The sequence below is a fragment of the Aedes albopictus genome, chromosome 1 (genome assembly GCF_035046485.1).
Source record: "Aedes albopictus strain Foshan chromosome 1, AalbF5, whole genome shotgun sequence".
In the NCBI taxonomy this organism is placed as follows: Eukaryota; Metazoa; Arthropoda; class Insecta; order Diptera; family Culicidae; genus Aedes; species Aedes albopictus.
Window position 1 is genome coordinate 127,566,248 of NC_085136.1, and position 72,089 is coordinate 127,638,336.

Consider the following 72,089-nt stretch of genomic DNA (forward strand, 5'->3'; position numbering starts at 1 on the left):
GGGCGAGAGTCGTGGAATGCGAGAATACGCTTTTGCCAGCCAAAGAAGAACCAAAACAAAATTGTAAAACTAAGCAAGAACCCTACGCACGCTAGTGACACGATCTCTAGTAGCAACGGATGTCACACTAGCATTGCTTCCCTTCCCCGATGACCGTAAGGACGTGGCCGGCGCCGGTACTGACAATATAAAGTTTTGAACCTTTAAAATTGCACATTGAGGATGGAAAGCTTTTTTTTATCTGTATTAACGAGATTTTAGCCCTAGGCTAGTTCATCTCGGGACCCACGCTTTACTTCCCTTCCGAAGGAAGAACTCACATTTTGCGAGTTTTTCGGGAGTGGGACTCGATCCCAGGTCCTCGGCCTGATAGTCAAGTGTTCTAACCATCACACCAGGTCCGCTCCCCCAGGATGGAAAGCTTCACCCAGACCCCATTCTTTTGGTTCCCTTTGCAATGTTGACTGTTCTGGTCAGTAACGGAGTAGCAACTACGAATTGTACGGTCATCTCATGCTCATGCTCAATACGCCCAGGTTTATCATCGTCGAGCAAAAAGCTTAAATATGGTTTGATTTATTGAAGTTTGCGTAGCCAAAAAACATAAGTTTTGAATAAAACTTCAAGCAAATGGTCTTTCCCAAAATATTGAAGTGCGCTATTAACCATAAAAAAAATCCACAAGAACAAAGTAAAACAAAAATTAACTGCCTTCTGGACGCATTTGGTCCCACTTTCTCCTCACATCTTAAAATTATGTTCTTATGAGCTTGTGATAGAAGCAAGAGAAATGATGTGAGGAGAGTAATTTCTTTTGGGATAATACATAAGCTTTGGTTACTTGTCTGCACAGCCAATCCAGATGGCGTTTAATGATTCGGGGGTAGGACGCTTTATGAAGTCAAAATAATTACCTTTCCTGGTTTTAATCTGGGAGTCCACAGAGCATGTAGTTTTCTTTTCATAGTTTTCTCTCTTGAAGAAAACATTAAAAGTTTAATATGCATATGATAATCTAGCAACTTTCTGAATACGATATCTCCGCGGTGATACATGTCCTGGAGCAAGTCAACGAATCCTGTATAATCACATATTTGCTATTCGACTGTGGAATTACTTTCAAGTAGGTACTGTATACAATCAGTTCAACAATTACCTAATCGTAATCGACACGTCATCGGGATTTCGTCTGGGTGCAAACGAGCTGCCATCAGATTAGTAGTTCAATGTGCCGCTATGGTTTATGATTAGTACTCAATAATTCGCAAGATAATCAAATCATGCCTTCTATACTGTCACTTCCATAGAAACATTTGAGTAATATTATGAAAGACGATTTAAACCACTTTATGTCTGGATTAGTGCCGCCATCGCGTTACAGTCCTCACCGCCTTCCTATTGATCCGAGCGTTGTAATGCTTGGCCTGTGTTTTCCTTCCCAGCTGTGTATAATCGGGCGCCAATTTTCAGCTTATGAATTCACAAGAGGACGAGCACGAGACCGGACATTGTCCTTCCTACCGGACCGCACGGAAAAGATCCTCACAGACTGGTCCGGATGTGAAAGAATGGGTGTGGTATGCTTCTTCATCATCGCTAAGGTCCTGGATGGGATGGCAGCGTTTGTATGGAGAGACATAAACGGGAAATGGGATACGGGCAGACCGGCCGGCGGTGCGGTGCCGAATGGCGACGGATAATATGGGGAAGAAAATTAACTTTTATAATTTATAACGATCCACACTTTTCGCGAGTAGGTACGTTTGGAATCTGTTGATGGCGATCGATGATACAGGGGTGGAGCAGCGATGCTTGAATTATATTAGCGGTTTGAATTGAAGACCATTTTCCTGGTAGTTCTTCAGTAGTGATAGCTTAAGAACAATAGCACGAAGTCAAAAAACCGTACCGCGACTTCGCGTTTCAGGCGGATGTACAGCTCTGTCACCGTTCAAAATTTTCTCCTGAGGATATCCATATTGTCAGAGAAACAAAAACAAAAAACAATATGACCGTATTTGTTGAAAATAGAACGCTAGCCACTACACCCGACACCTGACAACTTCAAGCTCAAAGTTGAACAGCAGACACGAAAGCACATCACCCAATTATAGTCCGGTGGAACATCGAATGAACTGCAGTCTTAGAGTAGATTGGCCTCCTAAAAAGAGGTTGAGTTTTGTGAAATAACATTTCATATTTAAGTGATTGATTCGTTCCAGATAAACTTCTTTGTAAAAACCGGGTAGAAGTAGAAAAAATCGATTCACCAACAAATTCATCAAAAAATTGATGATAAATCTGATAGGCAACTGGCATTTCCTTTTCAAACTTTCTAATTTTGAAAATAAAAGGCCACATTTTCCCACACAAAATTTTTTTTTATTTGATTATATTTCCAATCCTTATACATGTATGGATACAAAAAAGAGCAGTAATCACTCAAAAAAAGCAATACAAATCATAGTTTTATGAAGATTTACAATATCAGGCAATTTTTAGAGTAGCTAGTATTAACATATATGTCTCTCGATATTTAAAAAATCATATATGATGATGATGATGATGATGATGATTGTGTACCCACCATCAGCGCAAGGATTACCTATGGCTGCAGAGTCATACCGGAAGGGAATGATCTACCTGATGGTTTGTTGTAGCAGGGTAAGCTAAATTCACTGGAAACCTTCGGAAGACAACACGATGGTTGTTATCTCGTGACAAAGTCTGGCCACCCCACGAACATTTGCCCAGAAACCAGTTAATTTAGCTTCCTTAGGCTACCCCTCCCAAAACCCCAAGTATCATGTAATTTGAATATAATTAATTATATAGTTGACCAATTACCTGGTTTTACCTGAAATAATAAATATTATTATGTATATAATTGATCTACATTACAATTACAACTTTATTTACCTGAACAGCGCTGAAACAAATAGTTGTTATATTAAAGTTATAGTTAAAGTCAAGCAACAACACTGAAACAAATGGAGTATTAGTAGTGAAAATACAAAAATAAAACAAAACACAAAAAATAAACCAAATTTTGATCTTGTAATTTTTCTGCATTTAAATTAACCGAGCTGAAGAATTACGAAATCAAAATTTGTTATGGTAGATCTTACGCCGTAACGCACCATTAGAAGGTGATCTACCCACGTTACGGCTTTTCAAAAAAATCATATGTATCTCAAAAACTAAAAAGCATTCATCTCTGATTTTTTGATATGCTACGCTGAATTTTCCGACAAAAATATAAAACCGGGGTACCTCTTTGGTCCCAAGACCATGAAAACGTGAAAAAAAACTAATAAATTTGTAAATTTTTCGCACAAAAACACAATTTGGCCCATTCAACGTATTTTTTCCTGAAAACTAGAATGCATTCTTAAATAAAGACAAATCAAATCTCAAGATCACTGAAGAGACCGAACCAATCATGAAACCCAAAACTTCGCGTGGTTCTGTTGCCAGGCTAAATACAATTTTGCAACATAAACGGCAAACGATTCAAAACCTTCGAATGCAGGTAAATTTTATTAAAAAGAGTCCTCTATCTTCTGCATACCAAGCAAGGAGTCACATATTAAAAAACTAAAACTAATATCCGAAAATTCAAAAAAGAGAAGGATTACCAAGACCAGGACGTTGAAACCCTTCGAAAGGCTTGCTTGAAAAAACGTTCCGTAAACCGTAATCAATACGCGAATTTGATCAGCATGCCTTAAGGTACATAGAGGGCATGGGCAGGGGGACGTATTTTGGGCACTTGCTGCTATAATTCAGTCAATTTCAATCCGATTGACTTGAACATGACAAGATACTGTGCGTGTCTGATCGTGTCCCAAAAATTAAGTCAGTAGTCGGTTCTAAATTGACGCAGCTACAGCAGGAAGTGCCCAAAATAGGTCCCCCGGCCCAAATGATCCCAGACCCTACATACACTTATCTGTTCAACATCACATTTAGACAAGACATGATAAACAATAGTACCGTAATCCGGGGTCAAATTGATCACTTTAAAACTACTTTTGAGGATAACATTCGTGGCAATTAAAATATTGGCAAAAGAATTTCTGTAAAACCAGTACCCAGTGGATCTCCATGGAACCATGTGACAGAATTGTTTGCAACAAATTTAAACTTTTAGTCAAATCACTCCAAAAATAAAAAAAAAACTGGAAATGCCACTTCGGGGCGAAATTGAACGCGTCGTGGCTCGAGTCGGTTCCGAATTTTTCGCTCTCCGTCGGCGCTACTTCCCAATACACTTTTAGTGGATAATAAATATTTTTTTTTTGCATTAACACAAAAGAGTGGAAAATGATAGTTCGGGCTCGCCGGTCGAGAAAAAAAATCCGGGCGCCGACAAGTGAGTCGCGTTCAGTGTATTTCTGTGTGGAATAGACTAAAGGTCTCTGCTCCCTAGTGGAGTGGAGACGCGCGATATAATTTTCCTTTTGGCTAGTTTTTGCGTCGAAAAGTGGTCGGTTGTTAACGGCGGTTTGTGTATATTGATCCATTGTCAAATCATATCACCAACCATAGGTGACTCCCGGACTGACAATGTACCTTACCCTACTAACAAAAAAATCCTTCCTGAGACAAACGTATAGATGCAGCGATTCGCGGTCTTTATAACAACGTTTGTCTTACTAACATTCCCTCCCATCCTCGATGACCGTAAGGACGTGGCCGGCGCCGTTATTGACCTTATTGAAGTTGAGAGCTCTCGAACTGTGTACATTGAGAATAGTAAGCTAGTCCCAAGCCCTATTCATTGGTTCCTTGTGCAATTTCGATTGCTCTGGTCAATCACGGAGTAGCAACTACGAATTGTGCGGTCATCTATGCTCATGCTCATGCTCATGCTCATGCTCATATATTTCAATGTAAATGATGATTCTCCATGTTTTGCTCTGTTAAAATAAACTAAAGCTAAATCATGTGCTTTAACCATTTTTCAATGGCACTTTGAGAAAGCGTTAAAGGTTCATGTAGATCTCAGGTTGCATAGCTAAATGTTACGAAAACAAAATCATGGACGTTTCAAATAAGTTTTCGTAGCGTGCTCTATGACCTATCGAATTGCGGAGCCGTGGTTTTAAATCTCAATCAGTAGAAATATGTTTGCGTTACAACGTGTAAACGTATGCTGTCCAACTCGCTTACGCTCGTCGGACTTAAAAAAGGGATAACACCTCTGTTCGCATTCTACCGGGCAAATGCTTGAATGTGCTGTTCGCCTAGAAGTGAATCGACGCATCGGACTTTCGGAACATCGGCGGCTTTCTGCCGCCAATGTTCCTCAGTCCTCCATACAGTTGCAACGCAAAAATTTGCCAGACGTAGTTAAATATTTTCTGGTAAACAAATGTTTTGCGGTTCGCTATCTTGATCTTCAAAATAGCGTTCGATATTGATTTTAGACTTACATTCATCAAGCTCGATCGATTGATACCCACATTACATGGTATCATAGCACAAACCATCATTCCATGGCCGCCATCTTAAATTATGGTCCGCCATCTAGGATTTCATATTGGCGTAAAAAATCTATTTTTAACATCTTCTCGTCAAACCTTTTGCATGATATCATAGTTCAAATCACCATTCCATGGCCGCCATCTTGGATAATGGCTCGCCATCTTGGATTCCAAAACGCGTCAAATATCTTTTTTTGACTTCTACTCATCAAGCCCGATCGACCCATATTGCATGGTATCAGCTCATGGCCGCCATCTTGGATTTATAATCCGCCATCATGAATTTCAGAATGGCGTCATATGTCGATTTTTGACTTTTACGCATCCAGTCCAATCGATTGATATCCATATTGCATAGAATCATAGCTCATAGCTGCCATCTTGGATTAAGGTTCGCCATCTTGAATTTATAGTTTGCCATCTTGAATTTTAAAATGGCGTCATATATCGATTTTTGATTTCTACTCATCAAGCCCGATCGATGGATACCCATATTGCATGGTACCATAGCTCAAACCACCATTCCATGGCCGCTATATTGGATTAGGGTCCGCCATATTGGATTTATAGTCCGCCATATTGGATTTCAAAATGGCGTCGGACATTGGTTTTTGATTTCTACTCATCAAGCCCGATTGATAGATACTCTTATTGCATGATATCATAGCTAAAACCACCATTCCATGGGCGCCATCTTGGATTATGGTCCGCAATATTGGATTTATAGTCCGTCATATTGGATTTCAAAATGGCGTCGGATATTGCTTTTTGACTTCTACTCATCAAGCCCGATCGATACCCATATTGCATGGTATAATAGCTCAGACCACCATTCCATGGCCGCCATCTTGGATTATAGTCCGCCATCTTGGATTCCAAAATGGCATCAAATATCTATTTTTGACTTCTACTCATCAAGCCCGATCGATAGATACCCATATTGCATGATATAGTAGCTTAAACCACCATTCCATGGCCGCCATCTTGGATGATAGTCCGCCATCTTGGATTTCAAAATTGCGTAGAATATCTATTTTTGACTTCTACTCATCAAGCCCGATCGATAGATACCCATATTGCATAGTATCATAGCTCAAACCACCATTCCATGGCCGCCATCTTGGATTATGGCCCCTCATATTGAATTATAGTCCGCCATCTTGGATTCCACAATGGCATCAAATATCTATTTTTGACTTCTACTCATCAAGCCCGATCGATAGATACCCATATTGCATGGTATCATAGCTCAAACCACCATTCCATGGCCGCCATCTTGGATTATGGTCCGCCATATTGAATTTATAGTCCGCCATATTGGATTTCAAAATGGTGTCGGATATTGATTTTTGACTTCTACTCATCAAGCCCGATCGGTAGATACCCATATTGCATGGTATAATAGCTCAAACCACCATTCCATGGCCACCATCTTCGGTTATAGTCCGCCATCTTGGATTCCAAAATGGCATCAAATATCGATTTTTGACTTCTACTCATCAAGCCCGATCGATAGATACCCATATTGCATGATATCATAGCTCAAACCATCATTAAATGACCGCCATCTTGGATTATGGTTCGCCATCTTGGATTCCAAAATGGCGACAAATATCTATTTTTTACTTCTACTCGTCAAGCCCGATTGATAGATACACTTATTGCATGATATCATAGCTCAAACCACCATTCCATGGCCGCCATCTTGGATTATCGTCCGCCATATTGGATTATAGTCCGCCATCTTGGATTCCAAAATGGCATCAAATATCTATTTTTGACTTCTACTCATCAAGCCCGATCGATAGATACCCTTATTGCATTGTATTATAACTCAAACCATCATTCCATGGCCGCCATCTTGGATCTATAGTCCGCCATCTTGGATTCCAAAATGGCATCAAATATCGATTTTTGACTTCTACTCATCAAGCCCGATCGATAGATACCCATATTGCATGGTATAGTAGCTCAAACCGCCATTCCGTGGCCGCCATCTTGGATTATAGTCCGCCATCTTGGATTCCAAAATGGCGTCGAATATCAATTTTTGGCTTCTACTCATCAATCCTGATCGATTGATACTCATATTGCATGGTATCATAGCTCAAACCACCATTCCATGGCCGCCATCTTGGATTATGGTCCGCCATATTGAATTATAGTCCGCCATCTTGTATTCCACAATGGCAGCAAATATCTATTTTTGACTTCTACTCATCAAGCCCGATCGATAGATACCCATATTGCATGGTATCATAGCTCAAACCACCATTCCATGGCCGCCCTCTTGGATTATAGTCCGCCATCTTCGATTCCAAAATGGCATCGAATATCTATTTTTGACTTCTACTCATCAAGCCCGATCGATAGGTACCCATATTGCATGGTATAATAGCTCAAACCAGCATTCCATGGCCGCCATCTTAGATTATCGTCCGCCATCTTGGATTTCAAAATGGCATCAAATATCTATTTTTAACTTCTACTCATCAAGCCCGATCGATAGATACCCATATTGTATGGTATCATAGCTCAAACCACCATTCCATGGCCGCCACCTTGGATTATCGTCTGCCATATTGGATTATAGTCCGCCATCTTGGATTCCAAAATGGCATCAAATATCTATTTTTGACTTCTACTCATCAAGCCCGATCGATAGATACCCATATTGCATGGTATAATAGCTCAAACCACCATTCCATGGCCACCATCTTGGATTATGGTCTGCCATCTTGGATTCCAAAATGGCGTCAAATGGCGTCGGATATTGATTTTTGACTTCTACTCATCAAGCCCGATCGATAGATACCCATATTGCATGGTATTGTAGCTTAAACCACCATTCCATGGCCGCCATCTTGGATTATGGTCCGCCATATTGGATTTATAGTCCGCCATCTTGGATTCCAAAATGGCATCAAATATCTTTTTTTGACTTCTACTCATCAAGCCCGATCGATAGATACCCTTATTGCATGGTATTGTAGCTTAAACCACCATTCCATGGCCGCCATCTTGGATTATAGTCCGCCATCTTGGATTCCAAAAAAGCGTCAAATATCTATTTTTGACTTCTACTCATCAAGCCCGATCGATAGATACCCATATTGCATAGTATTCGTAACAGATTTACCGTTAAATAGCATGCATTCTGGCGTTTTGGCCGCCATCTTGGAACCCAAGCCGCCATCTTGAATTCCAATACCCCTATAACCACCTCCTTAACCTAACAAATGTGTATACCAAATTTGGTTGGTATTGGTTGAGGCATTCCAGAGTTATGCTGGAACATACATACATACATACATACAAACATACAAATTAACAAACAAATTAACATACAAATTAACATACAAATTTACATACAAATTTACATACAAATTAACATACAAACATACATACATTGACTTTTATATATATAGATTTCCCCCTTAAACGCCTAAAGGTAGGCAATTTCCTTTGAAATAAGTGATTTCTATCACAATAAATGACTACACACTTAATTTTGATTACCGAGTTCGGTAATTTTTTGACGAGATTAAAACTGCTGAACACCGAGCTCGTTCAGCAAAAATGCATTGTTTACCTTTTCCATACGATTTTGACAGTTGTTTTACTGAACCTCAGTAAAATCGATTACCGAAACTACCGAGATCGTACTGCTGTTATAATCTCGTCAAAAAAGTACCGAACAGGCAATTTAGAAATAAGTGTGTATTTAATCATAAAATGAACTTATTTTAATAAGTGTAATGATCTGATTAGCTACATAACTTCCCAACCAAGGCTCCACAAAAATGTTAAAACAAAGAATTTACTGGAAATCCTATTAGCAATCAATTGTTTAGTAGCAATGATTTCAGCTAAATGAGAAATACATTGCAAATTCCTTTAAAAAACAAGACTAAACTAACTTTTTTCTAAAAAAAATATATTCTACACTCATCTCTAGACATCTACGAATGAGATGACGTAAAAAGATTAAGATCATTACGACGCTTAAGAGGTCCTAGTATAGAATTACATTGCAGTACCCGAATGATCAATTTCGCCCCGCTGATCAATTTGACCCCGGTTTACGGTACGCCACAATACTCGGTTTGTGGCTGCCGCTCTCCATCCTCGCCAGGTAACGTTCCGCCTGGTTCGCTCATCGTGCTCTTTGCGCTCCACGCCTTCTTATGTCAACTGGATCTGTCGCGAACACAAGCTTTGCAGGGTTGTTGTCCGAAATTCTTGCAACATGCCATGCCCACCGTATCCTTCCGCGTTTGACCAGCTTCTGAATGCTGGGTTCGTCGTAAAGTGCAGCGAGCTCGTGGTTAATCCTTCTGCGCCACACACTGTTCTCCTGCACACCGCCGAAGATTGTCGTTAGCACGCGTCGTTCGAAAACTCTGAGTGCTTGCAGGTCCTCCTCGAGCATGGTCCAAGTCTCGTGTCCGTAGAGAACTACCGGCCTTATTAGCGTTTTGTACATGGATCATTTGGTGCGTGAGTGAATCTTTCTAGACCGCAGCTTCTTCTGGAGCCCGCGGTAGGGCCGACTTCCGCTGATGATGCCCCTTCGAATTTCACGACTAACGTTCTTGTCAGCCATCAGCCATCATCTTCCACTACCGAAGGTATCCCCGTCTATCTTAACATTACACTCAGACGTACCCGGTCGTGTTCGTTTCCGCCTACCAGCATGTACTTTGTTTTTGAGGCATTCACCACCAGTCCGACCTTTGCTACTTCGCGTTCCAGGCGGGTGTACAGCTCTGCCACCGTTCCAAATGTTTGACGATAAAGTCCATGTCGACCGCAAATACACAAATCGACTGGATTTTGTGACAATCGTTCTTCGGCTATTGAGCCCGGCTGGTGAAGAGTAGGCATGAGAGTCCGTCACCTTGTCGCAGTCTCCGGCGAGATTCAAATGAACTGGATAGTTTACCCGAAACTCTTACGCAGTTTTGCACACCGTCCATCGTTGCTTTAATCAGTCTAGTCAGCTTCCCAGGAAAGCCGTTTTCGTCCATGATTCTCCATAGCTCTGCGCGGTCGATACTGTCGTATGCCGCATTGAAGTCGATGAGCAGGTGATGCGGTGGGACCTGATTATTCTTCAATCACTTAACCTAATTTACAGCTCTTTTGTCCACTAGGGCACTGCGTGAGCGATTCCAATTAGAAGCTGTACTTACACTTTGTACAGCGCCTAAATGTATTCTATTCTAATTCTACTATATCGAATGGGTTGCCGTTACGCTGATTTCACTTTTTATCCAATCATGGAATGATGAGCACGAGGATGTTGATGTGTGGCTGTTGGTTGTTCCTGTTTCCAGTCCGATTAGGGGTCCATTATGGGTTGCCGTTCGCCGATGTCCAAGTATCCGGGTCCATTTGAGCCATGGGCTCAGAAGAGGGTCAGTGTCAGCTGCTCTCAGGAGGAAAGAGCAACTGACGAAAGTGCCGGGGCTGGGATCGAACTCATGACCATCTGCTTATGAAGCAAACGTGTGACCAATTGCGCCACGGGCCCCGGCATTGGGACCTGATATTCACGGCATTTCTGGAGGATTTGCAGTACGGTGAAGATCTGGTCCGTTGTCGACCGGGCGTCGATGAAACCGGCTTGATAATTTCTTATGAACTCATTCGTCATAGGTGACAAACGATGGAAGATGATCTGGGATAGCACTTTGCAAGCATTAAAAATAGTGATCGCTCTAAAGTTCTCATATTCCAAATGGTCGCCTTTCTTGTGAATGGGGCAGATTACCCCTTCCTTCCACTCCTCCGGTAGCTGTTCGGTCTCCTTACTATCAACCGATGCAGACAGGTGGCCTAATTTTCTGGGCCCATCTTGATGAGTTCAGCTGCGATACCATCCTTCCCAGCTGCTTTGTAGGTTTTGTTTTGAGCTGGTAAATGGCAGCGTGGGAGTTGGCTCATTTCCGTCCTCTGCTGCATTGGCGTAGTCATTTCTTTCGTTGTCGTGGTCTCCCGTGCCTACGTCCTCCACGTCATTCAGGTGCTGGTCGAAGTGCTGCTTCCATCTTTCGATCACCTCATTTACGTCCGTAAAGAGGCCTCTGTCCTTATCCGTGCATATTTCGGTTCGCAGCATGAAGCCGTTGCGGGATGCGTTGGGTTTCTCGTAGAACTTCCGTGTTTCATGAGAACGGCACTGCAGTTCTATTTCCAAGCCGCTCTGGCACTATATATAGTTAATAACGGAGAGTTTTGGGCACACTTTGGCCATCCCCAGAGTGGTCAGATTCGATGTTGGCGCTACGATGAGTCCTGACGTCGATAATGTCGGAGAAGTGTCGTCCATCAATTAGAACGTTCTTTTACGATTCCGTCTGCTGTGGTAGGCTGTGCTGGAAGAAAGTGTTACGAATAATGATCATGTTCTTAGAGACGGCAAAACCAATAAGGCGTTGGCCTCTTTCGTTCGTCAGCTGGTGAGCGTTGAGCTTTCCAATCTTTGGTCTGCATTCCTCCTCCTGACATACCTGAGCGTTTAGATCTCCTTTGATGATCTTGAAGTCGTGGCGTGGGCAGCGGTCGTACTCGCGTTCGAGCTGCGCGTAAAATTTGTCTTTGTCATCATTAGTGCTTCCATAGTGCGGGCTGTGCATGTTTGTTATGCGGATGTTAAAGAATCGGCCCTTGATCCTCAACATGTACATTCTTTTGTCGATCGGCCACCAATCGATCACGCGCCTCGGCGTGTCGCCCATCTCGATAAATGCTGTTCCCAGCTCACGCGAGTTGCGCAACTCCGGTAGATGATATGAAACGTTCGCACCATAGATCCTCCCTAACATACCTCCTGCAGCGCTACGATTCCGAAACCGCGGTCTTTCAGTATTTCGGCAAGTATGCGGGTGCTCCCGATGAAGTTGAGACATCTGCAGTTACACGTACCGAGTTTCTTTTCGCAATTGCTTTTTGTTCGATGGGGTCGTGGCCATCGGTATCGGTTCGCATTCTTCTCTTGTTGGTTTTTAGGTGCTTGTCTTTGTACGGCTGATTCGCAGGGCCTAACACCAACCCACTAACCTACTAGGAACTAGGCTTACCTTCCCGGAAGCGGGTTCTGGTCCTCACAAGTTCCTGCCTCATGCTTCCACGGGTCATGCGATAACAAAGACCGCCAGCTAACAAGGGAAGGTTACGATGGTGTCCCCCGGGGATTTCAACCGGACTATTTTTGTTGCATTCTACATGTGAAAATATGAATAAATCCAAAGCCTTTCGGGTGTTAAGCCAGTGGTGTAGTCAGGAGGGGCCCTCATAGGGGCAAATTAGGTAAAGTATAGCATTATTGAAAATGCTCAAACGTCATCAAAATGCAAATTTCACAATGTATTGTAGTAGAAACAGGCAGAATATGCATGAATACATGATTTCGTATCAAATTTAATTTACCGTAGGCGTTTCCAGGGTAAGAACCAGTTGAAGTTATTTTAATAAAAATGTATCATCTTGTTTATTACCCATCTCACCCTGGCGCCTATGGTAAATTAAATTTATTAAGAAATCATGCATTCTCCCTGTTTCTACTGCAATACTTTGTGAAATTTGCATTTTAATAACGTTTGACCATTTTCAATCAAGTTATATTTGGCCTAATTTGCCCCTTTGAGGGCCCCTCCTGACTACACCACTGGCTTAACACCCGAAAGGCTTTGGATTTATTCATATTTCCACATGTAGAATGCAACAAAAATAGTCCGGTTGAAATCCCCGGGGGACACCATCGTAACCTTCCCTTGTAAGCTACGATGCATAGGGCATCTTAGGCCAGCAATCTATTGTTCCCGAAACCGTTACAGAATTCGAATATGAAAGATTACGAACTGATTCAACAGCAACGACTTTCAGCGCGAAACAACGGACAAGAATTGGAACTTGGAATGTATTCACCCTAGCCCAGCAGGGTAAACTGGCACAACTAGTCAATGAGGCATGCCGTATGAAGCTTTAGATTCTAGGACTGAGCGAAGTCCGTTGGCCGAACTTTGGAGAACACAGATTGGCGTCGGGTCAAATTCTGCTATACTCTGGCCTACGAGGTAAACACGCTCCTCGCCACCGTGGAGTTGGTTTTTTGCTCAGCGCTCACGCCCACGCTGCGCCCATGAAGTGGAAACCTATTAATGAGAGGATAATTGTAGCCAGGTTCAGAACACGGTTTCGAAACCTTACCATGATCCAATGTTACGAGCCAACCGATGCTACCGAAATGCAAGACAAAGAGAACTTTAACAGTCAACTGAATGCTGTCTTGGACGAGACTCCAAAAGGTGATATCAAGATCCTCAGGGGCGACTCCAACGCGAAGGTTGGTTTCGACAATTCGGACTATGAGCACGTCATAGGACGCCATGGTTGAGCTGTTTGCAGAGTTTTGTGGCAACAATGACACCGTGATTGGGGGATCGTGGGTTTCCCATGATGGCGTCACGGAAAATAAAATCGACCACCTGCATAAGCCGAAAATGGAGACGGAGCCTTCTTGATGTGCGCAACAAACGTAGCGCCGACATTGCGTCCGACCATCATCTTCTAATCGGCGAGATCCGGCGCTCATTGCGAGGATCCATCGACAGGAGGAGAAAATCGAGCGCCGGGTCAACACACGTCGACTGGAAGACGTTGATGTAAAAAAACTAGGGGTGGGTAATGTCTGAGACATAACCGCAATGTTGACGTAGGACAAAGGCTGAAATGAGGTTCCGACTTTTATGTATTAAAATGGGCCCTTTCATTTGAAGTCTTAAATCAGCTGATTTTCCGGGTCATTGTTGTCCGACCTTCGTAAATAAATGCATAATGGATTTATCACATAAAATGCCTATACAATGTATGCTGGCAAAATTCAAATCGGCGGATTGATGTGTTGATTAAAGTTGTTATGTGATCCATTTCACTGAACGAATTCATAAGATGTTAATTAGTTAAACCTTCCGTAACTCGCGCGGTTGGCCATCACTTGAGAAGTGAGCATTATTTCATTTTGAAGATAAATGTTCAACCGTTGTTTGAACGAATTTTCGTCGAAAGGATAAAATGATTATAATATTGAAAGGCGTTAAGCCATAGCTTCCCAAACATCCTATTGCGATCGCAACCATCATTAAAATAACTTAAATTGCCGCTATGAAATAAACAGATAGCGCCACCGTAGCCATATGTATTTGACACAACTCAACTGCAGTTAACGAAATTTTAGATAATTTTGATTGGAGTTTCGTAAAAAATTCTAGATTTGACAATAATTTGAATAATTTTCACTGGTCCTGAAAAGGAACTTTTAAATAACAGAATATTTTGGTAAAACAATTGAAAATTATCCACACTGAATGCTGAAAGCCATCGAAAACTGTCACCGCTTACTGCCGTGGATGAGATTCCTGGTTCTATCAGCTAAATAGCCGAGAGTCGTCGCAGCTGGATTGGTGCGCAGCTGCGGAGGTAACATCCACTCCCTTTGACTGATCCAATAAAAATGACAGAAGAAAACAGAGGTCACTGCTTTCATTCCCCTAGATTAGCAGATTAGGCTCCTCCCATTTGGCTGGCTTTCCAGGTTATTTCGTTTGCATGACCCGCCCCGAATGCTCCAGACGCATCAAGCAACTAATCAACCGAGAAATGAGCAAATTTACATTGAACGGATAGAGTAACTAAAGGATAATTTCGATCAGTTTAATTCGAAGAATGTTTAAACTTAGTTTTAATTAAACAATGTTTTACGCAAAATAGTCTGGATAGAATAATGCGTTGTTAAATTCCGGGTGGAACCATTAGGCCATTAGTGACCGGCTGTGATGGGTGTGTTCAATCTTTTACTTTTCAGTTGCACCACACTTTTCTCGTTTGATTGAATGAAATTAGCTGATTCAAAATCTTAAGGAATAATTTACGTTTTTCCTGAGCAAGACCGTTTGATTAATTGACAGTTCTAGGAACAAAATGGCATGAATTCACCATGTAAAGCAATGCGTGTTGGTTTTCTCCGTGCTGAATGATAAACGCCACCGAAAACGGGACCGCTTGCTTTAGATGGATTAGAATAATGACCAGTTTCACTATTGCTGACAACAACTCTCTGTCTTTTGCTTTTTGGTTGCACTGTTATCTCGATCGATGTTGGAAATCATCCGATTAACTCTTGAGGAATCAATTTCGATGGTCCTGAAAAGGACCGGCTTGAATAATGGACGATTTTGATGCATTGGTTTTCTCTGCTGAGTGCGGAGAATGCTGGACACCGTCGAAAATTGGCCCACCGCTCCGCTGCCATGGATGCGACTCCAGGTGCTAGCATCAGCACGATAGCCGAGAGTAGTCGCTGGGTTGTTGTGCTGCTGCCTTGCTGGAGGTGACATCCCCCTCCAACCTCCTTGACTGATCCAACGAAAATGACGAAAGAAAACAGAGAACACTGCTTTTATACCCCCAGATTAGCAGATGAAGCTCCTCCCATTTGGCTGGCTTTGCAGTTTATTCCGTTTGCATGACCCGTCTCGCATGCTCCAGACGCTTCAAACGATTAATCAACCAAGAAATGAGAAAATTTTCATTGAACGGCTGAAGTAACCAAAATATTGGATGATTGCACCACACATTTCTCGTTCGATGGAATGAAATTATCTGATTCACAACCCTTGAGGATAAATTTTTGGTGTTTCTGTAAAGGACCGTTTAATTAATTGACGATTTTAGGAAGGAAGTGGCATGAATTCACCATGCCACGCAAGGCGTGTTAGTTTTCTCAGTGCTGAATGATGGACGCCACCTGAAACTGCCCCGCCGCTTGCTGCCGTGGATGAGATTAATGACCGGCTTCACTCTTGCTGGCAACGAAGTACACCTTTCTCGATCGAGGGTGAAAATTTCTTCAATTAACTCTTGAGGAATCACTTTCGATGGTCCTGAAAAGGACCGTTTGAATAATGGACGAATTTGATGAATTCATCATGCTACGCAATGTGTGTTGAATTTCTCCGCGCTCAATACTAGGCGCCTTCGAAAACTGGCCCGCCGCCTGCTGCCGTGGATGAGATTCCTGGTGCTATCAGCCGAGAGTCATCGCAGTCGATATGCGGTTGCTTGCTGCAGATGACATCCTACCTCCTTGGCCAGCCCAACGAAAATGAAGACAGAAAACAGAGGGCACAGCTTTTATACCCCTAGATTAGCATATGAAGCTCCTCCCATTCGGCTGGCTTTTCAGTTAATTTCGTTTGCATGACCCGCCCCTTATGCTCCAGACGCATCAAACGATTAATCAACCGAGAAATGAGAAAATTTTCATTGAACGGATAATGTAACCAAAATATTAGATGATTTAGATCATTTTAATTTGAAAAATGTTAGAATTGAAACATTTTTCGTGCAAAATGGTCCGGATATGATAATGCGTTGCCAAAGTCCGGGTGGTACAATTAGGCATCATGATTGTTGCTGGCTGAGTCACCAAGCATTTAATCATTCACTTTTCGGTTGTACTACACTTTTCCCGTTCGTTGGAATGAAATTATCCGATTCACAGCTCTTGAGAAAACATTTTCGATGGTCCTTAAAAGGACCGTTTGGATAATGGATAATTTTAGGAAGAAAATTAAATTAATTCACTATGCCACTATGCGTGTTGGTTTTCTCCGCACTAAATGTTGAGCGCCGTCGAAAACTGGCCCGCCGCTTGCTGCCGTGGATGCGATTTAATGACCAGCTTCACTCTTGCTGAGCAACGATGCTCTGTCCTTGCTTTGCACTACACCTTTCTCGATCGAGGGTGGAAATTAATCCAATTAACTCTTGAGAAATCAATTTCGATGGTCCTGAGAAGGACCGTTTGAATAATGGACGATTTTGGTAAATTTACAATGCCACGCAATTCGTGTTGGTTTTCTCCGCGCTCAACCCTAGACGCCATCGAAAACTGGCCCGCCGCTTGCTGCCGTGAATGAGATTCCTGGTGCTATCAGCACGATGGCCGAGTGTCGTCGCTGAGTCGATGTGCCGCTGCCCAGCTCGAGGTGTCACCTCGACGGTGGTCGAAATGGAACTGACGAACAGCTCTCGCATGATCGCATTCCTTCCTGCATCGTAGTTGCCCCCACGATGCGCACCAATCAGAGAGCGTTGGTAGACTGAACGAGAAAATTTGTCCGCTACCCATATTTATAGATTTCAGCGATTTCAATGTCTAACTTCAAAACAACTTTTCAACTATTTATCAATGATTTTTAGGTTTACCGAATATTACAAATTGAACGTGTGAGTTTCATCTCTCGGATAACGGGATTTGTTCATCATTTCGTTCAGTGGGAAAGATACTGTGAGCGTTTAAAATCTTTCACTCAAAAGTAACGCTGTCGATTTCATAAATTTTGAAATGACACCGGGTATAGAAAACAGAGACGTAGTCCTACGTCAAAAAGTTCTTCGTCGAGGAGTTGGAGCACCGTGCCGCGGATACTTCGTGAGGTGGAAGCGTAGAAGATCAATGGAGAGCCATCAAGAACGCCTTCAACGCCCCCGACGAGAATAATTTGGGTGAGCTACGCACCCGGAGAAAGCAGTGGATCACAGATGACACCTTAAGGGAGAGATACAGGAGCGAAGAAACGCCAAAGCCGCGATAGAGCATGCGAAAAAAACACGGGGAGCCAAAGCCGTAGCCCGTTTGCGTTATTCGGCTCTCGAGAAGGAAATGAAGCGCTCATGTAGGCGGGTATAGAAGAACGTGGGTTGACTCCCTAGCCGACGAAGGCAAGAAAGCCGCAAATACCGGCGATCTTCGTCTGAAACGCTGGTTCGAGCACTTTGGAAACCTTTTTCAAGTGTCGGCCACTCCACCAATACATCTGCATCATGATCCGCCAAGGGTTCGACGCATATCAGCCGAGATGCTCAAAGTTGACCCCGTAGTATCTGCACAACTGCATTAATTATTCTGCAACATTTTCGGCCGACTGTATGCGATATTTTTTTATTATTTTTTTTTGTCTGTATTAACGAGATTTTGAACCCCAGGCTAGTTTATCTCGGGACCCACGCTTTACTTCCCTTCCGAAGGAAGAACCCACATTTTGTGAGTATGTCGGGAGTGGGATTCGATCCCAGCTCCTCGGCGTGATAGTCAAGTGTTCTAACCACTACACCAGGTCCACTCCACTGTATGCGATGACTGGCGGGGCATCATGTTACTGTGTATCGTTCTCAAAGGCTCATGGGGGCGCAGCCTCATCAAGAAAATAAAGCAAGTTGACAGTAATTTGACCTGGCCACGGGTTAAGGCGATACGATGGTGGGCAATCAGGATAGAGAATTGCAAGTAAGTTTTATGCATCCCATTTAAGTAATTTAAGCAATAATTTGGGGGTGCCTAAAAGGTATCAGTTAAAGAATTACTTAATATTCAATCATCAGTTCAAGCCAGCCCTGTCTCCGAAAATTGCCCGACATGACTTCGCGGAAAGCTTCACAAGGAACCATTTCGCTAAAAGATAATTGTAGCTGAGTTCACCATTCACGGTACACGGCCATTTCTTGCGTCTAGGTTGTTTACAGCGTGCCACTTGCCTCCTTCTGTCTTCTACCGTTACTGGTGACACCGGCGGCAGGGTCATTGGCGTTGCTTGTTTCTACCCCTCTGCACCATGAACACTGCTGGGATGAACTCGGGAAAGACAAGCAACGCCGTCTCTTCTTCCAACAGAGTAGAACCACGCGGATGACTCTGTCCGCAACGGCGACGCTTGGAGACTTCGTCCTTTACACCGAACCATCCCAAAGCGAATCTCAACTCCACTGCTTCTAGGGCACGTTTTTTATATCCGTAATAAAAATAAGATAATTTTTCGCTTACATCAACTATTTTTAATATCATAGCTTCTCGCTGTCTGTCCCGTCCCGTCGTTGTCGTTGTGGTGTGGGGTAGGCCAAGTAGCTTTCAAGCTGATTTTCGCTGGGAGGGGATGGTCGTGTCTTCCGAACAGCGTGGAAGGGGACAGGACATCTCCATACCTTCTCCCTCTCCCCCACATACTCCTCTGACAATCATGTTCAGTAAAAGTCTTTTCCGCTGCGTTGGCCACGCCTGGATGCTTCCGCTGGCGGTTGTCATTATGCATGCTTCGCTATTCTGCTGTTATAACATTGTAATAAAACGTGTGACCTCTTGAAAGAGTTGCAAAATTTACGACTTCTACACGCGTTCATGCAATGGTTCCATTCGGGCTTCTTAAGCGCGCATTCCTCAAAATGGACCAAAATTGGCGAGGCATTTGCAGTCTGGGAAGGCCCTAAATCGTTGTCATAAATCGCAATTTGCCTGCCAATCTGGAATTCACTCAGTCAGTCAATGGGTGGAGCGAGGTGTGTTATTCACTGAAATCGAATCGTAAAATTTCGTCAATTGGTAGGGATTTTCTACCACCACCGCCTCGGGAACCGGAAGCGAACAGCTTTCAGGCGTAGATTTCTGAGCCGTTCGGTCCAACCGGCGATGATGGGGGCGGCTTTATTTCGACAGTAAAAATAATGAAAACTAAGCTGCTTCCATGAATGCACCATAACAGTAAACATTAACGGGGATTATCCACTTCGCGGGAGGAAAACGGCGGAGAAAGTTACTCAAGCAAGAATGTTGGCTCGTAACTTCTGCTTAAGAGAGGTTGCACGACGGCTGTGACGACGACTTGGTTCATCAGGTTGATTTGAGCTGTGTTACTTGAGGAACATTCGAGCGTGCATCTGTTGGTGTTTTGGAACTATGCAAAACGTAATTTCTACGGTAATCAATTTATGGATCATATTATCCTTGAGAGGCCCGTTTAGCTGAACTGCTGAACGCGGAGCTATTGAATGAATATATATATGAAGGTAGTTCTGGACTCGTCATAGATGGAACTATAGATGTTGGATGAACTGGTAGCTGGAAAACGGTAAACCAAAGATCGCTAGCTTTTTTTCGCTGGCAATAAAAAAAAACAATTAGGGGCTTGGTGGCCTAGTGGCTACCGCTTCTGATTCGTATGCAGAAGGTCATGGGTTCAATCCCTGGCCCGTCCCTTTTCATCCTACTTTGTATCTTTCTATCCACTTTATCTCTCTCTCTCTTTCTTCTCTACATATACAACTCATGTATATTCATATGTTCATAGCCATCGCTAGAACCAGAAACGAATTGAAAAAGTCGTTTCCCTCCCTTCCAACTTCGACTCACAGCACAGTGTATATAACGCCTATAAGTTATGCAACCAAAGCCTGCTGTGCCGCTTGACCTTATTCACCTTATTTCACCACACAATCTATCACGAATACTATAAATAAACCCTATCCATGGAACGCATCACCGACCCAACGGTGACTCCCAGATCTCCCATCCTTTCCGTCTAACAAATACCCCAGTCCGTGCTGCGTTGTGGGGACGCAGAGTGCTCTCGGTCTCTAGTAGCAACAACCAGTACACTCTAACATTCCTTCCCCTTCCCAGCTGACTATAAGGACTTGGCCGGCGCCGTTATTGATCAAATATGCATGAGCTGCTAAAATTGCACTTTGAGAATAAGTGGAATGTCCCAGCCCCTTATTCAGTTGGATCTCAGTGCAACTGGTACCAGTTCAGATCAATCACGGAGGAGCAACCATTGACATGTATAGTCAGAATTAATCGTTGATCGATCGTTGATCGGCAATAAAAAAAAACAATTAGTTTTAACATGCACTTCATCATGCAGCTCACCACCATGCGACGTGCCTACGGCGGCTACTACCGTGATCCATCGATGTTTCCGCAACCATCACGGGAGAAATGCAGTCCCTTACTTACCTTAACGGTCAGACTAAGGCCTGAGTGTCCTCTGCTGTATGTAGGAATCGTCTTCAGTTTGTCCATGGCTGTGTGTTCCAGTTCCGCACTCTTCGAAGGGTCCGCAAATAGTCATCCACTTGATCGACCTACCTAGCTTGCTGCTCACCACGTCTTCTTGTACCGGTCGGATGACTCTCGAGAACCATTTTAGTCGGGTTGCTATCAGACATCCTAATGACGAGACCCGTCCACCGTAGCATCCCGATTTTCGGGAGACCGGTCTAATCAGCGTTTTGTAGATAGTTAAGTTCGTGTGACGGCGAACTTTGTTGCTGCGGAGTCCAAAGTAAGAAGCTCGATTTCCTGCCACAATGCGTCTCTGAATTTCTCTGCTGGTGTCGTTGTCAGCGGTCACCAGTGAGCCCAAGTACACAAATTCTGCAACCGCCTCGTTTTCATCACCGTCGATAGAAATTCGGGACGACGGGCTTCGCTACCTGGAGCGAAACCAAGCAGCTGAATGAACTTCGTGAAAATCGTTCCACTCGTGTTTATTCCCGCTCTCCTAATTACACCCTCTAAAGCAATGTTGTACAGCAAGCACGAAAGACCATCACTTTGCCGTAACCCTCTGCGAAATTCGAAGGGACTCAAGAGTGTCCCTGATACTCGAACTACGCACATCACTCGATCCATCGTCGCCTTGATCAATCGTATCAGTTTATCCGGAAATCCGTATTCGTGCATAATCTGACATAGCTGTTCTCGATCGATTGTATCATACGCCGATTTGAAATCGATGAACAAGTGATGTGTGGGCACGTTGTATTCGCGGCATTTCTGCAACACCTGGCGGATGGCGAACATCTGATCCGTTGTGCGCGTTCACCCATGAATCCAGCCTGATATTGCCCCACGAACTATTTTGCAATCGGTGTTAGACGGTGGCATAAAATTTGAGAGAGTATCTTGTGAGCAGTGCACACGATAATTTCCATCCATTCCTCCGGTAATATTCCTCCTCCCAAATATTGGTAATGACCCAGTGTAGTGCTCTCACCTGTGATTCTCCACCGTATTTCAAAAGGTCGCTTGGTAGTTGATTTGCTTCAGCGGCTTTGTTATTTTACTACCGGCTAACCTCCTCTTCAATCTCTTGGAGGTTGGGGCTGGAAATCTATCCTCCGGCACACGTACTCCTAGATCTGTTACCACGCCACGTTCGATGCTTGCAACGTTGCCATTGAGGTGCTCATCGTAATGCTGCCGCCATCTCTTGCCCACCTAACGCTCGCTCGTGAGAATATTCCCGTGATTGTCTCGGCACATGTCGGCATGTGGCACCAGGGATGGCATGCTCCTCAGTTTGAGTGCAAGTGTGCGCGGTTTTAATATGAAAATTAGCTACACTGTGCACATTTTCGGTGCGCAATGCCATCCCTGTGTGGCACAAAGCCTCTGTGCGAGCGGTACAGCTTCTCGTAGAACTTCCGTGTGCACGGTACAGCTCTTCCATCGCGTAGCGATCTCAATCTTCCTGCTGGCGCTTCTTCCTCCGGATAACTGAGTTCTGTTCCGCGTCTCGTACGGTGTTGCAATATTCTCGCCCATGCTGCATTCTTCTCGTTCTTCAACTGTTCATAGTCGCCGTCGTACCAGTCGTTTCTGTGATTCGGAATCGTTAAGCCTAGTGCTGCAGCCGAGAACTACCTATGGCGGATCGGATGTCTTTCCAGCGATCTTCAAGTCTAGCTGCGCCAAGCTGCTCTTCCGTTGGTAGGACCACACTGCTTACTGCTGCGCGTTGTCTTGAGCCACTTCTACGTTACGCAGCTGCTCGATGTTGAGCCATGGCGTTCAACTTCGTCACGCGGTAATAACCGTCGAAGGTTTTGAGCGCATGCATACAGCGACTAGGTAGTGATCCGAATCCAGAACAGACGCTGTTTGAGTCGCGCCTTGGTGAATAGACATTCGAGTCGTACCTCCACAATCTAGCTGAAGTCAGAAGGACAACAGTGCCCAAGCTGCACTACCAGATAGACACACAACTCTTAGCTGTTTGCCATCGGGTTGACATGGGTTGACCCGTGGAAACATGAGGTACGAACTTGTGAGGACTAGAGATGGGTAACTCACTCGCGAATCGTCTCAAAGAATCGATTCGCGAAACCGAGTGAGTGAGCCATGACTCTTTTCAAAAGAGTTACGATTCGCTGATGTTCAACGTTGCAATCTGTGACAATTAATTTTGACTTCATACTTATATTATGTGTCCGGCTCGCACCAGCGATTCGATTCTTCGGCATGTTCTTCGGTGGAATTAACGAAAACCTTGTGAACCCTGCATTTCACTACGAGCAAAACAAGCAGACATTTGTGCAGATCGACAATATCCATAACATGCAAGTGAATTTTCACAAAAACTGGGTAGATTTGTTCGAAAAGGAGTTGGCTCATATCGAAAATCGATATTTTCTTCAAATCTCGAAAATGAGTTACTGAATCGATCAAAAGAGTCGACTCTTTTTTGAGAGTGAATCGAGAGTGATTCACTCTCAAAATTGAATCAGTTTTCCCATCTCTAGTGAGGACCAGAGCTGTGTTGAACGCTCTCCTTATCGGCTCGCCGTTTTACAACCCATGCTGTCCCTACAACAAAGGTTTACTTGAACCCTCGTGCAGATTAACGAGAGTCGGCAGCATTGGCGAATCTAGCTTTTTCTTTTCTCTTACTCACTCTCCTAAACAAATACTAGAAAGAGAAGGATGGAAAGGGGTTCCGTGGCACCCCTTTTCATCCCGCACTTTTTCGTGTTTATCAAGGAGGATGAGTGAGAAAAAAGAAAAAGCTAGATTCGTCAATGGTCGGCAGAAAGATGGAGTATACAGAGAAGATTGTGAGTTTTGATCTGGACCATACTTTTGATCGGGTGAGGCACTCCCAGCCAACACGAAATCGTGTATGATGCAGAATAGGATGCTAAAGTGGAGTCCATATGCGCAGATGCTTCCATTTAACCGCGTGTATATGTACGGATATCGCCTCCACTTTAGCATCCTATTCATCAGCATATGCGATCATGTGTTGGCTGGGTCATTCCTCTTCGGATACGGTCGCGCTCGCTAGGCTTCTATCCTCAGCTAGAAGACCCGCTCTTTTGGATGTCGGATGTCGACATAGACATTTGACGAACGCGTTTCCGTTAAACAATCGTTTCGGCAAGACGACCCGATATCAATGCACCTGTTTGTACTGTATCTACGGAAACGTCCATAAATTACGTCACGCTTTCAGGGAGAGGGGCAGGGCCGGATCTAAGGGGGGCCCACATTTTAGGGGCCCCACAAAAACCTTTTTTGGTTGCTAACACTAGCTTTATTTTTCATATTACTCAAGTACTGTACTGAAAATAAGGAAAAACATTTTTGGTCATCTCTCCGAGGGGCCTCCACATCCCCTCGGGCCCCGGGCCCCCACAATCCTTAATCCGGGCCTGGGGAGGGGTTGAGAAAAGTGTGACAATCCATACAAAAATTTCAGAGGTCTCATAAAAAAGTGTGAGGGGGAGGGGGAGTTGAAAATGGGCCATTTTTGCGTGACGTAATCTATAGGCGCTCCCTACTCTACACCTCTTTGTGATCACCACTGGAGCATGGATGTGTACCCGATTTAGCCGTTGCGTAAGCGGATGATATAACCGTAGTGGCTACATCCACATTCAAGGTTCATGTGGTGCATGAATTATTAGTTCGTTTCGGCAGAATATCGGGGACACGCGCCTCTCGGATTGTAGTGGCCGTTTTCTCTGATGGCAAGCCCCCCAAGAGGTAGAAGACCCTGCCAGCCGCTGCAGCGGTGTCATCACCGACGCCTAGTTTCACCGGCAACTGCTTGAAAGCTATCAGTTCAGCACACTAGAGGAAGAGGTTTCGCCCCAAGAACAGACAGAAACGGATCCTGGAGACACTTCACGGAAATACTACACAAGCTCACCAACAACAGAGCCAACTTCATGATGGCCGGCGACCTGAACCCACATTCCTCTCCCTAGCCGGCAGTACATCAACACTTGACGTGGTCGGACCTCGCGCTATCAAAGCCAACTACTATCCACGACTTGTGTTCCGACCACTACTCGAGGGTGTGCGATATTGATGAGTGCAACCCCACTCGGATTCCCCTGGCAAATAGAAGGGGTTTCCCGTCGGGTCAACTGGGTAACCTTCAACCGGGTGGTGGACAACCGTCTTTCAGAACAACCGGAGCCATCGACGACCAGCTATCGACTTTCGAGAAACCATCCACAATGCCGAAGACGCTACTGGGTACCGGTACGAAACCATTTCGCGGCAATCGACCCCGACACCAGGCGGCTCAACCAATGGTCAGCAATTCCAGAGGTCCGGTTGCCTTGTGAAGAAAGAAGAACTCTCCGTGTTCCATGATTCGATCAGCGAGCGCATGTCAGCGTATGTCATTGATCGGGAACCAACGATTCTCGAACTGCGTCCAACAAATGCGAAACAACTCTAGGCCATTCTGCAAGACGGCTAAGGTGTTAAAAAAGCGATCGCAAGCAATCCTCCCATTGACTGTGGGACGCAACGGAAGCTGCCTGGTGTCTCCCCCTGAAAATGCCGCCATCGCCGTCGCCTAACTAGTTGCAGTTCACAATCTTGTCGCCACGATTGTGAGCCATCATGAAGTAGCTGTGGAAGATCCAGCTGGAAGAATTCGTCGATGAGCACTGAACTGGTTACTGAGGAGGAAATTCGCTCGATCGTCAAACGTAGCAAAAAGGCAAAAATATGAAGGCACCCGGAGCTGACGGTATTTTCAATTTAGCGTTGAAGAAACTGTCGGGAAAGGCATTCCACTTCTTGGATGCTGTGTTCACCAGGTGTCCCAACGACCGCAGCCGAACGGCTAATCCTCCAACGGTTGATGATGCACTTCAACGGCCACGGAATAATCCCTTTAGAATAATTTGGGTTTCGCGAAGGCCACTCCACTGTTAATCAGCTGGTCAAGGTGGAAAACACCATCCATCGGAACAAGATGCTGTCCCTTATCACGGCTTTTCGGGTCCGTATAAAGTTGATCATCAATATTAACTTCTTTTCTCGATCAGCCTAGATAGCTATGTAGTGTCGTAGCGATTGTCTCAATTAATTACCTGCATCGGCTGTTTTCCTACTCTCCACATCGACCAATGTGGCGCTAGCTTCTATGCGCGAAAAACCGCTAAAAATAAATCGCAAAAATATTGTATGGCGAATAGCATCTAAAGGCACATTTCTCGAAAGGGAATACATTTATCGAAAAAATATTTGGTAGTGGTTGTGCACAATGGCAACCACTATTATGCCTACCAAATATTTTTGTAGGGAGAGCTTTCTATTTCAAGTAATTCAAATTTAGATGCTTTTCGCCATACAAAATTCAATGGATTTACTCCTGCTGATCAACTGTGGCTGCGCGTCAAGCGGGTAGTCCATTGGCTAAGAATAACACTACGTACCGCCTGTTTCGGTGGTAAGAGTCCACCAACAGGTGACTCCCTAATTCATGGTGTGACGCGGCATCATGCTTTCCGTGCCTAGGAATAAATGGCTAGGGGGGGTCTAACCGCAAACGGAGCCTGTGTAGTACCAGGGCGCCCTTCACAGTATGTTGCCCTTCCCGGGTAGAAGTAAAGAGCTCAATAATAGCATTTTTTTTATATGAAGATCAAAAAGTGATGGTTTGATTGATATAAGGGATAAAAGATCTAAAAATAATATCAAAAAATTACTCCTAGAACATCATCATAAAATCATAATTAGATTTTGTAAGATCTAACCAATAGCAGCGAGCTATTGGATTGTTCTTGAAATATCAAATTTTGATATTGTCCAGATGTTCCAGGGACATATTTTAGATATTATTTTCAGATCTTTTATCTCTTATATCAATCAAAACAATATCACGTTTTGATCGTCAGTATTTAACCTCTACCCGGGTTACTACGCTAACCGGAGCAATAGTGCAGTGGACCTTGTGTTTCTCGGCTGCCCTTCTTTAGTCTCACTTGAGGCTAAATAAGGGCGGGTTTATGAAGATGTTGTTAATTAGTTTAAATTTTCACCTATATGGTTTCGCATTATGCGATTCTGTGCATCCTCGCCTTTGGCGTTTTTCAATCGATACCGATCTGGTTTTGTTGCTGCTGTTCTTTGTTGTGCTGTTGTTGCGAAGAGTTTAATCTTGCCTAGTTTGGGTAGTGGCTTGGGTAATTGTTCCCATCGTTGTGGTAGTACCTAATGTTGCGGTAAAGGCAATTGAGCACTTTATCGACTGAAATGTTACCAAAAGATATTTTTAATTGTTGTATTATGCTTAAATTATGAGATTGCACCATTTGTTTGCCTAAGATTTGCCCGAAAACCTATTAAAAAAAAAAATCCTAAATGTGTTTGCTGCTGTGTTCCTATTGTTGCGGTAGTGTTCCTAATGTTGCGGTATCCCATATGATTTCAATGGAATACCGCAACATTAGGAACAAATACCGCAACATTAGGAACACAATGTTCTTTCAGATAAAAACGAATAAAATGCTCATAACAACCTCAAAGTGGCAATATTTCGTTATTTTCTCGTAGATGAAGGATAGATTTTATTATTTTCAACTCAATCCATGTAAAAAGTTTGCTTGGGGCGATACAATTGTGGTTTAAGCATGAACCCAGTTCTTAGCTTCTCCATGATTGGATCAATTACCCTACGGTTAGGATACACAGATCGAAAAAAGAGTGTACAATTATGTGAAACATGATGCACATAATTTGGAGCGTGGGATACCACTGAAGTTTACATGACATATCATGTAAAAGTCATAAAATATCATGTAAACTTCCATTATATGTCATGTAATTCAGCATGACTCTGAGTGTTTACATGACATAACACAAATTTACATGATATATGTATCATCTAAACCATCATAACAATAAGTTTACAAGACTAAAATGAAGTTTACATGACGTGTAAATCTCATTATTTTTATCTGTGTAGCTCAGATCAATCTTCAGCATAAAGAACAGCATCAATCAATCTTTGCAGACTTATGCAAAATGGTTCACCCCAAGTGGCCTTGGTCCAAGAACCTTACTTCCGTAAGGGGAATTTCTATCTAGGAAACCTTGTGAATCCGGTATTTGCTACTTTCAGTAAACATGAATTGGCAAACTCGCGTGTCATGCATCGAGCCTACGTGCTTGTCAACAACACAATAGTTGCTACACTCATCTCTGAACTAACCACCAGAGATGTATGTGCTATCACATTGATCTGTGTATGTATCTGTTGGAAACCTCAACAGGAAATACGTCTATTGTTCGGTTTATTTACCGCATGATGAACCATCCCCTACGGATGCTTTAAAACAAGTCATCGCATATTGTACTTCAAAAAGCCTTCCGCTAATTGTTGGTAGTGATGCTAATGCTCACCATATCATCTGGGGCAGCTCAGACATTAACTTGACAGGCTCCAGTTTGATGGAGTACTTAAGTAGTACAGATCTTACATTACTTAACATAGGAAACCGCCCAACCTTCATGGTTTCTGCTAGAGAGGAAGTGTTAGACATAACGCTTTGCTCTAGTAGAATTAGTCATGAGCTGACCAATTGGCATGTGTCAGATGAAGAATCTTTATCTGACCATCGCTACATCTTTTTCGAACATTTAAATGTTACTTCGCGCAAACATTGTTTCAGGAATCCCCGGTCAACAAACTGGGATCTTTTTACTGATTTGGTTGCGGCCAAATTTCATGGATACTCACTATCCATTGACACTCCGAGTGATTTAGATGATACCGTTGATACTACAACGACCTTCATCATCGAAGCTTTAGAAGAAGCATGCCCTCTACGGTCTCACAAAAGGAACCCCTTGGTGGAACTCTGATCTGGCGAAACTCAGGAAACAATGTAGAAAGAGTTGGAACAGACGACGATCTGCTGGATCGGAGGCTTTCAGGTCGGCTCGCAAGGCCTACAGAAAAGCTCTCCGGTCTGCTACACGATCCGGCCGGGAAAACCTTTGTACAAATGTTTCCAGTTTGAGTGAAGTCAGTCGGTTAAATAAAAATCCTTGCGAAATCTAAGGATTTTATAGTGAACAAACTCCGTTTGCCAAATGACGATCTGACTTCCTCTGATGAGGAAGTTCTGGAATGCTTATTCAGCACACACACTTCCTTGGATGTGTGGATATTACATCTTCGGATGAACCTGATGTCTTTTCTTGTAGTTACGATTCCCTGGCTTCGGCTCGGAGTATTGTAACTATAGAATAGATTGAGAAGGCGCTTAATAGCTTTGCTCCTTTCAAATTTTCTGGGGCAGATGGAATTTACCCTATTTTGCTTCAGAAGGGATTTGATCATTTCAAACATGTTTTGAAAAAAATACTGTTTGCAGTTTTGCTACAGGGTATATTCCCAAATCCTGGCGGGATATTCCAAAGGTGGGTCGTGCGTCGTATGAAGAAGCAAAGAGTTTCAGACTTATAAGTTTAACCTCTTTTTTTCTGAAATGCTTAGAACGCATTGTGGATCATCACATCCGTGATGTTCATCTGGCCAACGTGCCTCTTCATGTGAATCAACATGCCTACCAATCTGGTAAGTCCACTATGACTCTTTTACACAAGGTTGTTTACGATACATATCAAGAAAGCATTCGCTCAAAAGCAATCTTGTTTGGGTGTTTTCTTAGATATCGAGCGTGCCTTTGACAATGTGATTTGATCCAACCTTCTATTAACCCTTCAGCAAGCGCGTTGTTGTAAAAAGTACAAAACTACCAAAAAACCTCGCTCGTCGTATACAGCGCGAGTGCAGTGCAGTTTATGATGGCGCGCGTCCTGAAAGGTTAATCATGTTTTACTTTCGATCACTTAATCTTCCGTAACTCGCGCGGTTGGCCACCACCGTCAGCACCACGCTAATGCTGAGTACAAATAGCAAGATTTTTTTAACGTGTTGTACAAAATACAACAGCGCGATCGTCCGAGGGTTAACACAAAATGAAGCAAAAATTTCTAGAACTTCTGATCAGCTTAAATTTAAGAAGACGACAAAATTGTTAAACGAATCAAATATACGTTCATCCTGACCACTTTAATGAGATTGCTACATTATCCCTCGCACCTATCTCCGATGTCTCTAAATCAGCAAAACGCTGCTGAATCGGGCAATCACGTAAATTGACCTGCGGGAACGAAAAATCTAACCCAATTAGCTCCGGGATGCGCCGCCTTACTTTGATGTTGATGCTCCGGTAACTTTTTCACTAGTTGCGGTATGGTGCGCTCCCGATCCGATTCGTCCGCTTCAGCATAAAAACCAGAATCAATCGTGCTGCTGCTGCTGCTAAGCTGAAAGCTCTAATCAGAGAACCACACTGATTGATTGCATACATTGACGTTTTGTGGTGGACCAACCGGGGATTCTATCCAAGCTCTGTACCTAGTCAGTCAGAATGTGTCCTGTGTCAAGCTCGGTTCCGTTCGTCCAGTATGCCATTCCCTGGACTGGACCGGCTCAAATGGCGCACCCACATCATTTGCATGTTCGGTGGCTTGTAAATAATGTGAGACGAAAATAAATTACATCTTTTTCAAATAACAATTTGCCAAATCGCATTTTCGCCGACCGCTACGGCGCGGCGTTGTGCACGAACGCGGTTTGGGTTTTACGCGTTTTCGCTAAACACGCACGCAGCAGCCGGTCCTAGTCCAACTCTAGTGCATATAGTTGACACTAGCGTCCAATTGGCCATTCGGCACGGGGTAGCCTACCGAATGGAATACTAACTGGAGAATTGGACGTTGAAATGAATCACCCGTTGAAGAACTGAAATTTATCATATTCAAGGATGAGCGATAAGACACGGACATCTTCAATGCTTCCAGTGAGCTATTCACTCTTTGAAGGAAGCACGACACTAGACAACAGACTAGCATGCAAACGCCCAGTGGCACAGCCGAAAACATTTCCTAACAGCTGCGGCGGGAATCGAACCCGCGCCTTTTTCCATTTTTCTCATAAATTGAAAAAAAAATGTCTACAACTATCTAACTAATGACGTTGAAGTATAGCCTAGGATATGCCGAAAAACTTTGCCGAAGACCGTGAAGTGATTTTCTACTAGTGACACAAGTTATTACGCGCAGATCGTCTGATGGTGCTTAACATTTAACATGTAAATCATCAATAATAAAATCTCAATTTTTGGCCTATTTACCTAGCGTATAACTTTGTTCACAAGCGTCGGATCACTTCGCGGTCTTCGGCGAAGTTTTTCAGCATATCCTAGACTTTAACGTTGTCGGTTACATAGTTTTGGACAAAGATTTTCAACTGATGAAGAAAATGCATAAAGGTATGTTTTTCCATACTGAATTCCATACAAATTCCAATCGCAATGTGGAATACGGCGACACAATCAATCGTTTCCAAATTTTACACAGTTGTTTTTGAACGCTAGTGACTGCAGCGAACGAAGTGTCATTCGAGCTTCCAACACTGGGAACTTCATCGAAAGTCGAAGATTGCTGGCTGCAACAGCGGCAGATAACACCAACGACTGAAGAACGGTGGATTGTCCACTTCGACCTCGCTCACTTCGATCCAATCTGAATCTGTTCTACTTCAAGTCATTGGCTTTGATGGAAGCAAAAATGCACTCACTCCAATGGAAAATCCCATTTGTATCTGTCACCATGTGCGACCAAAAGTATAAACAAACGTGTTTTGTCTCGTTTTTTTTTTTTCTCACGTTTGCCATACGACTCCCGCCAGGCGGTAGTACTGCAACGCCGTCAAGGCCTATGGGAAAAACTGCATCACTCAGTGACGTACATACTACAGTTTCCTGGCAACGTCAGGCGGAAGAAGAGTGGTCATTAGGGTGGCCCACATTTATAAAACAAAAAAAAACCTGAATCGGTTGTTTTGGACTCCCAGAAGGTACGTTCAAAATTTGAGCAAGATTGATTAAGCCTAAGGGGGCGCTCAAAGTTCTTGAAGTTTGTATGGCCAAAAATGCAGAAATCTTAGGTGGCGTTGTAAGCGTTTAGTTATAAAATCCTTTAGTATTATTGTAGGTGACTGTATACGAAGACCGCAAAGTGGTCCGACACCTGTGAGAAAAGTTGTTCCCTGGGCAAAGTGAGGCGAAGTATAGAGATATCATTACATATTGATATTATTCCTATACATGCACTGGAAGAACCCGTAGCTTCCGGGAAGGTAAGCCCAGCTCCCTGGGTTAGTGGGTTGGTGTCAGGCCCTGCGAGCCAGCCGTAAAAAAGACTAGCACCGGAAAATCAACAAGAGAAGAATGCGAACCGATACCAATGGCGACGACCACAGCGACGAAAAGGGACTTGCGATTGGAAGCTCGGTACGTGGAACTGCAGATCTCTCAACTTCATCGGGAGCACCCGCATACTCACCGATATACTGAAGGACCGCGGGTTCGGAATCGTAGCGCTGCAGGAGGTGTGTTGGACAGGATCTATGGTGCGAACGTTTAGAGGTAATCATACCATTTACCAGAGTTGCGGCAACACACGTGAGCTGGGAACAGCTTTTATAGTGATGGGCGACATGAAAAGGCGCGTGATCGGTTGGTGGCCGATCGACGAAAGAATGTGCAGGTTGAGGATCAAGGGCCGATTCTTCAACATTAGCATAATAAACGTGCACGGCCCTCACTCCGGAAGCACTGATGATGACAAAGACGCATTTTACGCGCTCGAACGCGAGTACGACCGCTGCCCAAACCACGACGTCAAGATCATCATAGGGGATCTAAACGCTCAGGTAAGCCAGGAGGTGGAATTCAGACCGACGATTGGAAAGTCCAGCGCCCACCAGCTGACGAACGAAAATGGCCTACGCCTCATCGATTTCGCCGCCTCCAAGAACATGGCCATTCGTAGCACCTTCTTCCAGCACAGCCTCCCGTATCGTTACACCTGGAGATCACCACAACAAACGGAATCGCAAATCGACCACGTTCTGATTGATGGACTGCACTTCTCCGACATTATCGACGTCAGGACCTATCGTGGCGCTAATATCGACTCCGATCACTACCTGGTGATGGTTAAACTGCGCCCAAAACTCTCCGTTATTAACAATGTGCATTACCGGCGGCCGCCCCGGTACGATCTAGAGCGACTGAAGCAACCGAACGTCGCCACCGCATACGCGTAGAATCTCGAGGCAGTGTTGCCGGACGAGGGTGTGCTAGATGTGGCCCCTCTAGAGGACTGCTGGAGTACAGTGAAAGCAGCCATCAACAACGCAGCCGAGAGCACTATCGGGTACGTAGAACGGAGTCGACGAAACGATTGGTTCGACGAGGAGTGCAGAGCGGTTCTGGAGGAGAAGGATGCAGCGCGGGCGGTAATGCTGCAGCATGGAACCCGACAGAATGTGGAGCGATACAGACAGAAGCGGAAGCAGCAGACCCGTCTCTTCCGGGAGAAAAAGCGCCGCCTGGAAGAAGCGGAGTGCGAGGAAATGGAACTGCTGTGCCGTTCACAGGAAACACGCAAGTTCTACCAGAAGCTCAACGCATCCCGCAAAGGCTACGTGCCGCAAGCCGAAATATGCAGGGATAAGGAAGGGAGCCTCCTGACGGACAAACGTGAGGTGATCGAAAGGTGGAAGCAGCACTTCGACGAGCACCTGAATGGCGAAGAGAATGTAGGCACGGAGGACCAAGGCAGCGGAGGAAATGACTATCTTGGTGCAGCAGAGGACGGGAACGAACCAACCCCCACGCTGAGGGAAGTTAGAGATGCCATCCACCAGCTCAAAAACAACAAAGCGGCTGGTAAGGACGGTATCGCAGCAGAACTCATCAAGATGGGCCCGGAAAAGTAGGCCACCTCTCTGAACCAGTTAGTAGTCAAGATCTGGGAAACCGAACAGCTACCGGAGGAGTGGAAGGAAGGGATAATCTGTCCCATCCACAAGAAAGGCGACAAGTTAATGTGTGAGAACTTTCGAGCGATCACCGTTTTGAATGCCGCCTACAAAGTGCTATCCCAGATCATCTTCCGTCGTCTTTCACCTAAAGTAAATGAGTTCGTGGGAAGTTACCAAGCCGGTTTCATCGACGGCCGGTCGACAACGGACCAGATCTTCACCGTACGGCAAATCCTCCAGAAATGCCGTGAATACCAGGCCCCAACCCACCACCTGTTCATCAACTTCAAAGCGGCATACGACAGTATCGACCGCACAGAGCTATGGAAAATTATGGACGAGAACAGCTTTCCCGGGAAGCTGACTAGATTGATAAGAGCAACGATAGACGGTGTGCAGAACAGCGTAAGGATTTCGGGTGAGCTCTCCAGTTCATTTGAATCTCGACGGGGACTACGACAAGGTGATGGACTTTCCTGCCTACTATTCAACATCGCCCAGGAAGGTGTTATGCGACGAGCCGGGCTCAACAGCCGGGATACGATCTTCACGAAATCCAGCCAATTTGTCTGTTTTGCGGATGACATGGATATTATTGCCAGAACATTTGGAACGGTGGCAGAACAGTACACCCGCCTGAAACGTGAAGCAGCAAAGGTCGGACTGGTGGTGAATGCGGCTAAGACAAAGTACATGCTGGTAGGTGGGACTGAGCGAGACAGGACAAGCCTTGGAAGTAATGTTACGATAGACGGGGATACTTTCGAGGTGGTAGAAGAATTCGTCTACCTCGGTTCCTTGCTAACGGCTGACAATAACGTGAGCCGTGAAATACGAAGGCGCATCATCAGTGGAAGTCGTGCCTACTATGGGCTCCAGAAGAAACTGCGGTCAAAAAAGATTCACCCCCACACCAAATGTACCATGTACAAGACGTTAATAAGACCGATGGTTCTCTACGGACACGAGACATGGACGATGCTCGAGGAGAACCTGCAAGCACTCGGAGTTTTCGAGCGACGGGTGCTAAGGACGATCTTCGGTGGTGTGCAGGAGAACGGTGTGTGGCGGAGAAGGATGAACCACGAGCTCGCTGCACTTTACGGCGAACACAGTATCCAGAAAGTGGTCAAAGCAGGAAGGATACGGTGGGCAGGGCATGATGCAAGAATGCCGGACAACAACCCTGCAAAGTTGGTGTTTGCTAACCATCCGGTTGGTACAAGAAGGCGTGGAGCGCAGAGAGCACGATGGGCGGACCAGGTGGAGCGTGATCTGGCGAGTGTTGGGCGTGACCGAGGATGGAGAGCTGCAGCTGCAAATCGAGTATTATGGCGGCAAATTGTTGATTCAGTATTATCATGAATTTGATGTGAACTAAATAAATGAAATGAACATGCACTGGAAAAACAATCATTATGACTCACTCCACTTTGCATAGGGTATAACTTTTTTAATAGGCGTCTTGCGTTTGCGGTCTTCGACAAAGTTGTTTGGCATACAGTCACCTACAATAACATCAAAGGGATTTATCATCATTACACGCTTACAGCGCACCCTAGTGGCAAAAAACCGAAAACTATAGATTTCTGCATACATTTGGCCACGTTTTCCCATATAAACTTCAAGCACATTGAACGCTCCCTTATGACTAGTTTCGACCTGGTAAGTACTTGTCCTAATGGTCACGTAAAACTTTTGCAATCAAAATTACTTATGCGTTCGCAGTTGATAAGTAATTCGCAGCTAGAAAGATTTGCCAACAGATGGCACTGTCACGCGATGCTGTCAGTCATGTTGTTAATTTTCCGTATAGTGGAAATCACGTTCAAATGAATGCTTGCCTTTTTTTTGTAGTTGTAGGTACCGTAAAACGGGGTATCTTTGATAATGCGGGTAACTTTGATAGTGCGGCAAGCATTGTGTAATTCATCTTATAACTATGATTCCTTCAACCAGTTAAGAAAAAGGTAAACGTAAATCAATTCTATACATATGAAAGTTCATCTTAGATGAATTTTCATTAAAGTCTAGTTTATATACAACTTTTTGGACAAAAAATAAATTGATATTTTTGTCATTTATCAACCCCTTCAAACAATCTGCTATACGACTTCGTTACAACTATTTTTTCAATGAAAGGACTCTCATTCTCGATAGATTCATCATAGTAGATTCCAAATCTGGCCTTGAATCTCTTAACGAAGTGTGTTTTTACGAAATGGAAGCGATTTTGTAAATTGGGATATTATTCTCCATACATTGATAAACGCCTAAAAGTATGCAATGCCATTGTAATTTCATGTAGATAAATGTGCATTGTTCAAAATTTGTAAATAACATTAAAAAACTTCCCAAAAAAAGAAAACTAACCATGAATAGCATGTAATCATATGTTTATGTACCGTTAAGCATTTATTATAACAAAGATAATGATTTTTGATAGCTAAATTTATTGTGTTTTGCACTCAATACTCCATAAACTCATTTTTATATGTAGAATTTAGTAAAAAATCAATGTTTTGCTATAAAAAATCTATCTAACATATTCCACAAGCCTTCTCTCATCATGTCAATACTCCTAAGATTTCAATCTGTGATTATTTTTTGAGATTTGATGTGTTTTTAGGGCATTATCAAAGTTACCCCAAAATGAAAATCTGATTTTCGGTTATATGAAAAACAAAAAATTATCCAAAATATTTCAGATTATCGAATCTTTTAACTGTAATTGATAACTGATACCCCAGTACTTGTTTTAAAAATGTTAAACTCGGGGAAATACTGTTACATGTAAAAATATTGAGAAAATTCGCTGAAAAGCTATCAAAGTTACCCCATTTTACGGTAGTTGTAAAACTGCGAGGAAAACATTTGCACTCTTACCCCGGACGTTAGTTTTAATTTTATTTACCTGTTTTACCCATTTTGATTGGGTAATATTTGTATATGCAATATGAATAGCCTTTGAATTGCCGTGTACTTTTGTGTGAGGAAAAATTCGCACTAGTGTTCGTGTGCTGAAATGTCACTTATCTCTATGGAATAATATGTCGATGTATTATTCCGTGAGTAAAAGTGACTTTTATCTTTCATTTTGTTTTTTCTTTCGCACCAAAGACATCAGTGTGCATTGAGCTGTAAGTACACAGGGGGCTTAGGCCTGAAGTACAGAGGGTAAAATATTTGAAAGGAAAGAACTTGAGAAACAACATCAATTTGAAGCGTAATGGGGTCGGCAATGGAAAGCGGAAGCACTGCGGTATGTACTAAAAAATCCGCAACTCTGCCGCTGCGGCAGAACGCAATGAGCGCGGATTTCTGGCGGTTAATTTCAAAACAACTTCAGTTGGGTGAATATGTTTATTTCCTCGAAGAAGGTAATTATGTGAGAATCAGCAGCTTTGCTCTTGGAAAAAGGGGTGGTAATTGTGGGACGATAATGGGGTTATAGAGAGCAATAAGTACAGTAAAAATTCAAAGATTTTAAGAACGAAATACTTAGTCAATCCATGAGATATAAATAAAAGTAATACGGAAGGAAATTCCAAAACTCATAATGAAAGTTACGATTCTATAGAATCCGGGTATTGTCCGAGATTTGCAAGAAGGGGGAAATACTATTTGAAAAAAAAAACTAGTAATTCGGCGAAGGTCCTCAAGTTCTTCAAAGAAGCTGTGGGGCCAAGAGAAACTGATGATAACAAAAGAAAACTCGGGACTCTGTGAATTTTTGAAAGATGGTGTTTTTGAGTTCCTCGTAAAAACAGCTCTTAATTCCAGAAACAAACTGGCTAGCTAGTTGTTAAAATTCCTAAGAGTTCTCTCAGAAGTTCACGGGAATTCATCCAGAAGTTCTTCCCCAAGAGATTATTGGGAATTTCAGGGCTGTTACAAAAGTGTCGATTTAAAAACCGCAAAATCCGCGCCAAGCCATTTGAAATCCGCGCCAAGCCATTTGAAATCCGCGCCGAGGTCATCAAATCCGCGCCAGTACAAAACATATGGTTTTGATGACTCAAACTTATTAAAAGCCATTTTTTTTAAGAGAAAATCAATTAATAAATTGATTTTTAATTACTAATCCATGACTTTGTATAACCACTTCCACTTAAAGTTTAAACATATTGCAAACAGGCTTGTTTTTTTTTTTTTAATTTCAATAATGTTTTGGATCAATAATTCTTCGATTGCTTATCTGATTGCTTATTAATCAGTGCCTACTATTTTACGAGAAAAAGGCAGCAGTTTGACAAAACTTTCGAAATAATAATTTATAATCAACCTTATGGTACAAATCCTGAAATCCCAAAAGATCATTTGAGAATTTTCAGAAACTTTTTGAGAAATTCAAGGATTACTTTTTACAGAGACAAATGGAGTGTGAAATTTTGATTTAATACCCACTGAATTTTATTCCTTAGGGCGATATTTATAAAGTGTTCTGAACATTAAGCAAGAAATACGTGAAAAAGTATAAATCCATTGGATCATTTATGATAGGAGTTTCTGGTCACACCACACCTTTGGAAATTAGGATTGGATGGATATTTTAGCAAAATGTTCTTATTCTAAGGATTTCGAAAGCCTCAACATTTTTGTTCAAGTATTTTGCATAAAAAATCTACCAAGAAATCCTTTAATAACTGTGCCCCTTACAACGGGTGCCCTGATCGGAAATCATAGTATTAGCAAAACAATTTTTTCACAAGTAGTAATAACTGATTCAAGAATTTCGTCGATTCCGTCATTCTGAAACTCATACATAATGAATCAAGAAATTGTTGCACGTTTAAAAAATCGCTAGAAACTTCTAAGGAACAATACAGTAGAAATACGATAAGTGCAACATGTTTACGTTTCAGTTACCGAATGAAATTCGCTAACTGCAACGGCTGACAGCTGTCAAACAGTTGTCAATTGCTGTTGAACGCAGCCAGAATGCACTCAAAAACATTGCAATGCAGCTGTAGTGCATCCGAAAAACATCGCAACTCAATTGACGTTTTGTTTTTGACAGATAGCGGTGCGATAACTGCAAAATTGTTGCACTTAGCGGACTTGCAGTTAAAAAGCATTGCAGTTAAACCGTTTGCACCGAGCGAACGTCTACTGTATTCTATCCAGAGTTTTAAAGTTTTTTCCATGGAATTATCTAAGAATGCAATCATAAAAAGCTCCAGGACGTCTTACCTATATACTTTTTATTTTGACCATCAAGAAACAACTAGGTATTTCAGAAATCTTGCCATTCTATCCAAAATTTTAGCCAAAAATTGATTTCGGGGTAAGACAGAAATAACTTCATTAGTTTGACTAAGAAATTCAGAAGAGGATCTTCTCAGTTTAACAAATGCGTATCTATAGTGCCGTGTAACTTTAGCACTCTGAGTGGCTAGGGACTATTAACATTGATTTTAATTAAACACAACATTCCATAACACTAATTTAAAAACGTTCTTTTTCTGGTTTCGTTGGGCTACTTATCTAAATGTTTGATGTAAGTGCATTTGAAAACCATTTCCGCAAATTCCGCGCCGAAATTAGCAAAAACGCGCGAAATCCGCGCGAAACGCAAAAACCGCGAAAAACGCAAAATCCGCGCCATCTGTAACAGCCCTGGAATTTCTCCGGAGTTTCCCGGAAATTTCCGTGGGAGCTCCCTGATAAAACTTCCACGAGTTCCCCGGGAATTCCTCCAGAAGTTCCCCGTTATTTCCTTCAGGAGTTCACTGGGAGTACATTCAGGAGTTTCCCGGAAATACTTCCAGGAGTGCATCGGGAATTCGTCAAGGGGATTTTTGAGAATTTCTGTAGGAGTTTCCCGTGAGTTCTTGTAGGAGTTCCCTGGGAATTCCTGCAAAAATTCTCCTGGAATTCCTCAATGAGTTTCCAGGAAATTCCTCCAAGAACTCGTCTAAAATTACCTCGGGAATTCCTCCAGAATTTCACCAATAATTCCACCAGGAATTCTCCGGGAAATTTTTCAGGAGTTCCTCAAAAATTCCCGTGCAATTCTTGCAAAAGTTTATCGGGAACTTCTCCAGGAGATTTTCGGGATTCCTGCAGGACTTCCCCGGGAATCCCCGAGAGGGATACCTGAAGGAATTTCCCGGAGGAACCCCCGAAGAAATTTATGGAGATATCCCCAGAGGATCTTCTAGAGCAAATCTCCGCAAATTCCTTCTGAGATTTCTCCAATAATTCTTCCGGAGATCCCTCCAATAGATTCCTCCGAGATTTATCCGGGAATTCTTCCGGAGATTCCTCCGGGAATTCCTCCGAGAGTTCCACCGGAGATTCTTCCAGTAATTCCTCCGGAGATTCCTCCAGGAATTCCCTCGAAGATTCCAACAGGAATTTCCCCGGAGATTCTTGTAGGAATTTCATCGGAGATTCCTCCAGTAATTCCTTCAGAGATGCAGGAATCTCTGGAAGGAATCTCCGGCGGAATTCCTGGAGGAATTCTCCTGGAGAAATCTTAGAATGCATTTCTGTAGAAATCCTAGAAGGAACTCTTGCAATGATCACGAATTCATGCGGGAATAAATGAATAAATATCTGAGTGAACCACGGAAAAAAAAAATACTAGGGAAATCCCGGTTGAGATTATTGGAGGATGGTTCGAAAAATCTCCTGATAGAATCTTAGAAAACCCTGAAGGAACTCCTGGAAAATACCATGCTATTAAATCCTGGAAAAACATTGGGAGGAACTCATGGAGGGATTTTTGGTTGAACTTCTAATGAAAATCTCAGAGACATTTTATGAGATTCTTCCTGGTGGATTTTCCGGTGGAAGAATATAAGGAAGATTCATCATAAAGAATCCTTCGTGGATCTTCATTAAATTTAAATTCTCCATGAAGCTTTGTCCCAGTATTTCTTCAAGAACTAAAAAAAGTAATCATCAGAGTCCCAGCAGAATTCCTCCTACCGTAGTCCGAACCCCAATATTGCAGAATTTATAATTAGTATCTAACCATAGTTCTCGCTGTAATACCATTAAAAGTTCCCTCAGAACCCCAGTGCAACATCTCTTATCGGTTTTTTGCTTGGAACGCTTCACAATTCCGTTGGGGTCTCTATCTGGATTTTTCCCAGAAGTCCACCCAAAAGTTATGAATTGAATCATTTTCCCCACACGCGCGCGAAAAAGTACATTTCAATTTCAATAACATTTCCTGAGAAAACGACCGAAATTTCTCTAAGTCCAAACAACCTGGTGCCACTTTTTTTCACATCCTTCTTACAGCATCGTTTCGTTAAAATGCTGTCAGCTAAACAAATGTCAAAATTACTTACGAAAAAAGAAGTGATTTTACTTGAGCACTATACTAAACTAAGCTAGGCTTAACCGATTTTGCTCAAATTACGTACCCTCTGGAAGTCCAAAACAACCGATTCAGGAGATAAGACTTGGCATTTTTCAAAAATTTTGTTTTTCATATATGTAAGTGTGGACCACCCTAGTGGTCATACTCTAAAACTCGGCGTACTAACTAGTGCCGAAATGTAGCGCGCCGAAGATTTCCTCTGAAAAAACGAAGCGTACTCATATGAAGTTGCAACTCTTCTGATATTTCAAGGTATTCCAGAACTCTGTCACAACATATAGTAGAGAAATCCAGCGGTATCTACACCAAGTGGCTATATCTTGATGACAGAAGAATCTTGCGCAGTCATGGCCGAATCGGAGCCACATACCGTTAGAAGCGAAATATCCAGTTATTCTCCGAAAGCAACACATCGTAACTTCTTGATCGCTGATTCCTACCATCGACGCCTTCATTGCGCAAACCGGGAGACAATTGTAAACGAGATTCGTCAGAGATTTAACATACCAACGTTGAGAAGACTGATGGACAAAGTTGCGAGAAGCTGTGCTGGTGCCGTACTACAAAGGCTGCTCCAAAACCACCGACAATGCCGCCCCTTCCGGAAATGCGAGTAACTGCCTTTGTACAACTATTCGTGTTCACTGGGCTGGACTACGTCGGTCCAGTTTGTCGTGACCTTGGCAGTCTGACGTTCGAAATGCCGACACATTCCTGTCGACTCCGCTGCTGCTCCACGCTCCGGCTAACAGAAAGCGGTGCCACCCACTTACTCGCTGCCGGAACGGAGACTGTCCCGCTGCTCCTCTGCTGCTGCTGCTTGTCGTCCGCTGCTGCTTGTCGTCCGCTGCTGCTGCTGCTCCTAATGTGATTTGCCTCATATTTGCCAATAAAACAATCTGATAAAATTCGGTCCGGGTAAGCATATTTATGCCCAACACAGACGTGTTCCGTTTGTGATGGATAACATGATGCCGTTCGGTTTTCTTCGGTGGCGTCTCCGTTCTAAGCGTGACACAGTGGGTTCAAATGATGATCAAAATTATTTTTTTTAAATTTTTTTTTTTGAATCACATGCGCGATTATATGCTCATCAGTTTATAACATAATTTTCTTATTTTAACTTATTACTTATTCTATCCACTACACAGTTCTTGTCAAGTTAGGCCGAAGTAATGTAAAAAGGTGGGTGGCACTTTTAACCTGCCTGTCGTGCATAATGGCGGTGCAACGTTTCGTCTCTCTTCTAAGAGAATTCAGGTCCGTCAACGTAACATGCTTTAATGGGTAGAGCTACGAACTACAGACGTTTTCTAAAGCTACGAAGCAGGCCATTGCGGAGAAGTCTACCACACCGCAAACAGCATGGAAATGCATCCCTACTGCTACACCCCGTATGGGCGGAGTATGGGAGAGACTTGTGCGCTCGGTCAAGGTGGCCATCGGAGCGATAATTGACGGGCCACGTACACAGGACCGGATGACGAACCTTTGGAGATGATTCTGTTCGAGGCCGAATCAATGATCAACGCCAGACCGCTCACTTCCCGCATAGGAAAAAACAGCTTGACATATTGTTCCAACGTTATACTTGGTTTCTGACATACTGTTACCATGTGTGTTAAAAGCTTTCTATTATTTTACATTAATAATGGCTGCCATTGAAAATGTATAGAACCCCTTTCCAACCGTTTCACAAATGATTGGTGCATAGAACATAGTTCACTTACAGTTTTTTGTGGTTCAAAGTAAGATAGTTTTCAACGGAAAACACTAAGAAATAATTACTCAACAATCTGACATTCAGTAACTTTATGGCATACAACCCAGCTATATTTGTTTGTTGTCTTCATCGAAAGCAACCCCACCATGACGTCACGCACACATTTGAAAAAAATACTGTTCAATGTTAAATGAATGGTTTCTGGTACGGTTGCGTACCTTTGTGTGAGTGTAAATTAATTCTGTTTAAATTCAATTAGCGAGTGGCTCAGCTCGGTGTTATGAAATTAAAAAAAAAAACAGAAGAATTGTGAGACAACATCAGCAGTTCATTTTTGTTATTCGATCTAGTTCGGTGAGTAGTTCGATGGTTTTCAAAGGATATCATGTAATAATAATAATACATATTTCTGTAGATTGATAATTAATGTTCACGGACGTTCCCATGGTTTCGAAGACTGCCATTCGGATTCTTATCGGCTACCGAAAAACCATTCCAACGGCGCCTACCAGAATCCATTCTGCGATGTAATCCGTACAGGAAAAAGCCGTGAAATGCTGCTGCCGTTGATCTCGCAGGCCTTCGACCACAGGAACATCTGCCGGACTGAGAGGTATTCTCTACCCTGCGTGATTCCGCAAAGAAAGTGCATAATCCTTGGGTGCCGAAGAACAAGAAAGTTATAGCCCCCAAACACAGAAATGATAAAGAGCTCTAGCGATATCAGCGGAAGGAACCTGATGCGGACAGTAACCAAGGACCAGTGACCAGAAACCATTAACCGCTGAAGATCTGTCCCTTTCGAAGCAGGTTTCGAAGGGAAGTACTCCGCCAGTACCGATTCTGGTAGGATCTGCTGTGACCGTACGTGACGCTGATCGAGGAAACTAGCGAAGGTTGCTACAAATGATTGTATTTTTTTTTTTATTTTAAGTAACGATATTTTTTTTATATATTAATAAAAATATTAATAATTAATAATTAATTAATACTATATAAAACGTATTTGTTAGTTTTATTTTTAATTACAAATCACATTTTGTGGTAGAACCATATACCATACATTTAAAATACCATGAAAGACCATAAATCAATAATATCACATACAGTTTTGTTTTTCTTTTAAATTTATCGTAAAACAGTTCTCTAACCATTTGCTGTGCAGTGAATTGTCTGAAAATCTGGATAGTATATAGACCATATCCTTTACTGTTTTGCGAAAAATTTGTTCGAGAAAACGAGCGATTTTTTATGGTAACCTATCTTAACCGCCTATTCCACATACTGTTATTTGGCGGATTACCATTTGTCATACTGGCAAATCTGTACATGGAATGGTTGTCTTACTGTTATCACGGATGGACAGAGAAATGGTTAAATGACAATTGCTAATAGTGATCTACAATATAAGAAACGTTGCGTTTACAGTTAGTAATTATGCGGGTTATGTTTTGTTTGAATCCGCAAACGGTCTAATGCCTAACCATTTTTTGGGGAACTCGTCTGGCTCAAAATGTCTTGCATGAGAGCAATATAATACAGTTGTTCGACACTCCGAAGCAGCTGAAAATTGCAAGATTCATCACCCACGACCTCTGGAATCGATGGCTACAGGAAAACTTTCCTATTATCACTCGAAGATGCAAATAGTTTCATGAGGCCAAGAACATCGAGATTGGAGACTGGTACTCGTTGTCGACGGAAAGATGGAGATCCAGTTGATTCGGGGACGGATCGAAGAAATCTACCCTGGACGAGATGGGAATGGGAGGAGAGTACGGCAGGCTCTGGTGCGAACAGGTGTCAGTCGAAGAGCAGCCACGAAGTTAGCTGTTCTGGAGGTCTTAGAGAAGCGTAAAGCTACACTTGAAGCTAACATCACACGTTAACCTGAGTTTGCTAACGAGAGTTGGCGCAGCCTAATCCCACAATTGTAGAGGATACGAATGTAGTCGATATTTGAAGCATTCTCGCCTTCGTCGGCAAGGGAATCTGCCCGCGCTCTTTTGTCCCGCCTACATGAATGCTTCACTTCCTTCTTGGGAGCCAAATAGCGCTGACGGGGTTCGACTTGGGCTCCTCGCGTTTTCGCTCACTCTAACGCGGCTTCGGAATTCCTTCGCTCCACTATCTTCCTCCAGGTGTCATCTGTGAACCACAACTTTCTCTGCGTGCGATGGTGATGGCGCTCAATTGGGTTTTTAAATTTTAAAAAATGTATTGAGTTTTTGATTTTATACGAAAGAGCACCTTTTTCTGAGCCACTATGATTTTTTGCAGACTTTTACAGCTTTATTTTGGTACCTTAAATCAATTGGCTTTCAAGGGCAAAACAAAACATACTGTTACCCATCTTTGTTTCGGTAGCGCAACTACCGAACTGATGATGTTTACCTTTTTTTACATACCTATCAACATAATCTGTTGGGGGAATTATTTTATTTTTCCTACTTACAACCCACATCCGACATTTTTTTTAAGTGGGAATGGTAGAACTTTCAATTCCCTCGGTCGCACGTACATTAGTTTTGCATTTTGTTCCACCATTTTCGTGAAAAATGCGATCCGGCTTGTGCAAGTGAGGAGTTGAGGTTAGAATTGTAGGATATTCTAGGATAGATTTGCTATCCACTTCGCCTGAACGATTTTCAGACCCAGAAATATCGTACTTCTAATTAGTTTTCACTGCCGTAAAGAATAATGTTATGCTCAGAATAAACAGTTATACCTTCGGATCACACTCATTTACTCGTAAATCTCAATCTGTAAAAATAATGAATTTCTTTCCAATGTTTTGAAACCCCGAACGAATTTGACATTGCTTTCGGGAAGCATCATCACGACGACAACACGCCCAAGCAATCGAATCGTCGTTTTGGAGACGAATTTCAAAGTGGTTTTTTGATATCACCTTCTGACAGCTGGGCAACTGTTTGACAGCTTCACCCAGTACAAACTGCGACAAGGGGTGATTCGACAAATTGCTCACATACACACTTTAAATTGATTTTTAAAAAGGTTCCCGGGCACCAAAATTAATGAAAATTTGGATTTCGGCTCAGTTTGACATGCAGATTCAGAATATCGAATTATCTCAACAACGCTAAAGAAGCCAATTGAGCTTCTACGCTTCCACCTTCCAGAATATCCGCAGCACGGCTCTCCAGCTTCTCGACGAAGGACTTTTCACCGCAGCGTCTTCCAGGCGGCGTGTGTTCCAGTCGACGCCTGATTGTCTCCTCCTGTCGATCGATCATCGCAATGCGCAGCCGGATCTCGCTGATTAGAACTTCCTTCACCTGTAGTGTTAACTTGGGTCATAGTCTCAAGTATGTAATTAAATCCTTGATGAAAACAATCGGTTTTATGTACAATTTCTCCTGTTCCCTATTGAAAATATCACTTGGTTTACAAACAAGGTCACAGTGGTTACCAGTTTACCACCATTGATGGGCAGAGTAGGGATCTAGCAAAGCAGCAGTTTTAGACCAGTAGTGCAGTGCGTAAACGGAAAATCAGCAAACGTGTAGTGCCACTCGATACGTAATGAAGCAGCCAGAGCAGAAGAGCAGTAGCAGTTATGGTACCCACCGATACCAACCAAGATCACAGGAAAACGACGGTCTTACCCACCATCCCATCACTTCTGAACTGGACCGAGAACATGACATGCAACAGAACCGTTGCCCGTCCACAACGAACGGACGTCCCTTTTGGCGTATCTGCGCTGAGAACCCTATAGCCCCAGTCAGCAAACAGTCGGGGCGAAATTGGTATCCATAAATAGATGATGTTTGTCAAACGTCGTCGCTGTCCTCATCATCATCATCGTTGCCGTAGCTCCCGACAGAAACGAACGGAGCGTAGTTGAAATGGAAACACGATTTGCTAAATGAGTCTTTTCTCTGGGGCTGGATGGCCGAACGGGTCCCAAGTCACGGACGGGGCTTAGTTGAATCGAACATTAGACGGACTCACTGTCACACTGCTTCAGCTACTTCAGCTACCTACTAACCGTGTCATTAGCGTGGACGAATGGTGTGTAGCGTGTAGTTTGCGTTACAATCCCGAATGAAAACAATGGCCAATTGCAAATGAGATTGGTTTCGATGGAATCGTTGCGGAGAAACGCTGTAGGGTGGAAGCGTGGTTGGCGTGTAGTTCTACTTTGATGTTGTTGAGATAAATGTGTGCAAGTGGAAGAAATTGCAATTTGTTTTATAATTTTATCATGTGGGCGGAAAATACATTGCAATTGAAAATGAAGTCGATAGGTTTTCTGCAACAGAAAAATGTGATTTTCTCGGTCAGTTTAACATGAACATACTGAGAAAGCACGATTCCTGACCTATTAAACATTACATTGAAAAATGTTTTGAAGAGCTTTACTGTTGACATGTCGCGTAATATCTACAACAGAGGTAGTGCATTCCTCGCCATTTCTTCCATACCAGACATTTAATGATGTCGCTTAGCTTGAAATGCATCTGCAACTGCAAACTCGCGATCTCGATACTTCGAAATGAAATTTCCATCAAACATGTAGCCGTTCGGCAAAAATCCACCAAACGTTACATCGTCCTTGCAACAGTTAACGTAGTCGTCCACTTTTAGCTTGAACTTTGATGCTTGCCATCTATCTCGCATGCATTCTACATACATTGTCGCCGATCGTTGTCCAGCGCGTCCTCCATAGCGATTTGTTTGCCATGGGGAAATTTGCTGAATAGATTCTTGGCACCGGCAAACGACTAGCCCACGTCCACGTCCGAAGAGCAGTGGTGCCAGACAATTGAATGTGCATGCTTTCGCCGTTGCGGAATCAGGACACCACCGGGATGAGCCTACCTACGAGCTTGAGCTTGATTGACCGCCCGTGGATGCTAATACAGTATTGCCAGACCAGCTAAACTAATACAATGAGATATCTGCCGGAGACTAGTAGGCAGGCATCTTTAGTGTGTTAGTTAGCGGGGATCTTTTTTAAGCGACAATGGCGCCTGCCACGTTAGGTTGCAGGTCAATGTGGGGAAGGGGAGGAAGTGATGATTGCAATCATTTGTATCCACAACAGACCGAATATACCTCTGCACAGATTCATGCGGAAGATGGAGTGTTTGTAATAGGTTAGGGATCAGAGCCAGGATGGGTCGCGAATGGAGCATCTATGGACGGCTTGAGGGACACGAGGACAGTCGCGGCCTGAATGGATCCCGGATGGTGATTCTTCGGACGCCTGAGTCCGGAATAATTCTTGAATGGAGGTGAGGTAGCCAACGGGCCCTGAGACTTTCCTCAGCAGGAATAGGTCCCGATCGGTGTTCCGCTAGGCACCTGGTCCCTAGGAGGGTAAGGGGGAGCCAACTCAACTAGCTCATTTTCTCTGTAGTTCAAGGACGATTCGAGATACCGTGGAAGAAACGGCATCCCACTTGTCCTTCCCCGTACACATCCTTTCAACAATGTTGTCAGGAGTGATATCTCTACCGCATACTTCCTGCATACTCGACCTTTGCTCCACGAAGCGTGGGCATTCAAAGAGCACATGCTCCGCGGTCTCGTCGCAGTCCGCACACTCCGGATATGTAGGAGAGCCTGCATGTCAGAATCTGTGCAGATACCACCTAAAGCAACCATGGCCTGACAGAAATTATATCAAGTGAAAATTCACCTCGCCATGGGACCTGCTCGTGCACTTGGACACGCTCGGTATGAGCCTGTGTGTCCATCTACCCTTGTTGGAGGATGACCAATGCCTCTGCCGTTTCAACATCGACGATGTTTTGGCAATCCGTCTCGCGCCTCTTGTGCCGCGTCTCGCGAAGCACTCCTCGTCCTCTGACACCACAAGTGCTATGGGCATCATACCCACCAGCACGCATACCGCGTCCTTTGACACCGTACGGTATGCGCTGATGACCCTAAGGCCCATCAACCTGTGTGTACTTTCGAGCCGCTCTACGTTTCGCTTGACCTCTAGCGCGCTCGACCATGCAGCAGCGCCATACCGTAGTATGGAGACCGCTACTGTCGCGAGAAGTCTACGCTTACTCGAGACTATTGCCGAGCTATTTGACATTATCTTCGATAGTGCCAAAATCGTCATGCTTGCCCTCTTGCAAGTATATTCCACGTGGCTGCCAAAGTTCAGCTTATCATCGATAATGACTCCGAGTTGCTTCAATGAGCGCTTGGAGTTGATCGCGCACCCGCCTGTGGTGACCACCGCATGTTGTTCGGACTTGCGGTAGTTCACCACCACCACTTCCGTCTTGTGGTGTGCGAGTGCCAGCTGACGAGACTTCATCCTGTCTTCGATTATGCCAATTGCATGTGCCGCTGTCAGTTCTACTTCCTCTATCGACTCGCCGTATACCGTGAGGGTAATGTCATCAGCAAAGCCGACCAGCTTTACGCCCGGTGGAAGTATGAGCCTCAATACGCCATCGTACGCCGCGTTCCATAGTACCGGGCCCAATATTGACCCTTCTGATACTCCCGCGGTGATGTTGTACTTCTTTTGATGGCTACCATCGGCATACCGTCCAGACCAGGAGCCTTGTTCAACTTGAGTGACTTCGCAATTACGATGAGCTCATCGTTGGTCATTTGGGCTACCTCCCCTTGGTCGGTTCGGCCAGGGGGGTGGTAGCCCATGGTCTGATATGGTGGAGCGGGAACAGCGTTTCCACGATCTTCTGCAGCATCACGGGTGAGCGTTCCGGGGGCACTGACGCACCTTTCGTTTTGGCCATGACTACTCTGTAGGCATCATCCCAGGGTTTCGTGTTGGCTGCCTGGCAGAGATTTTCGAAACACGCTCGTTTTCGTATCTTAATCTCTTTGTTCAGTGCCAGTTTAGCTGCCCCATAGGACTCACCTCTTTCCGCTTTACCCTTATCGGTACGAGCTCGTCCCATCCTCCTCCTCGCTCTTAGGCAGGACGCTCTGAGCTCTGCGATTTCAGGACACCACCAGTAAACCGGTTTCCTTCCATTTCTGGCTAGCTCACGCCTAGACATCGCGGAATCGCACGCACAGCTTAGAGATCCGACTAGGTCTTCACTGGACAAATCGTCGGTGTTAGTCTCCATAAGCAGTCTTTCGACAAATGACACCTTATTGAAGCGCGAGGTCATTTTTTTTTTTTAAACCTTAACGGAGTGATCGATGTTGCGTACCCAACAAACATATTTGCTGTACAATAGTGGAACAAACCATTCTTAAGCAAACTTTAGCTTAAGAAACAGTTATTCGGCTATTTATGTTACTTGGGTAGTGCCCCTCGGGGGGACGAAGAAGCCCTGATCGTTGCGAGTTGATGTTTTCGAGGTACACAGTGCTCCCCGGGGAGACGAAAAGCTCCAGTGACAACGTTTAAGAGCCATAGAGCCTCCCGGGAGGATGAAGAAGTGGGTGGTTGGGTGTTTTCTTGGGGGGATTTTGATACAAGTTCTCGATCCGTCCCGTTCCTGCTTGGGCGCAACGGAGTGAAACCTCGGGGCCCGCAGCTCCAACCCCTGGCACCCTGGACGCGGGTCCGCCACGCGGGGGGAGAAAGGAGAAAAGTACCACCGTCGGAAGGAGAGCCCTCGGACTAGGGTTCGTTGCTGGACAGTGTACGCAGAATATGCCACCGCAAGCGAAAAATAGGCAACAAAGAAGGCACGGCAACAACGCTTTGTTTTTTCGTTAGCAGATAATGACAAAATCGCTCCCGAGTTTGTTCACAACAAATACGGTAGGAATATTTGTCTCGTTCTATTCACATCGTGATTTTCGCATTGTTTTACAACTGAAACTCGACTCTGAGGTTTGCAAGAGTCTTAATTCGTCCAAATGCTTATGAATTCGACAATGTGAGTCGAAAATTTCAGCAGAAAAGCCGGAATATCGGCACACGCACGGCAAGCGATGTTAGTTTGTTTTATTGCTCTCATCGCCTGACATGCGTTTGTTGCGGAGCGCCTTTGTTACCAACATGCACCGCTTAGGACAAAGCGTTTGTTTTTCGGCGTGATCCGTTTTTCATACCCTGTTGCTGGAGGATCCTCGGACTGGCAACTCCCAACCCTGGCACCCTGGGCCGGGTCCGCCACGCGGGGCAAAACGTCGCCAATCCTCACAGAGGTAAGTGTACGATCTGTTGATATTGGGTTCTTCTTTAAGGGGGCGGCACGCCTATTTGCGTGCCCTTTGTGCGGTGTTATGGTTTATTGCTAGCTGTTAACCGTTTTCTTTTTCTTGGATTGGATTTTCAGGTGCAGTACGAGGAAAACAGGAAGGTTCCAATTCCTGGCACCCTGGACGGACGGGTCCTTCACCGTTAGGAGGCGGGAGGAGGCTTCAATCCCGTCGTGTTTCGCCAGCTTTTCGGCCACTGGTACCCTGGAGACGGGTCCACCAGAGGCTGCCTTCGGTTGATGTTCCTGGGGTGCTGATGATTGTGGCCCGGGGGGCCTGTATCCTCTTGCGTCACGGAGGCCGCCAGTCCCCCGCCAGCGCGGGTCAGCCACCCTCGATGGATGTCGATGACCTACTACGTCCTCCTTTCACCACGTTCCACTCTATATCGTACCGCCAGGTGGTCACTGTGCGTGTACCCATCGTCGACCCTCCAGTCTGAGCTAGGGCATACACCCGGGCTCCAGAAGGTCTCGTCAATGATGGACTCTGCACCGTTCCTACTGTAGGTCATTTTTTCACCTACGTTTACGACATCCACATCCAGTCTTGCCATGGCTTCGAGTAGTGCCCAGCCTCTCGCGTTAGTCGATCAGCTGAAATCTATCCTATTCCATTAACCGGTCGTGTGCAATAAAGTGGTTAACACAGAAGAATTGATAGAATTTCTGGTGTATCCGAATGCAGCACAAATACGTTGGGTGGCCAGAGATCAATTTAAAGATTATTGCCTAAGATTCGTGTGAAGTGCGTGGAGGAGATTTCTGTAGTAATACAGATTGAGTGGGGAAAATGTTTTAATTTCAAATTTATCATCTTAGCATACAAAGCTCTTAGTTTAAATAAATTTAAAAAAAGATCATGTGAAGAAAACAGATCTAAATAAATATTCAGTAAAGATAAAACTTTCAATCGATTTGGTTCGGTGTATCTGTACGCGCACAGCTCTTTTTAGCTTTTGAAATCAAACTTCGACTTTCGGTTCCCGAGCCTGGCGTTGAGGATGACGAGGTTAAAAGCTACCCCGCGACGAACGACGAGCGGCGACGATGACGATCAACGATGATGACGAGCGGAGTCAACACAATGCGTTGGAAAAGGAAGGCAAGCCTTCAATGAATTTGCGAATGAATGAAAAGGAGGACACAAGCGGTTGGACTGGAAGTGCAATCGTCAGTCTATGAACGATGTTTGGCGCGAACGGTCGGAATTGTGGCTTATGTGAAGTGTTAGAATTGAATTGGGGTTTGGATTATGTTGGCCTTTTATGGTGACCAAATTGTAGTTTTGTTATTAGGTTGAATCGTATGATTTAGTTAGACTAAAAGTTTCCATTTATCAATTGAAGGTGTGTATTGTGCATCCTAGCTTAATCACTCAGATCCTGCTGATCTGAGTCAGCCGCCATAAGATTGCGCCCGTTTGATTTGTACACGGCGGCTGACAGCTCCACCCGGCGGCTGCAAAACAGTTTTAGCCAAGGTGCACACCGTGTACAAATCATACGTGCGCGGTCTGGCGCGATCTGAGGCTGCGCGTTTCGAACGCAACTTGCTGAGAATCTAAGATAAGCGCGACAATATGAATTGTGGCATTAATAATAATCGAGCTTGGCTTAAGTATGAACAAGCATTGCAGACTAAGGTTTAAGTAAAGGTTCTTGCATACATATTTTAGGTATTGGATAAATAAGTAGATGATATGGACATTGTTTCTAAATTGCAAGTATCCTTAAGATAACTTACAACGTGTTATTTTGGTATCTTCCCTCTCTTTCTAACAATTTGCTTTGCGATTTTGAAGATGCAAATATCAATTTACAATGCACTGACGGCGCTGAAACTTCAGTTGAATATGTACCACAAGTGAGAAAAAGAGCGATCAAATGTCTGGACCATAATATGAAGTAGAATATGAGATTTGCTTAAAAAAAAAAAAACTACAACAAAGCAATGGTGAGCGATCCTCAAGCCTAGTGGAGTTGTTCAGAGCAATAAAACTGGCACAAGTTATGCTCGAGATATGTTTATTAATATATGGATGGTTGATAAAGTAGGCTTTTTAACGGATTTTGAACGGATCACTAAAATAACTAAAATGGCCGCTATGAAATGAACAGATAGCGCTACCGTATGTCTTGTGTGTTTGATATAATTCCACTGCTGTCGCAATGTTAATGTTCACATACAGTTGTGCCTTTGTTTACATGCGGCGAATGAAAGAAAAGTTCGCTGCATTGACCCACTATATCCAAGAGGAGATGCGGCGACTCGCCTCCAACTTAAAAATGCAGAGAACAGGTTTTCAACTTAGTTAAACAAAAAGGAGCGTTAAACAAAAAAAAATTGAAGCAATCAGGTCTCGAAATACAAAAATAAGGAAAAAAGGAGCGAGCAGGTCTCTAAATGAAACAAAAATGTGAAGCGAGTAGGTCTCTAAATGCAAAAAAAAAATAAGAGAGGAGCAATTGTTCTCAAATTTAAACTAAAGTGAAAGGAGCGAGCAGGCCTCCAAATGCAAAACATATATATGTGGAGCGAGCAGGTCTTCAATTGCAAATGCAAAAGAAACGAATGGTGCGAGCAGGTTTCCAATTAAAAAAAAGGAGCGAGTAGGCCTCCTAATGTTATGCAATAATGTGGAGCGAGCAGGTCTCCAAACGCGAAAAAAAAAATTAAAAAAAATAGAGGAGCGAGCAGGTCTCCTAATGGAAAAAAAATGGAGCGAGCAGGTCTCCAAATGCTATAAGAACGTTTTTTCTCAAATAAACAAAAAAAAATAAATCAAATGAGCGAGCAGGCCTCTAAATGCAAAACATATATATGTGGAGCAAGCAGGTCTCCAAATGCAAATGTAAAAGAAAGTGAGTTGGACAATACAAGAGAACAATATAACGAGTAGGCAAGTAAGCGGTGTCATGTATTACTGGAGTTTTGAATTACTAAAGAATGAAAGAAACAGTTCAGTTTCGTTGAACAAAAATTGGTGTAGGGTGTATGTATCAGTTATAGCACTATCCAAGGTAAACCATTTCTACAAAAATAAGGAGAAAACCGACGAATGTCATCGATATGTCAAATGGATTAGTTTTCATACTTCACAGGAAAAATATAGAAACGGAGCTACTTCAAGCATTTGGGTTTGGATTATGTTGGGAGTGGTTATGGTTTGTTCGGAAATAAAAGTGATATTGTGAATTTAAGGATTGATATTGCAGTGAATAAAAATGTAAATTACTCCAAGAACTATGATTAATTATATTATTTTATTTCCAATAGTGTAAATATCATTACGGTTTGAAGGGATGATGTTGAGTTGTGTCTTTGTGTATGTTTCGGACGATTCGTGAAGGAGCTGCAGTAGCTCTATGCTGAATAAGGTAAGATTCCTCTGGGATAGAAATGCATTTTTTAGGTTTTATGGGATAATGTAATGATAATTGTGATGCTTTGTGGAACAAGGGGAAGGCGTCCTAAGGGAGTATTCGACTGTGAACGGTTTATTCCTTGTCTGCATGATCCTACGTTTTCTTTATTGTTCGAAGATGAATGAAACACTACAATTTCTACCGTCAATTCCTCTTCTGGTGTGATCGGTGATATCGTTGAACGTCTTTGGTGCTTGTGTGATCATTCTGCCTTCGGTGAAGAAGGAGAAGAACTAGTGACCGTGACTTGGGGCCAACATTGTGTTTTGTGGTTCCTGTGCGCCGTTCGTGTCACGAACGGGAAGAAACACCTTCAATTCCGGCAACTACGAGTCCCGGCTCGTTCAATCGCCCACTCAATCGCCCACTCAATCGCCCAGGCGTTGAAGTCTCCGCCGATGAACGGGACTCAACCCTACTAGCGCGTTTGTTAACACTTCCAGCATTGCTGAGAACTAGTCCATCTGCCACCCAGGTGGGGCATACAGCTACAGTAATACACCCCATTGGTCTTCGTTATTGCGAAGCCCTCGTGCGACCCGGAAATTATTTTCTGGATCGGGACACGACCGGTTGTACAGATCGCCGCTAGCTTAGCCTTATCCGCTACCCTATTTCCGTTATCGGGTGGGATGCGGTATAGGGTCAGCTAGCAGGGCGATGTCTGTACTTGACTCCGAAATTGACTGCCACAGCAACTGATGCGCAGCTTCACAGTGGTTCACTAAAGTAACGACTTGTTTCCAGTTCAAGGGTTGTTTATTGAATGTCCGTCATTTTACAAATTATCTTACGTCTAGCCTAAGTCGTCACCTACTATGATTATCTAATCTAACCTTATTTACCACATTTCGGCCATCCTGACTAACCGATGTCCTCATCGGCATTTGGATTATTTGAATTTAGTTCTACTACATTATTAGGAGATAACCATAATTTCATATTTCCTGGTGAACACACTGAATTAAATGGGATGCTAGATACTTGAAACCCATCTACAGGGGATAGACAAAATGATCGGGACAGGCAAAATTTTCACTTCTCAAAAAATGTTCAACTAGCTGTAACTTTTCGAACAGTACATCAAATATTCTCAAATTTTTACTGTTAGTTCATCAACTAGTTGTGTGTCAGTGGTCCAAATTTGGGAAAGATCGGACCATTCTCCACGAAGTTATAAAGATTCTTGGAAAACGTAAAATTATCCGATAGCCAACTTTGAGCTGATATATCTCCGGATTCAATGAACCGAATGCAATGAAATTTTGACCATTTATGACTTGTATAATGAGCTATGAAAAACCGTTGTCGCAACTTTAAATTCTCAACACGGAAGAAAATTATAACGATTAGAATATTTTTCTAAAAAAACACCAAAGTATCCAAAATTTCAACATCATTTCAAAATTCAAGATGCAAATTATAGTTCATTTAATTTGCCTCTAATTGACTTATATATAAATCTGTTTTGAAGGAAAGTAACAACATAGCCGCCAATAAATTGAAAAAGTAATGAAATACATATTAAAATTAGACCAATTTGCTAAAAAACCGTGAAAAAAATAAAATCGCCATAACTTTTTCTCTTGTTAAAAATTTCAAGTTAAATTAAATGTTTTTCAGAGATCATTATATAAGTCATGAATGATCAAAATTTTATTGCAATCGGTTCACTGAATCCGGAGATGTAGCAGCTCAATGTTGGCTATCGGATAATTTTACCTTTTTCAAGAATCTTTATAACTCCGTGGAAAATGGGCCGATCTTTCCCAAATTTGGACCACTGATACACAACTAGTTGGTGAACTTACAGTAAAAAATTGAGAATATTCGATGCACTTTTCGAAAAGTTACAGCTAGTTGAACAATTTTTGAAAGGTGAAAATTTCGCCTGTCCCGATCATTTTGTCTATCCCCTGTATATCCGAAACTACATAACGATCATTTGGTAAAATTTTTTGGATAACATATGGACCTTTAAATTTTTCCATCAATTTTGAAGACGAAACTGACTTGAGAACAATAAAAATCACCTACCTTGTACTCAGTTACATTTTTTCGCTTTTTGTCAAATGCCGATTTATTATATATTTGATTTTTTTGTATGCTCTCCTTTGCCTGGTTCCGTACAGATTGCAAATTAATTCTGTTATTGTTATATTGTTGAAAATTATTCACAAATGCTTCTAAATTATTATCTACAATATTTATATTTTTTTTGAAATGATCCAAAAAGCAAAACACTAGGGTAATTTTTTATTGATCTGTTATAAGTGTTATTAAATATATATTCCATTCTGTTCAATAGTTGATTCCATTTAAGACCAGTATCATTAATTAGTTTTGCGAGCATAGGGGTCAATGTTCTATTCACACGCTCTGCTTGTCCATTCGCTTCTGGAGTGTATGCTGCAGTTTTGATGTGTTCAATGCAATTGTTTTTAACATACATTTCAAACTTTGCTGAAGAAAAGCAAGAACCTCTGTCTGTTATTATTCTGCTTGGTTTACTATAGTAGCTGATATAATTTGACAGATGTCTTATTACTTCATCTGTATTTGTAGTTTTTGTTGGATAAAACTTGACAAATTTAGTAAATCCATCAACAACAACTAGAATATGCTTGAACCTTCCACTCGAAGATAGTTGAATAGGACCATAATGGTCCAAATGAATTGTATTGAATGGTTCACAGCCTTTATCAATATTTTTTAGAAACCCTTCTTTTTTACCTTCCTTTGGACTATAGAAAATGCAGCTTAAACAATTTGAAATATATTTTTTGACGATTTTCTTCATGTTTGAGAACCAGTAATGCTTTTTTATTTCTATCATTGTTTTATCTATTCCAATATGACCATTTTTGTCATGGCAAATTCGGATAATATTGTCAATCATTGAATTGGGTATCACTAACAATAATCTATTATCATCCTTTCTAAAAAGAATTCCACTTTTCAATTCAAAGTTAGGAAAAGTACTGTTTTCTAGATGTTGTTTAATATTTTTCAGCTTGTCATCTTGCTCTTGAGCCAAAATCACATTTCTTTCAATATCTTCGGTGTCTAATAAATTAATGTCTACTGTTTTAACATCTTGCAGTTTTTCATTAGCCTTACACATATTTTGCCTACTCAGAGCATCTACATGTCTCATTCGTACTTCATCCCTATACTCCAAAGTGTAATCATAGTTTTCCAAAAACAATGCCCATCTACTTATTTTTGGATTAATTTCCTTTTTTATCAAAGTCTGTGCCAATGCATTACAATCTGTATATATTTTAAATTTCATGCCAGATAAATAAACATGGAAACGTTTAATTGCATTAACTACTGCCAGAGTTTCCAATTCAAAGCTGTGTAATTTTGACTCAAAACTATCTGTATTTTTACTGAAGTAACTAACCGGATGAAAGTTGTTGTCTTCTTGTTTTTGTAATAAAATTGCTCCAAATCCATATGAGCTTGCATCGCAATGCAGTTGAGTTTCAGCATGTGGATTAAAAATGCACAAAATTGGTGCTGTTATTAATCTTTGTTTAAGTGTTTCAAAAGCGTCTAACTGATCGTTACTGAAGGTAAATACTGAATCTTTTTTTAATAAGTTGTACAATGGTCTTGCAATAGTAGCGAAATTCTTAATAAATTTTCTAAAATAACTCGTCAATCCTAAAAATCTTTGGACATCTTTCACATTTTCTTCATATAAAAACTTACATTTTACCAAATTCAACTCTAAAAGATTGTTGTTCAAAATTTTGAGAACAATTTGCAATGTTTCCAAATGTTCCTCGAAAGTATCAGAAAATATAATAATATCATCTATGTATACACAAATCTTACCTTCCTCTATCAAATCTTTAAATATCATATTTATAAATCTTTGAAACACTGCAGGAGCATTACAAAGCCCAAAAGGTACACGTAAATATTCATACTGGCCAGATGGAGTGACAAACGATGTGAACTTAGTGCACTCAGGAGCAATTTTGATTTGATGAAATCCAGATTGTAAATCTAATACTGAAAACATTTTTTTATTTCTTAATTTTTCCAAAATATCCTCAATTAATGGTAATGGATAATTATCTCGATGAGTGTCTTTATTTAATTTGCGATAATCAACGCACATTCTAATTATGCCATCTTTTTTCGGAATTAATACGATGGGACTGGCAAATGGAGAATCACTTTCTTTAATAATGTTATCGCGCAAAAGTTCTTTAATTTTATCATTAACTTTGATTTTATCGGCATGTGACAATTTTCTAGGTTTAAAATGAAACTGAGTACCAGTTTTCAAATTAATTTTCATATCATAATTAGTTTCAGCCTCTGCAGGTTTTTCAGAATACAAATAACATCTTTTTAAAACATCCAAAAACTTTACAAATTGATCATTACTTACATTTCCAACAATTTCCGAAATTTTTGATTCATCGACCGCGTTAATGGGTTTTATTTGCTCGTCAAGCTGCCTAGCATCCAATTTTTCAATTACAGGAGTTCTTGAAATGCTTATACGGTTTCTCTCAATAATCGTTTGAACCCCCGGTTGCATTATTAAATCTCGTCCAATAATGGCATCATATGACGACAGGGTTGAATCAGGAACGACCAAAAAGTGTACTTTGAAAAGAGTTTTTTGAATAATAACATTAGTACTAAATTTACCTAAAATGGTCAGTCGTGTTCCTCCGATACCCTTGTATATTTTACTTTTGTCAAAATCATCAATTTTTTCATTTTTTACATATTCAAGGTGTATCAGTGAAACAGGACTTCCCGTATCGAATAAAGCTTTTAAAGTCTGGTTAATGGCATTGATTTGCAAATCTACAAGTCCGTTATTTTCTTTGTCCAAACTACGTCCAAGTCTTTTTTCAACAGCTCCAATCCGTGTTTCTCTCTGGTATGTTTGATCCTTCCTCGAATAGTTTCGTATCGTTTGACATCTAGCGGCAATATGTCCTGGCTGACGACAGTTATAACAGATGACGGGGAGTGGTGAAGTTGAGTTCTGCTGAATCTTGATGAACCTGAAGGCATTTCTCATATCAGCAACTCTTGAAAATTGTCGAATCCTTGCTTGATTTCGCAACTGCATATCCGGAATTCCTTCGATAAGATAATCAATTAACGTTGACTCGTTGAGCTGCAGTGGAGACGCCAGAATTTGTTTTTCGCTACAGTATTCTCCAAAGGATTCACCAAAATACCATTTTCTTGATTCCAACTGTCTGTACAATTCCATTGAACTTCTTTCCGCCGAAAAAACTTCTCTCAATTTCCTAAACATTTCCTGAAGATCCATTGACATCAAATTCGTCTGCAACATGAACCAGTTTTCCGCCCTTCCTTTCAAATGCTTCAATACAATGAGCTTCATAATATCATCATCGATCTTGAAAATAACTTTCATTTGTTGAGCCATGTTCACAAAAAGTTCAACATTTTCTCTGCTGGTTCCCGAATAATCCGGCAATAGAAAAAATATTTCATTCAAATTGAAAGTCCGATTCGATCCTTCTCCGGAAAATGGTTGAAATCTCTCATCACGTTCAGTTTGTGAAAAAATGCTTTAAACCATCCTTCTCTTTCGCTCGACAATCGCATCTGCTGGTTGAAGATTCATCCAGTGATATTTGAACTCCAGAATCATTTCCTTCGGTTGGATTCTGTTGATTCGCAAAAGGAAGTCGACTTCCGAAATTTTCCGAACCGTTAGCTTCCGAAGGCTCCTGGTTTCTCATGAACATCCTGGGTTTTGTTATCCCACTTCTGAACTAAAGTAACGACTTGTTTCCAGTTCAAGGGTTGTTTATTGAATGTCCGTCATTTTACAAATTATCTTACGTCTAGCCTAAGTCGTCACCTACTATGATTATCTAATCTAACCTCATTTACCACATTCACATTTAGTTGTGTAACCTGCATTATCGTTTTGCACTTCGATCTCCTCGCGTGCCTGTGCATTTAGGCCCACCCGTCGTGTGGCCCTTGTTCGCCGTGCAAATCAAGCATTTTGGTGCCGAGTTGCACTCCCTGGCGAAATGGCCTTCTACTCCATACTTCCTGTAGAGTTTACTCCGATCAGGGCCTTTGTATGCCCAGGACTTATATCCTTGCTCAAAGCACTTGAAGCACTCCACTGCACAGTGTTCGAAATCAGTGATTTTACAATCAAAATTGAATAACTTTTAATTGATTGGTTTTAGAAGTTTGGCGTGTTCTACAATGTTTTTCAGCATGTCAAAAGGCGTCTTTTGATAATTTTTTTTTGACAATTAATCCCCCTAGAAGTGAGATAAAAAAAATATTTAAAAAAAAAAATTAGGGGTTTGCTGTCTTCAGCAAAGTAGTAGGCCATGATAAGAGGAAATACTTCTTAGAACATGTCAAAGCTCTATCTTTTACAGTTCTTGAGATATGGGGCGTTTTGTGTGAAATACCCCTAAAAACTAGTTTTTTCAGCGTAGTTTCAGCAGATTGCATCTTACAGTTTCGTGACCTTCTACAAAGTTGTTCATGACACTAAAATACACATTTCTTCCGAAGATGTGATGTGGTTATCTCTTAAAACAAAAAAGTTATTGGCAAATTTATCATTTTTTTTTTGGTCAACTTTCACCAAGAGTAACTTTTTCCGGCGCAAAAATGCGCAGATGGCTCAACCTGTAGCTGAAAGATTGAGCCTTTTACTAACACTAGAGGGTGGAAACTCTCGTGGGCAATAGTGGGAAAGGTAGTTTAAATACAAAATAAAAACTTGTTATTTTGCATAAATTATAAAAAAAAACCAGATAAATCCACCTAGTGGTGATAGTGCCTTTCTCGTCGAATATGTACTAATAATCTTTCCGTGGACGCAATCAATCTTGCCTTAGAGTCAGTGATCAGCCCCAAAATTTGGGGCCCAAATCTCTGTGCTTTGATAATGGACGAGAAGGAGGAAATGCTCATAACAGCCATCTGGGACTGTACCACCTACGAATTTCTGAATCATGAGAATACTTTATTTAGAAATTAAAGGTCATCATCGAATTGGGGCACTTATTCCTACGTTATGTTCAACGTATGGGCAGAGCCGAAAGTATCAGACCTTTTAGTTGACTGCTTGATAAACTTCACTGGAGGCTGATTCATACCAAGATGACAATTACTAACCAGGATTTAACTTTTTCACAGATCATTTTGGCAAAGTTTAATCTGCACACTTTATGCTATATTTTGTTATCATTGATTACAAGATCCATGTAAAATTTGTTATGTAGTAATTTGAATTACCAATGTTATATCACATTCAAATATAAACCACATTACAGAGCTCGCTCTCTAGTCGCATCAAAATTTTGCGAAGTAATTTTAGACGCAAATAAAGATTTCAAAGAATGTTCGGGGCTGATGCGCTTAAATTTTAATTTTTCAATATAACGTTGACCCATCCTACTGTAAATTTACGTCTCAGGAATCTAAAATTGTGTGATTTAATGAGATCGCTTTAGTTTTTTTAGGTTTTTGGTTCTCTTACACATATCCATCGCTTGCATTGATTTAGTTCCCTTTCGTAATTCCGCTAAAGCACCCAACGCTGCTTCTGCAACACCACCGGTAGCCTCTTATGTAGTCTCAGTCTATTTTGTATTGCTTACGAGACCCCCGGAAATGATTCCGGAACACTACCTTATGTTCATTAGTTTATGAAAACTGCTAATCAGGTTACCCGGATTTAAAAACACTACCGGTGGTAACTTCTGTGGACTGTGCCTATTTTCTTATTATCCACGCATCAGGTTACTGACAAAAAAGCGATTTGATACCGAAAGCATGGGTTTGATCCACTTTTATATATGTCCATTTCCAGTGGGACACACATGGTTCATTTTTACATTTGACCAATTCCGGCGGGACACCTGAAGCCGGTTGTGGAACGTAATCTCAGCTGAATTTCTTAATAACCGTTCATCAGCATATCGAAAAAAACGCGATTTGATGAAGCGCATGCATGGAGTTCGGTTCCCTTCTACATTTGACCACATCCGGAGGGACACTGGGAACCGATTCCGGGACACTACTAGTTCTCCCAAGCATGGTCTGGGATATTTTTCTTTGTAGCCGTTCAACAGGATACCTTAAATGCCATTTGATGTGTCGCGAATATTTTTTTGGTTTGTTTTTGCATTCGGCCACTTTCAGCGAGACACCTCGAACCGATTCCGGAACACTATCCGTAGTTTCTAATGTGGGCTTAGCTTATTTTCTTGCTGATCGTACAAGTTATCGAAAAGACTACGATTTCCGGCGGGACATCAGGAACCGGTTCCGGGATGCTACCAGTTCAGATATGATCCGAAACCGGTTCCGTAACATTACCGGTCAGATATAGTGCACGACTATTTTCCTATTTACCGTTCATTAGGTTATAGAAAAAGCTGCGATTTGATGTGTCGCATGCATGGGTTTGGCTCACTTTTATATTTGGCCACTTCCGGCGGGATACCCGGAACCGGTTCCGAAACACTACCAGATCAGATATCAGAGGCTATTTTCTTGTTTACCAATCATCAGGTTACAGAAAAAGCGGTGATTTGATGTGTCGCATACATGGGTTTGTTTCACTTTTATATTTGGCCACTTCCAGCGGGACACCCGGAATCGGTTCCGGTATGCTGCCGGTTTAGATATGGTCTTAGACTATTTTCCTGTCTACCATTCATCAGGTTATACAAAAAGCTGCGTTTTGATGTGTCGCATGCATGGGTTTGGTACACTTTTATTTTTGGCCACTTCCGGCGGGACACCCGGAACCGGTTCCGGAACACTACCGGTTCAGATATAGTCTGCGACTATTTTCCTGCTTACCGTCCATCAGAAGAACGAAAATGCCGTGGTTTGATGGGTCGCATGCATGGGTTTGTTGCAATTTCATATCTGGCCCCTTCTTGGGGTACCGGTCCGGAACAGCTAAATGGCCATAACTCCGGAACGGCTGGACCGATTCAAACCATTTTCAATAGGAAACAATGGGACAATATTCCGCGTCGATTGAAACCTAAAGCGTTGAAATCGGATGATGTTTACTATCCAAAAGTGAGGTGACATTTTTGTACACATACACACATACACACGCACACACACACATACATACATACACACACACATACACACACACAGTTGTCGTTGTCGGTGGGAGCTTAAGATGGCGTTTCTTAGGCGAAGCATGTTCTAACATCAGTGAGGACTCACCACCTTTGGCATCGCAAGGTGACCGAGCATCATGTGCGCTGCACACGAACTGTTCAAGCGGGGTTTGCCTAGGCGTGGCGGGGGTTCAGCAGTGGGCTCTGCTGGGCCTCTTCAGAAATACCACACATCCGGAAGCATCAACTCTGTTCAAGCGAACCGGCACCGCTTCCAAAGTGCCACAGCCTAGTCAGGGGTGCCTCGGGCACATCAGGAGCGATGTCAGTAAGCTCCTGATTACGATATACTGGCGCGCGACGTTACTGGTCAATGAGATGGTACACTCTAAGAGGACCGCGGAGTAGAGGAGTGCTGGTGGTGACGGCATTCTATCCTCTTAGTAGGGCCGGGTGACACTGACCTGAAACGACGGATGGGCTAATGTCGGAGCCGCCTTCCGTCCCATAAAACCTTGGCAAGGCCTTAGAGTACGTTCCCGAACTGTATCCAGCTTAGGAAACTAACTGGGTGGAGGTAGGTTCAGTTGAAGTATCCTGATTTGCGCTGATCCTGGCTCTGAGCTCAGGTCCCATAAGGGCCTGTGCCAACCCGTGGGTGGCCTCCCTGCTTGCATAGATAACCACCGGGATCCTTGGGCGACTACTTCAGTGGCAGTGAGGGATAGCGGCTCTAAGGGGGACCCTTGCAGCAGTGATGGAAACGTATTTGATTAGGGAATCTGAGAACGTGGAGGGTGAGGTGATCAACCCGTTCGCGAAAAGCGGACTGGTCAGATCACCAACGCAGGCGTCGAGGGTAGAATCCCCGCAAGTGTCGGAGTACGGCACTCCGAGGGTCGGGTCGGCAATAGAGGACACGCAGATGAGTGGAGCAGAGCTCACGCGTGCGCTGACTCGCAACAGGGATGGACTTCCGAAGCTGCTGGTGGTCTCCGAACAGCTCGACGAGCTGATCGGATACACCAGTGGGCGGAACAACATCAGTAAAGACCTTAAAAAAGGTCTGCTGAGGCTCCGCGATTCGGTCGCCCAGGCCCGGAGGGAGTACGATCTCCTGTTTGATCGTAGTGCGGGTAGAGAGGAGAGGTCCACGCAAACGGACCGCTCCTCCACAGAGAGTGTGTGCAAGGTGCAGCCAGGTGGGGCTGCAGAGAGTGGAAAAATCTCGGCCCAAATCAAACGGCCGAGATCGATGGATGTGGAGCGGCCGGTGAGTGGCAAACGCCCGCGTAGTGCGAGTAACGCCAAGCCGGTCGCGAAACGGGCTCGGGGCAAAGAGCCGAAACCCCGAGGCGAGACTGCTAATAGCGGTAGCAGTGACCAACCGGTCCAAGGGAAGGTGAACCCTTGGATCACGGTTGGCAAGAGAGGGCGCGTAGAAAGAGAGAAGGTTTTGAGCAAAACCAAGGCGAAGCCGGCGCGTAAGCGTACGAAAGGCGACGCACTGGTGCTCAAAGCAGAGGGCAATAGCTACGCAGATGTGCTGCGGGCTATGCGGAGCGAGGATCGTCTCTCGGGACTAGGTGCGGATGTTAAAAGCATCCGGCGCACTAGGACTGGAGAGATGATGCTAGAGCTGAAGAAGAATGCCGTTAACAAGGGCTCTTCCTACACGGCTCTAGCACAAGAAGTGCTTGGTGAAAAAGTGCGGGTGAGGGCTCTGACGCCGGAGATGACCATCCAGTGTAAGAACTTGGATGAGATCACCACCGCGGAGGAGCTCTCTGCTGTTCTTAAACAGCAGTGTAATGTGGACGCGCCATGCGCATCGATCCGCATGAGGCGAGGCCCAGCAGGTATGCAGATCGCGACGATCAAGCTTCCAGTCGGGGAAGCGAAGAAAGCGACTGCTAAGGGCATGGTCGAAGTCGGATGGTCGGAGTGCCCGCTCAGTGTATGTGAGCCGCCGGAAGTGTGCTTCAGGTGTTTCGGACGAGGCCACAAGTCGTGGGCATGCAAAGGCCCGGATAGGAGCAAGCTCTGCAGGAGATGCGGAGTAGAAGGCCACTTCGTGAGGGAGTGTAAATCGGCGCCAAAGTGTCTGATTTGCACGAAGAACAAGGGCCATGTGACGGGTGGGCCTAAGTGCCCAAGCATAAGTGGACGTAACGGCCGAAAATGACGCAAGTCACACAGTTGAACCTGAATCACTGTGAAGCCGCGCAGCAGCTGCTGTGGCAATCCGCCTCGGAGTCGAGTATAGACATCGCGCTTCTTTCGGACCCATACCGCATCCCCCCCAATAACGGGAACTGGGTTGCGGATAAGGCCAAGAAAGCGGCGATCTGTACGACCGGTCGGTACCCGGTCCAGGAGATAATCTCCACGACGTGCGAGGGCTTCGCGATTGCGAAGATCGGCGGAGTCTACTACTGCAGCTGCTATGCCCCACCTAGGTGGCCGATAGGTCAGTTCTCGTCCATGCTAGATTCGCTGTCAAGCGCTCTAGCTGGACTGAGCCCCTTGGTCATCGGTGGGGACTTTAACGCGTGGGCGGTCGAGTGGGGCAGTCGCTCTACGAACGAGAGAGGTTGGGCTCTACTCGAAGCTATGGCGGGATTGAACGTTGAGATCGCGAATGTCGGCAGTGTAAGCACTTTTAGCAGAAACGGTGCGGAGTCCATCATTGATGTGACCTTCTGGAGCCCAGGGCTTAACCCTAGCTCAGACTGGAGAGTTGATAACGGGTACACGCATAGTGATCACCTGGCGATTCGATACAGTATCGAACAGGGCGGTAGACGGCAGCAGTCGAGGATAACCGACACTCACCGAGGATGGCTAACCTCGAGTTTCGATAAGCCGGCATTTGTGGAGCGGATGCTCATGGAGCAGAATACAGACTACCTGTCTAGCGACGTTCTAGTTGGTACCTTGAGACGAGCGTGTGATGCGGCAATGCCGAGGCGATCCATACCCAGGAATGGACGAAGACCGGTGTACTGGTGGTGTCAAGAAATCGCGGAGCTCCGTGCATCTTGCCACAGGGCAAGGAGAAGGATGCAGAGAGCCCGGACCGATGAGTCGAGAGCGGAGCGAGAGGTGGCATACAGGGCGGCAAAGTTGGCACTGAACAAAGAGATCAAGGCGCGTAAGCGGGCGTGCTTCAACGATCTCTGTCAGACGGCCAACACAACCCCCTGGGGTGATGCGTACCGCGTAGTCATGTGCAAAACGAAAGGCACATCTGCACCACCGGAACGCTCTCCCGCGATGCTGCAGAGGATCGTGGAAACGTTGTTCCCGCACCACGAGGTGAGACCATGGGCACCCACACCACAAGACCATCCTGGTCCGAGTGAGGTTCCCCCAGTGACGAATGAGGAGTTAGCCGCAATTGCGAAATCACTTAAGCTGAACAAGGCCCCGGGCCCGGATGGCATTCCGACGGTGGCTATCAAAGCGGCCATCGAGGCTAGCCCTGACATGATCAGATCGGCTATGCAGAGATGCTTGGATAGAGGCGAGTTTCCGGAGAGGTGGAAAAGGCAAAAGTTGGTTCTACTGCCCAAGCACGGGAAGCCACCAGGCGACCCGTCGGCTTATAGACCAATTTGCCTCCTGGACACGGCCGGGAAACTCCTAGAGCGGATCATTCTGTCAAGGTTATTGGTCTATACCGAGAGGTCGGACAACGCGGGGCTATCAGACAGCCAGTACGGGTTTCGCAAAGGTAGATCGACAGTGGATGCCATTAGGTCGGTGACTGGATTGGCCGAAATTGCGCTGCAGAAAAAGAGGAGAGGCATACGGTACTGCGCGATCGTAACGCTAGACGTTAGAAACGCCTTCAATAGTGTAAGCTGGGCCGCCATAGAGAGCGCCATATCTCGCTTAGGGGTCCCGGCTGGCCTAAGGCGTATTCTGGGTAGTTACTTCCAGAACAGGGTGCTGATTTACGACACCGAGGAAGGCCAAAAACAGTACAATGTCACTGCAGGTGTACCGCAAGGATCCATCTTGGGTCCGGTACTGTGGAACGCGGCATATGATGGAGTACTGAGGCTAGCACTACCACCGGGAGTAAAGTTGGTTGGCTTCGCCGACGACATTACCCTGGTGGTATACGGTGAGTCGCTCGAAGAGGTGGAATTGACGGCAGCGCATGCGATTGACATAGTGGAGGGCTGGATGAGGTCGAGGCAACTGACACTCGCACACCACAAGACAGAGGTGGTGGTGGTGAACAACCGCCAGTCTGCACAGCAGGCAGTGGTCACCACGGGCGGGTGCTCGATCGAGTCCTGTCGCTCACTGAAGCTCCTTGGAGTCATGGTCGACGACAAGTTGAGCTTCAGTAGTCATGTCGAGTATGCTTGTAAGAGGGCGAGTGTAGCGGTTATGGCATTGTCTAGGATGATGTCAAACAGTTCGGCAGTTGTCTCGAGTAAGCGGAAGCTGCTCGCGTCAGTCGCGGTGTCCATACTACGGTATGGCGCCGCCGCATGGTCGAACGCGCTCAAGCTGCAGAGGAATGTTGACCGACTAGAGAGTGTACATAGGCTGATGTGCCTCAGGGTGGCCAGTGCATACCGGACTGTCTCGAAAGACGCGGTATGCGTGTTAGCGGGCATGATGCCGATAGCACTGGTGTTGGCCGAGGATGTTGAGTGCTACGATGAAAGAGGTACGAGAGGTGCGCGACGAAACGCCAGAACTTCGTCTATGGTGAAATGGCAAAGAGTCTGGGACTCTTCAACAAAGGGTAGGTGGACACACAGGCTCATACCGAGCGTGTCCCGGTGGACGTGTAGACCCCATGGCGAAGTGAACTTTCACCTGACACAATTTCTGTCGGGCCATGGGTGCTTTAGGTGGTACCTGCACAGGTTCGGGCATGCAAACTCACCCTCATGTCCGGAGTGTGCAAACAGGGCGGAGACGGCGGAACATGTACTCTTCGAGTGCCCGCGTTTTGCGGAGCAGAGGTCGAGCATGTTAGAGGTATGCGGCAGGGATACTACTCCCGATAACATTATTGAGAGGATGTGTACGGGGGTGGACGAGTGGAATGTCGTGTCGAACACGGTATCCACAATCGTGCTCCACCTCCAAAGGAAATGGCGGGCCGACCAACAGTTAGTCGAGTTGGCCCCCTAGAGATATGCCGAGTGTGATGGCTGACAGATGAGCAAGAGTGCGAAAGCACACTCCCCCCCTCCTCTACGAAGTAATCCCTAACGGGCGTGCCGCGGAGCAAGGTCAGGTAGTGCAGAATGTGGTTTTCCTACGGTGTTGCTAACCAACAGGTTTCCTCATTCTATAAAAAAAAAAAAAAAAAAAAACATACACACACACAGACATCATCTCAACTCGTTGAACTGAATCGATTGGTATAAAAGACTTGGCCCTCCGGGGGTTCTATCAAGATTTCATTTTTGGAGTGAACATATAGCCTTTCGGTACACCTTGGTGTACGAGAAAGGCAAAACATAAAAAATGATAATTTAGAAGCCCGCAGTAACTTTTACTGCACTACCTTATTTCCGATAATACTTTTTCAGCTTTTTTTGAAGTGTATACATTAAAAAACATTAAAGTTAGAAGAACATATTATGTTAACCAAAGCTAGTACTATTTGTTGTACCCAATATGCATAATAAAATGCATATGAACCAAAGAACTGATGGGATTTAGAGGCACAGTGGACACGGTGGACTTATCGAATTACCGACTTAACATTACACGTCCCGGGATTTGTGTGATATGGCGAAAAAGAACTCTGATTGCGCTGCTCTTAACATCTATTTGGGTCAACAGACTAGTACGGACTGAATAACAAACATACATGGTCAAGTAAACATTCAATACATTAGCAATTATGCTTCGTCAGTTTTCTACAATACACAGACAAACAAACGCTCACTCAGATGTCATCATTACTACAGTGGGCTAACACTACATTACTCCAACACTCCTCCTTAGTGCAGCCCACTGGACCTCAATTGTCTCCTCCTGGCTCGAAGCAAAGACCAACGCGCCGATCCTACTGCGTCAGATAGTATAAACCATCGTATTTCTTGCCAACAGCCACAACTAAAGCATTCTTCATGATCTGGCAATCTCTCGGTCCAAATACCACAGAATATCCTTCATCAGTTATCCGGCTTACTGACAGCACACTTCCGGTCAATCCTGGCACGTACAATAGTCCCTTCAGTTTAATTTCCACAGCTTCATCTTCTGATCCACGTCCAACTATTTTCCCATGTCCAATACTTTTGGCCGTTACTGTACGTCCGTCTGCTAATGAAATCTTCTCCTTCCACGGAAACCTGTCTGCAAAGCTTCGTACCGACCCAGTCATATGCTGCGTACATCCCGTGTCGATGATCCATCTTCCTTGTTTCGTCACATCACTTCCGGTAGTTGTCGTAAAACATACTCCTCGACTACTGCTACTACATTCTGCATCCGACGATTGCACAGCCATCGACTTCACTCTTTCTCTTCGCTTCCTAACCTCTGCATCTTTTTCCTCTCGTAAAACTGGACAATTCCTCCACAAATGGCCTTCCTTTCCGCAATGAAAACACGTCCAGATAATGCTCCTCCGTTCAACAGCAGCTTTCATCACATTTTCTGGGACATTTTTCTGCCTCCGGACTTCGTCTTTTCTCCGCCAGTCATCCAACAATTTTCCTCTTACGTAGTCCACCTTCAGATCCTTTTCCGGTCGGCCTTCCAAAGCAGTAACGAGTGGGCTATAAGATTCAGGCAAACTAGACAGCAAAATCGCAACAACCAAATGCTCTTTCAGCGGTTCTCCCATCCTCGCCAAACGGTGAACCAACTCCGATGCCTTCGTCAAATGGTCTGACATATTTCCCTCCTTGTCGAGTCGCATTGAACACAGTTGTCGCAAAACATGAATCTTGTTGGACAACGACCCACGCTCATGATAGCCCTTGAGTCGCTCCCACATGTCACTAGCACTTACAGCGTCCATGATATGACTCAACTGTCCATCTTCAAGTGCCAGTCCTATCATCGCACGAGCTTTCTCATCTTTTCGCGTCCAGGTTGAAGTAGTATCTGCCGGCACCGGTTTCGGATCTTTCACTGTCGACCACAAATCTTCCTTCATTAACATCAATTCCATCTGAAATTGCCACGTCGCCCAGTTAAAATCGTTAACCGGTCAAACGTAATTTTTGTTTCACTCATTTTGTTGCGCAAAATCAACTTCTTGAACCACTGTGAAAATTTCTTTGCGACTCTATTTCTGCTTCCAGCTTACACGCATACACTATCTGTCCCGACTGTCCACACTATTTCACACACTTGCGTCGTCAACCAAATGGAAACATTCCACTCATCGGGCAGCGTAACAACACAACTGCCAGCGTCACTGTTGCTCCTCCCGAATATCAACCGTTTCTTCCGTACTTCTGTTCTGCAGTTCGCTCAACTTTTCCGCCAACAGCACTCGTCCCGGCACTTTCTTCTTACTGAATCAACTACACCCGCCGGGGGACGGAACTCCATACACTTCTTTCGATTCGTTATTGCAACGCACTACACATAAAGTGTCTCTCCGACCAGACACTTTTCAACATTCAGTCTTCGTGAGATCTGAGCCCATTACCTGATGGGATTTAGAGGCACAGTGGACACGGTGGACTAATCGAATTACCGACTTAACATTACACGTCCCGGGATTTGTGTGATATGACGAAAAAGAACTCTGATTGCGCTGCTCTTAACATCTATTTGGGTCAACAGACTAGTACGGACTGAATAACAAACATACATGGTCAAGTAAACATTCAATACATTAGCAATTATGCTTCGTCAGTTTTCTACAATACACAGACAAACAAACACTCACTCAGATGTCATCATTACTACAGTGGGCTGACACTTCATTACTCCAACAAGAACGTGTTTCG